The 60,948-nt window shown below is 43.1% G+C and overlaps 1 protein-coding gene across 1 annotated transcript; it reads right to left on the bottom strand.

The window, feature by feature from the left end:
• Window positions 1-2,007: 2,007 nt before the first annotated feature.
• Window positions 2,008-43,090, bottom strand: USP3 (ubiquitin specific peptidase 3). Its single transcript, XM_088520240.1, has 15 exons — window positions 42,925-43,090; window positions 28,617-28,677; window positions 26,189-26,320; window positions 20,122-20,205; window positions 18,261-18,342; window positions 15,653-15,735; window positions 14,635-14,748; window positions 13,895-14,008; window positions 9,683-9,829; window positions 8,930-9,036; window positions 8,682-8,762; window positions 7,594-7,712; window positions 7,314-7,427; window positions 7,122-7,189; window positions 2,008-2,359 (listed from the first exon to the last, which is right to left on the bottom strand). The coding sequence occupies exons 1-15, from the start codon at window positions 43,013-43,015 to the stop codon at window positions 2,194-2,196; spliced, it is 1,563 nt and encodes a 520-aa protein (XP_088376366.1). The 5' UTR covers window positions 43,016-43,090; the 3' UTR covers window positions 2,008-2,193.
• Window positions 43,091-60,948: the final 17,858 nt, after the last annotated feature.

The following is a 60,948-nucleotide window of genomic DNA, read 5'->3' as shown; positions in this document are numbered from 1 at the left end:
CTACCAAAAAACTAAACTTCTAAAGCAATCCAACTGAAGCAGCACGTGGACAGAAGGCAGAGCTGGAAATATTTAACTGCCCCAGATGTGAGCAGTAGGGCTGCCCTTCAAAGTATGAATGTGATGAACATCCCTCCCCTGTCCCACACACTAATTAAGTCCCTCAGGTACCTTTTTCTGCAGGCAGAAAAAACAGCTGATGTCCCAAGAGATCAGAGGAGCTGCCTGGCTGCAGGAAACTGGAAAACAGTAGGTGAGGACCTGTCTACAATTTAAACAATGAATAGTTCTATTAACTCAGGGGAAAAACAAAAGGAGATATCCTTCCTTCCGTGTATGTATATCTAAATAACTATACTTTTTTTTTTTTTTTTTTTTTTTTTTTTTTTTGCTAGTTCACATACACAGTTAGCAGTGCTAATAAAGGTGACCATTTTCTGCACATTTACATAAGGTCAGTCTCTCCCCAGGTTTAAGCCCCAAGGATTGCCATTTAACAACCATCCGAGGGATTCCTGTTGGCAGTTGTCACTGTCACACTGCAGGTAGCCCTGCAAGCGGGGATCAGCCTGAGCTTTGGTACAATTTTTAGGGCCGCTTTTAGTACGTATGTCCTTAGAAAGGTAATCACATTTAACTTCATTATTGTCTGCTTTCCAACAAGAACTGCTGCGGGTGTGACCATAACGGAGAGATGCTGTTTGGTTCTAACGAGTCTGAGTAAATTCTACTCTCATCCCCAAGCTTGGGGAGGGCGGGAGCACCCAGTCGCTCACTGGCTGTTGGAGGGCGCACGGAAAATGGCTCTCTTTGTCAAACTATATTTTTTGGCCTCCCAGGTTTTGCAAAATCAGTTGTCTTTTTACATACCATTGACTAAGAGGGTTTGACTTCCACTATCAAAAATATAAGCAGTATGGGTAAAATTTCGATGCAAGCTGAAGCTTTTTCCATAACACGGTTTATAGAAATCCTAACAGTCCTCCTAATTTAAGTCTGGAGACTATTCAAAACAAAAACAACGAACATAAAACAAAAACCCACACTGGGCTAGTGAGTAAATATTGCAGCTCTTTTGCTGCACCATTGAACAAGAGGCTTTGGCTACGCCTCTCCCATCAGACCTACCTGCTGTAAATCCTTACGAGTACGAAACTGAGGATCTTCCCTTTACAGTCTGCATTGCAACTGGCACAGCAGGAGCCCCACAAAGCACCCTGACGTCCGCGCGCTCTCCTGCAGTTTGAACACAGGCTGCACTTTGCTGTAGATTTAAGCAGGTTCCCCCCCACTGCACCACAAAAGAGGAGTGGGGTCCCAGTGCAGGAAGTTTGCAAGTTTTAAAATTGTGATCAAATTTCAGGCTCAAAAACTACAACAGAGGAGCCTTTGGCAAGTCAGGCTCTTTTTTGTAAAAAAAAAAAAAAAAAATATGCCAACACAATCAAGATGTTTATATTTTAAGGTAATTTTTTTTAAAAACTGAAGGGGGAGAGAAAAGCTTATGCGAGGAACACTTGAATTAATCTGCAGTACAGAACAACTGAACCAACTATTTATTTACAATGATTCCTGAAAGTCAACAGCCAGAATACATACCAATAGCAGCAATTACCTGGGCTATTTAATGATGCTGTTTTCTCATCTCTTTTGCAGACAACGAATGATTGCTCAGAGGTCACTGTTTCGTTTTGTTGCACAAGAGAAAAGGCTAGGTGCAAATAATTCTTTGATTTAAAGAGATTAAATCATATCTACATTAACAGCTGTGAGAGCAGCATGAGGTTGTATTGCTCTTCATAATCAGGAGCACATTTAATTTTGCTTGCAAATAGGACAGAAAGCTTCTCTGATGTAAATGTGCCTTTAAAAAGTGAGAACTGAAAACATTAATATAAAAAAGTCAAATAACTATTTCATTAAACTATATATATAAAAATTGAGTTATCACAACTAAAGCAGCAAATCAAAATCTGCTGAGGTTTTCTGGTATAACTAAAAAAAAAAAAAAAAAAAAGTTAGTTTGTGTCCAAGTTCAGTAAGTCAAATGCTACCATTGACACAACAAAACTAAAACCCACAAGAGGAAATTGAAAAGTGCACAATGAAATTAATAGTCTTGGATCAAGTATTTATGGAGAAATGGAAATGTTTTGTCCGGTGGACTTGATAAGTGAGAATTAGAAGGAGGTATTAAAGTTTATCTGATCCAGATTTGGCTTGCCGTTCCACGTAGAAGAGGATGTAGGCCTTGGCCTTTACCACAGTCTCCTCGTCGGTCAGAGTTACAGTACTGTCGTTGAAGTGGAACCAACGACCTTCGTGCGTTGCATAGGCGGTGTAATGTCCAGAGCCAACACTGCCAGCGAGAAGGGAAGGGAGGAAAAGATTAGTGGGGGAAAAGAAGAGATGACAGGCAGGAAGAGGTACATACAGCGCTACAGTGACTGCTGCATCAACCTACTAACAGTAACGGACTAACGGACTCCAAAAGCTGGCAACATCCTTCTCCTGAGGGGCTCAGGTGCTCCACGTTAAAGCTTCTATTCAGAGCTATCAGAGTTGCTATCTTAAGTGGCTGCCTGTATCTGTCTCGCTGTGTGTGCCTATGTCTGACTGTGTCTGCTTCTGTGTGTGTGTGTGTGCGTGCGCGGCTGTGACTGCCTCCGTGGCTGCCAGTGTACCTATGTTGTCCTGTGTGACTGTGTCTACCTGTGTGCAGCAGGGTCCAGCTGTGGGGGCTGTGTGTGGCAGTGACTGTTTGTGTGGCTGCCTGAATAGCTCTGTGTGTGTCTGCATATATCTGCCTGTGTGAGCTAGTGTCCACCTGTATGACTTGTGTGTGCCTTTGTGGCTGCTTTGGTCCCTGTGTGCCTGTACTTGCCTTGGTGTGGCTGTGTCTACCGGTGTGGCTGTGACTGTGTCTGCCTCTGTGACTCTGGCTATGTATGCCTGTGTGGCTCTGTTTTCCTGTGTGGCTGGCTATGGCTGTGTGGTTCTATGGGAGGCTGTTTGTCTGTGTGCTGCTGTCTGTATGGCTAGCTGTAGAGGTGGTCACCTGTCCATGGTGGGGGGGGTGTGGGGTGGTTGGCCATCTGGCTGGCTGTGTGCTTGCCTATCCGTGTGCCTGGCTGTGTGGTGCTGGCTGACCAGCTGTGTCAGTGGCCGTGGGGCTCTGTGGTTGGCTGTCAGCCTGTCTGTGGCAGTGGCCAGCTGTGTCACACCTGCTGCCTGACTGTGAGTCACTGGTTGGCTGTGAGGCCCTGTCTGTCTGTGTGGGTGTCTGTCTGTGTGACTGCTTGTCTGTGGAAGTGGCTGTCTGTCCAGCTGGGGGCGGAGGGGCTGTGTGCCTCTCTCTTTGTGGCTGTGCTACCATCTGTCTGGCTGTGGGCTGGCCACCTGTGTGGCCGGCTGTGAGACGCTGGCTGGACAGATGCATGGGTGGTGCCTGTCTGTAGGGGTGGCCGTTTGTCTGTCTTGGGGAGGTTTGGGGTGGGGGGGGAGGTAGCCAGCTGAGGGGTAGTCTGTGCGACTGGCTGTGAGGCACTGACTGTCTGTTCACATGGCTGGCTGCGTGTGTGTGAGAGAGACTGTCTGTGCCCACTACAGTGCGGCCGTCTGTCTATTTGTGGTACTGTGTTTCTGTGGCATCAGCTGGCGGGGGCAGCTGTGTGGGTGGCCCTGTCCATCTGTGGTGCTGTTTGGCTGTGAGGAGCTAACAGGGTGGCTGTGTAGCACTGGATGGCCAGCTTTTTTTTTGGGGGGGGGGGGGGGGGGGGGGGTCTGTCTCTGTGGCTGGCTGTGGAAGTGTCCAGCTATCTGTCTGTAGGGGTGCCATCTGTGTAGTTGTCTGTGTGTATGGGGGGGGGGGGGAGACTGTTTGTCTGTTCTGCCATCTGTCTGTCTGTGGGGTGGCCAACTGTGTGGCACTGGCTGGGTGGCTGTCCAGTTGGGGGTTGGCTAGCCATCTGCACAGCTGTCTGTCTTGACTGTGTGGCAGTAGCTCTCTGTGGCTGGTGGGCAGGGGAGCTGTCTGTGCTGGTGGATGTCTGTCTCTTTCAGGGGAGGGAGCAGCATCGCTGTCAGGCTGCGGTGGTGCCAGTCTCTGTGCCTGGCTGGCCCACTGAGGGGCACTGGGGTTTGTGTGGCTGGCTGTGTGGCTGTCTGTAGGAGTTGCTGTCCGCCTAGCTCTGGAAGGGGCTAGCTGTCCATGTGGTGTGACTGTGGGGCACTGGCTGGCCAGCTGTATGGGTGGGTGGCTGTCGGCCTGTGGCACTGCTTGTCTGTGTGACGCTATCTGTCCATGTAGCATGTCTATGGAGTGCTGGCTGCCTAGTGCTGTGTGTCTGTGTTACCATCTCTCTGTTGGGGTCAGGGAGGGGAGGGGTATCTGTGTGGCTGTCTCTGTGGCTGGCTGGGAGGCACTGGCTGGCTGTGGGGGTGGCACTGTCTGTGTTGCAGGCTGGCTGTGGGGGTGTTTGTCTGTCTTTGGCTGGCTGTGGGGATGTCTGTCTGGCTGTGGCACTGAATCTCTGTGGGGGAAGGTCACTGACTGGCTGTGGAGGCAGCCTTCTGTGTGGCTGCCTACGCAGTGCTGTCTGGCTCTGTGGATGTCCATCTGTCTGGGGCACTGTCTGTAGCAGTGCTCTGCTGTCTGAGTGTGGGGCAGCTAGCTGCATGGCACGGGCCGGCTGGTTGTGTGGGTGGCACTGTCTGTGCTGCTGGCCACCTGTGTGGCTGTGGGGTGGCCAGCTGTGAGGGCTGTCAGAGCAGGTGGGTGTCACAGGCTGACCAGCTGCATGAGTAACTGTCTGTGATGGTGGTTGTGGCACTAGGTGACTTCCCATCCATCCGTCTGTGGCACTGTCCGTCTATAATGCTGACTACCTATAGGGGTGGCCAGTTGTGTGGCACTGACTGTTCAGCTGTGTGGGTGGCACCGTCTGTGGTGCTGTCCCTGTCTGTGGGTGACTGCTCCGCTGGCTGTGTGGCACTGTCTACCTGCCTGTGGGGATGGCTGGCTGTGGGGATGGCGGTCTGTGATGCACGCTCTGTGGGGTAGCTGTCTGTGTGCCTGGTGTTGCGGCTGTGTGGTGCTTTCTGGCTGTAATGGCGGCTGTGGCATTGTCTGTGGCACAGGCCAGCTGTGAGGCACTGTCTAATCAACTGGCTGGCCAGCTCTGTAGGGAAGTGGCTGGCTGGCTCTGTGACACTGTCTGTGGCGCAGGTGGTCTGTTTGGCTGTCTGCGTGTCCATAGATCTCTGAGTCTCTCTGGCACTGTCTGGCTGTGGGGGGTGGCCAGTTGTGTGGCACCACGGGGCTGCCTGGCTGGGTGGCACTGGCCATCTGTGCGGGTGGCACTGGCCCTCTGTGGCACCAGCTGGCTGTGAGGCAGGGCTGAGGGCGCTGTCTGCCTGTGGCTGGGCTGTCAGGGTGGTGCAGGCTGTGGGGGTGTCTGCAAGGTACAGGCTTGGCCATCTGCCTGTGATGGGATGGGGGGACTGTTGGGCCGGCTGTCCGTCTGTCTGTGGCACTGCCCGGCCGTGGGGGTGGCTGTCTGAGTGCCTGTGTGGCACTTGCTGTCCGTGTGGGGCACGCTGGGACAGGGGCCATTGGGCCCAGCTATGAGGTGCTGTGTGTCTCTCTGTGGGAGCTTGGCTGTCTGCCTGTGTGTGTGTGCGTGTGTGTGTGTGTGTGTCCATGCGGCTGAACTGATGTGAGGCTGCAGCCATCTGTCAGGCCGTGGCTGTCAGTCTGTCTCTCTCTCTCTCTCCCCCTCTGTGTGTGTGTGTGTCCATGCATGTTTATGCCCACAGGTATCTATCTGTACTCACATGCCACAGTTCTGTGTTGCACAAAGCCTTCCTTGCACCCAAGCAGGGGATGCTTATATACTCATTTATATATAAAGTAAATATATAATGCTTATATATAAACATTAAACAAACCCATGAGCTGTTACTTGTGTTAGCTCTGCAAATTTTACTGTTTTATTTTTGTAAAGTCTTTCCCACTTTAGACTATAGGCATTCCTGTAGTCTTAACATAATCAAAGGCCCATTGACAAAGACCAAAAAAGCAAAAAGAAAATAAAGTTTATATTAAACAGAGAGAGGTTTTGGAGCCCTAAATCAAATTTTCATTACTATGCCACATAAGACCTGCTTTCCACTTTCTTATAGGTTGTAACATAGTGCCTGAATGCTTTCAGCCATCTAATTCCATTTCAACTATGACCAACTTTCATTTACTCTCTGCATAGTTGATTTTCTTAGGTCTTGGAGGCACCAGTACAGATGCACGACCGTGCTGCAAAGCGCTCCTTCAATCCTCAAGTCAAATAGTATGGCTTTCTTTTGGAAGTTCAGCCCATTCCTTGTAGAAAAAGCAAAAAGCATGGCTTTCTGGAAAGAACTTTTACAAATATCTTAGACTTACATCAAAGGAATGAACAATGTTTTGATTAATGACTTAGTTTCTTTAGAAAATCCTTTTCTCAGCTTCACCTTCATAAAGTGAGCTCCTAAATGGCAAGATTAGATTACATAGCTGCTCAGGAAAAAGTTATCTTGTCCCTACTCTTGCTCTTTAAGGATCAGTGCAAAGTTCAGCAACACAGGAAAAAGACCCTACTCCCAAAACCACAAACACTAGCATGCCCCAAGGTTATGCCTACTATGCTCCCGCAAGTCCCACTTCTGTAGGAAGAAGGTAAATGCAAGCTAATTGCTTTTACTGTGATCATCTTAATTTCTCTGTATTTGGTCCAAACATACTTTTCAACATAAGCATTGTGTGCCTTTTAACTGAACCAGCAGAAAAACTATTTCTGTATACTAGGAATGTCAAAGTGAAGCACTAGCTCTGTTGGTTTTAATGCAGGGATGGACAGTTTTCATCAGATGTCCCCTTTCGGTCCCAAAGACTGACTGCCGGTAGAGACTTCCTAGAATTTACTCTATCCTAAGTAATGAGCAGTTAAGCTCATTCCCATCTGAATTTAAAAATTGCTGCTTATTTCCACTAGTGAAAATACAGACAGAAAATCCAAAGTGTGTCAGCATGTACTTCAGTAGGAAGAAGGTTTCTGCGCACAAGCTGGCTCACTCCGTGTACTCACCCTGAACCATGATGCACAACCACAGCTGCAAGGTCGTACAGGCAGCTTTCTGGGCCGCTGTTTTCTGGCTACAGTTAAAAAGACAGAAAAACACTTCAGATTTGAAATGACATCTACTGTAATTTGTTAGTAAAGAAAGCCACACGCAGTGGAATATTCCTCTACAGGAGATATCAGTGAGCATCTTCATACCTCTAATAAGTAGCATTTCATGTCCAGGCCTCGTAATGGAAACTCAACATATGTATCAACCTTGTTTCTTAGATATGCTGTCCAGTGAAATCGTTTCAAGTGTAAGCATAGCACCTACAGGAGAGAGAAAAGAGAGAGGTATGTTAGAGGACTAAGTTGAACTGATTAGCAAACATCGGCAGTAGCCAATGGACCAGTTATGCACTGGTTTCTAATAACAGCTGGGCAACCATTTCTCTTGACACATTCCCGTGCTGTGACTTTTCAAGCATGTACAAACCTTTGGTAGTTTCTGAATCCAAAATTTTTTGGTGGATTTCTGCTTCTTTTTGCATTTATGGCACATATAGAGCTCTGTCTCATCAAGTTCTTCCAGGTCTGTAAAACTGCGAAGACAGTCTAAAAAACACATAAACCTAACTCAAGATGACTTCAAATGACTTCTGAAGCATGAAATGTAGCAAAATAGAGAAATGTGCTGCAGTCATTCTGGTTAACGTTACTGTATGTTTGTGCAGCAAAACAGCTCTAAATATGCAGTAAAACATTAACATGATGTAGCATGCAGAGCTCCTTGTTCCTTAAAACCCTTTAGAAGTTATGAACTTCAAGTCTACAATTGGACTCAATGATCTTGAAGGTCCTTTCCAACTATAATGGTTCTATGATATTGATTCTATGAACAGTTCAAAAGTAAAAAATCTCTTCCTTCTTCAAGCAGGATCCCATCTGATACAGAGCACAAGCATTAATTTGCAAAAGCAGCTAAATGACTTGCTAAAAAAAGACTATTCAACTATTGTTAAAGCCCCCCCCCCCCTTCTCTCTCTCTCCCTCCCTCCAGGAAACAAAGCAAAACGGGGGGGAGGGGGGGAAGAAACAGTTTTTCACTACTAAATAGTTGACAGTTTTCAGCAAGTACCTTTACAAATCTGTAGAAATTAACATCCATTAAACCAAGGTCAAAAGCTTCAGCAGCCACCTGGCCTGCACTGTATTTACACCATTTTAAAAAGCAGGCCATGCAAAAGCCTATAGGGCACGTTTTCAAAACACAGTCTGAACAATTGCAGCTACACAAAAACCCACACATAACTATTGCTTTGGAAAGACTGCAACATATCACAAATAGTCTCATCACAAGAAATCCCTGCTCCATCTTCCTCAGGATTTAGCTGACCCGGAGCCCAGAGCACCTCTCAACCCCAGTTCACTGCAGCAGTTTGTCAGTACACACTGACTGGGGAAAAAAAATCTGCACAGACAATTATCAAGAGGTCAGCTCCTAGGTTAAATCCTGGCTTTCCTGACATTAACAGCTATGTCATGTACTCCTGTTAATTATATCACTTCTCTAGTCACTCTCACCTCGTAGTGTGCACATTGGTCCATTTTCTTGATTTTTAGTACGTTTATTTCTGAACTGACTTGGAATATCTAGTGAAAGGTCTAGAAAAACAAATAAAAAGAAAAGTATTAGGGCAGAATCAAACTTCATATTTTATCATTTCAGGCTAAGACTTGGTTCAATAACGCAGCATCAAAAAATGCGTCAAGTTTCAGATTTATTTCTGCCTTAATTCACCCAATACATTTGAATACACAAAGCATCTTACCTAGGAATGGGTCAAACTTTCTAGATTCAGTCCCACATATTAAGCAGTTGACTTCGTTTTGAAGAATGCCTCCAAAAATTGCCGTGACAACAGTAGAAGCTCCATTTCTAGACAAACCACAGAGGAAAACGCAGTCAGAAGTTAATACCTAGTACATCTTTACTCCTAACAAGTCACTTCTATGTACGGACCAAACTGCTCTGCCTAGTTAACCAACACTCACTTAGGTTCAGCCCTGGGCACTTCATTTATCCCCAAACTGCACACCAGCATTTCCATATGGTACAGTATTTTAACCCAATAATGAAAGCTGTTTCTGAAAAGCAGTTTTAAATACTCTTTTTTTTCCATCTTAGGTAGGTCAAGGGTATTTTTACCAGGAATCTTCACCCTGCTTTATTGTAACTAGTCTTGACTTCTAAAATACGGGTCTGCACTTCTCCCATTAATTGCCTCCAATGACTGGACAGGTTGCACTGGGATACAGTAAGTAGTATACGCATCATCCTTGTTCTCTATGCTTTACTCTGTCCTTTAGGTGCTGTAGCAGACTATATAATGGGCTTAAAGTCCAATGGCACTGAGACGTAAAACACTGATTTAAGACCAGCTTTCTAACTTGCCGTGTTAAGGAAGCACTAAAGAAAAAAAAAAAAAACACACAAGGATGCACGTACTAAGAATTTCACATCCACACCACACAAACGCACACAGGGGCATTAGGATGTCAAGGAATTTGGAAACCTTTCTTACATGCAGCATTTGTTGCTTGCGGACAGGCCAGAGTTCTCCTGCAGGATGACTGAACGGGAAACACCGTTGAAGCCCCCCTGGAGTTCCAGGTGCAGGTGGTCCAAAAGGTAACGCATGAACTCGTGGGCATCCTGCTGCTGGTAGCCCCTGGGGAGAAGGAAACAGCAACAACAGTCACCACATGCACAGGCTGCAGCTGCGACCCGGAGCCTCCCGAACACACATGGAGGAACATTCCCATAGTAACATTGAGCCAAATTTACAGAGACAGGTTTAGTTTGTATCAAAAATATTTTCCAATTAGCCTGTCGAGACAAGCCGAGTGATCTGTCCTTTGCAGATCTACCACTATGCACTCCTCTTTTTGACCTTTTTTACTTTATTTGTTGGGTTTTTTTTAAAGTTTAAAGCAAGAGACTTTTCAGCAATCAGCAGAGGGTACTGCTCGCATCCTGTTAAATAATGTAGTTGCCTCATTATCAGCCTCAGAAAAAGCTGCCTGTGCCAGTAACATTCCAGTTCCAATACACATAAATAAATAAATGAGCCCAACGGCAGCAGTGGTCTCTCCTCACCCACACAACACACAAGCATCTATCCTAGTTCCTCTTCTTCATTGTTGGTTACTGACTGCACGTGACAGCATCCACACAGAATGACCAGTTGCGATTCCAGCTGAGAGCAACCCTGCTAGCCCAGCTGAAACCGCAACAGCCCCGCTCAACATCCTCAAGTCTCCAAGCTGGCGGTGTTCCCTGGGCTGCTAACCCCTGGCCTACCCAGGAAGGGCTTTTATCCCTGGGACTTGTGTCCTTCCAGCAGCAACAGACTCCCAACTAATTAAGAGGAAAGAGAGCTTTTTCCCCTCTTCTCAGGCGAGCTCTAGAGCCCTGCCCCGCTGCGTGACACACACCAAGTGCTGGGGCTAGGGGCCAGAGCATCCCCGCGGGGTTGGACTTGGCAGGAGGGTCCCGGGCTCAGCTGGGTCACCCTGTCCATCAGCATGGCCGTCATTATCTCGCCCCAAGAAAGCTACTGGCAGGGAAACACCAAAGCCATCAGGGTCAGAAGCTCCTTAAAATTCCTCACGCTAAAGCATGCGTCGCACTTCAGAAACAGTAAGTATTCATTTGCCATAAGAGCCACATAAAGCTCTATGAGCCAGAGTAGGAAAACATGCACAATGAAACATTAAAAGCCTCATGCAACAGTGACACGAATATTCACAGGTCTTTGCAGGCCTGGTTACAAAAATCCCCAGAAAGGAGGGAGCCACCTCTCCTTTCTGCTCGCTTACGCTGCGCTCCTTCTTGTTTGCTGATGCAAGGCACTTGCATGAAGGGCCAAGGAAACAAAATACTCCTATTCTGATTCTCCCTATGTATTTCACTACAGTGATTTAGATTTATTATAATCACCATCAAGCACATATTCCAAAAGTACAGAGTTATTGCATGACCCAGATAGTTAGCAAATGCTTTCTTAGTTGGGGACCAACTTTAGAAGACAGCTACAAAGCTGCTGCCAAGCACAGATGTTACCAGAGTCCCCCTTGCTGGACAGCCCATTGCTTCTGTGCACCATGAAAACACCTTGATATCTCTACCCTCATTTGCACCCGTGAAAAACTGATGCACAGAAAAACCAATGTGTTTCAACAGACCAGAGGCCTGCAGAGCCCAAAGCAGGACTCAGTTCTCCCCAGGCTGCAATACAATTGTACATTATCATGAAATAAAGCAGTAAAGCAGAAATCTGCTTTGAAGGCACGAGTGAGCTGTAAACACAACAAGGTTAAGTCAGAAGTCACAGAGTTCATACAGGATTTGCTTAGTTTACTTAATACTGGTTTCTTGATTTGAACATCTAGATAATCATAATGAACAGCCAAAAAAGAAATGTATGGAAAGGCTTTGTCCCGGACCCCAGAAAGGAATGCTTATTCTTTTTAACATTAGCTTCCTGAGAAAAGCTTTGAAGTAACACGGCAACAAATGTGACAATACCTCCCCCGGTGCCATGGCACACGGGTGCCTGTGTTCCTGATGCACGTGCCCGTCTGTCTGTGCATACAAATGCGATACTCATAAATGAGACTTTTTTGAATTTGTTATACAGCATAAATATAGCTGCAGATCTTAAAATAACACCATGTTACTGACCATATAACTCTTCAAAATAAGTTAAGATCAAAAGGCCCTTCAAGTAAGAAGGCCTTTCTTCAACAGGCAGCTCTTGTAATAAAAGTGATCTCCCTGTACCCGAACCAGTTCGATTCAAGCCCATTTCTGACATTCCTTCTCCTACGGGCAGCAAGGCAGAACACAAACAGGAGGAGTTACTAGGAAAACAGAGCGAACTATTCAGGCTGCAGCTCCGCGGGCGGCTGCAGAACCAGCCCAGCAGGCAGCAGAAGTCAGCAGCAGACTCAGCACCGCAGTCAAAGATCAGGACTTCCACGGCAGCATTACAGCTTACAGCCACACCAGTTCTCCAGTTGTGCTTACAATGCACAAATTAAAAGACTATAGGCTATATTCTCTACCTGCTGTATGTGTTGTAAGACAGAGGGCCAAAAAAAAAAAAAAAAAAAAAAGCATACAGAGCATTTTGCTCTCCTCGTAACAATCTACATAGGAAAACCTGTAAGAAAAACAGCACATGAACTCCTTAGGCACAGGCCTTTAATAAGCCAAATCTCTATGGGCTAGAACAATTAAATCAAGTTTCCATAAAGGTGCCCCCGTCACTGAGTCACTTCAGGCTACATAAGTCAAATCAGCTGGTTTGCTCTTCACATGCTGCTGGCTCCAACTTGGTTCCAGCCACCCGCTCCCAGCCTCACAAAGAGTGTACAAGGCAGAACTGGAACAGCAGCTTTATTAACCTTCATGGCATAGTACAGTTAAACACTCCAAGATCTGTCTCCCTAGATCGTGTAGAAATGGGAAAGCGGAGACATATTTAGCGAGCAGCTGACACTTTTCTCCATTTAATTTATTATACCACAGTTGTATCATAAAACACAGACTCATATGTCCTGGAGTGGAAAAGAGATCTCTTACCAGTGAATAACAGACATGTCTCACGTAACTGGGAACGAGTAAGTAAAAGAAACAGCATTTTTTCCTTTTAAAAGCTGCAATGGAAGCCACAGTGCTGAAAATTTGCTAGAGGAACTTCATGAACAGGTTTCTTGCTTAGACTAGGAGGAATTACAGCGAGGACTACAATGAGGACACTGGTCAAGGACATTAAAGATAATGTTCATTTGCCTATAATATTTTGACCTTTGCTTGAAACTACGGGTACTAAACTTCCTTGATTCTCATAAGCCAGGTGAGACACATTAGGCAGCGTGAAGTCTGGAATAAACAGCTTTTTGTTATCTGGGTTGTTCCTCTAGCAGATGTGTTCAAAGCATCTTTTCAGCACTGCTGGAGATGTAACAGATAACATCTTTACTACCTGAGAACATGGAGCAACTTACCTTCATCACAAAATATCCTAACAGGTTTCAATGCTCCTTTGAAAGAGGTTCGGGGACCAGGACAGGGAGACCTTGGAGAGGAACGATACTTTGATTTACTCGGGTAACCTTTTTTCCTTTTTTTTTGTTTTTTTTTGTTTGTTTGTTTTTTTAAATTGTCTCTTTTTTGGGGGGAGAGGGGGCAGGGGGTTGAGGATGGACACAAAATGCCTATTACATATAAACTTTTGCTTTACAGCCCTTGTTTCACGTCACACTGGTGATGACCACAGTATTTGGAGAGAATCAAGGAAGTTTTACCCAGGATGTTCACATTTAGGCCTGTGGTACCTGAACGTTTTTAATCCGACTACATCATTTGCTCATCGTAGCCAAGCTCTGGTTCTGCCAACACCATGTGCTCGGCACTTACCTACAAACCTCTGTCCCAATTCTTCTACCCCTCGAAGCACTGGTTCAGGCATAGGTACAACTACTACTCTTAAACTTTGAGATATTTGTTCTCTCTGACACTGCTAAATGTAGCATGTGGTAGGAGAGCAAGAAAAAAAGTGCTACTGATAAACACAAAATCTGTACAAATTACTAAGTCTATAAGTATATTTCTGGGCATATGAGAAAGTTGCAGAGAACACGTCCCTTGGATGCAGCAAGTTTTAGATTAGGACATAAGCAGTACAGGGTTAAAATCAAGGGTATTGTTCTAATTCTACAAAACTTACCTAAAATTTGGCATGATTTTCCAAACAACATAAAATAAAGACTCTGGACTAAATGCAGTTTGGCTTCCTTGCCATAAAGCACACAGCGTCTTTCTGAATTCTTCCACCAATGAACTGGAAAGAAAGTAAAAGCTGGTGATGAATATGTGTCTGTGCTATTACCTTTACGGCTTTACTAACTCAGTGGTAAAGGCATCACAGCCAACTCCTTGGTTAGAAATTGCAATGATTGGGTAAATAATTTGACCAGTATTTTGTCTATTAAGTCAAAAATCTAATCCACAAACTTGCAGAAAGATAGAATAGGAAGTTCATGCACCAGATATTGAGGACTCACCTCCCCCTTTCACCATGATACTATAAACTCTGCTAAAGTTGTCCCTTTAACATTTACTCAAACAAGTTACAGATACTGAATCATACTGTGGAATTTTCATATGTCTGTTTGCAAATACATAAGGAGTACAGGTCACTAGCACTTAACCTTATTTTAAATTCAACTATATGTCAGTGTTTTCTCATGTTCAGGACTGTTTTCCCCCACAGGAACACCAGATATCTGTGAGCACACTGGCAGCAATACAAGTTTCTTTTTTTGTATAGAAAATAATTTTTCTACTTTCCTGCTATTAATCATTTTTCCTATGATTCTGCAACACTGGTGGTGTTTAGTGGCTTTACTACTCACACATTTGCTGTTTTCCTTAACGTCCAGTGCTGACAAAGAACATGCAACTTACACATTGTTATCCCCCTGGCTCCGGGTGTGGTAAGTTCGCCTGCCCGCTGTCTTCCCATTCCGCAGCTCCACAGCAGGCAACTCTTTGAAGTAACAGCAAAACTGCTGAATGTTACTACAAAAATAGGAAAAAATTAATGCATTTTTTTTCCTCTGCAAAGGATGGAGAGCAGATTACATATTCTGGAGTCTGTTCTTTGACATGCATAACCACAACTTCATACAGTGACAAGAGCATGGCAATCACGAGTAGTTTTCAAGTATTTTCATGCAAGATGAACACTATTCCCATTCTCTAAATGAGTGAGCAATCTGTAAGACGACTCATCGCCTCAGCTACCTGAAATAACTACATTTTGGCTCTGCTTTGACTAAGAGGTACCACAACAGACTGCACTCCATCACGAACCAAACTGCAGCTGCTCAAGAGAGCAAGGTGAGCATCTACTCTGCCCCCTGTGCAGCAGCCCCTCTAATGGAGCATAACCATGTGCTTCAGCTCCTGTGATCAAATCCCAAGTGGTGGAAAACAGAGTGAAGGAGAGTGTTAGTTCCAATACAGTCTGACTCAACAGTCCCCCAGTATGAAGCAAGTAAATACAGAAACACAAAAGGACAACTACAGAGGAGTGGCGGTCTTGGCAGCAATGCATTCAGGTCTAATAACTCAGCACCTCAGAAACTCTTCCTCCACTCACTTTTATGGGACCCCATCCCTCAGAGCAGCGTTCTCTGCCTTCACAGAGCATGTAAGCATCAACACATTTCATCTTGTCAGCAGCCAGAGCAGCCTCCTCTCTGCTCAGAGGACAGGCTCCCCCCACACTGCTGGACCACGCAAAGTCCCTCGCCGTGGGAGAGCCTCACAGCACGTGCAGCACTGCCCCTTCCTGCTAACGCAGGGGCGCTGACAGCAAGTACCTGCCAAATGCTCTTGTCTAATGCTACAGCACAAAACCGCTCACAGAGAACTACAGGGAGAGCTTTAGTGGCTTCACAATATATTGCACAGCAAGTACCTGAGTGACTGAAGGATGGCGTTCATGAAACACGTATTCCCCAGGTTCCGGAGGCCTGTGGCACAAAGGGCAGTGGTGCTTCCCTGGGAATCAGGATAGTTAAGTTAAAATAGACACATTATTGCTCAACTTCCTCCCCACAGACCTGCTACCTTTGTATCGGCATAGATTTAAACAAAAAGAAACAACTGCACTGTGTGGAGTGTGCAGAAGGCAACCACATCAGCCCCCTGGCCTGCCTTGATGACTGATGCTCCACCTTGACATGAAACCTGATTCTTACTCAGTACAGTCAACAGAAAAACAGACTTACTATTTCTATACTACATCTCTTCCTGTTCAAATAAATCTAGAAAAAGACATCACAGAGTTAATCACAGACACTTAGTGCAAAGTATTTGTGTGCATGTGACATATTCGCACTCCAAAAATGTTAAATGGAAACTGGGGGATAATCTCCCTCGAGTGCCTTTGAAAGGACAATTGCTTATCCGTCTACATCATACCTAATACACATGGTGTATCTGTACTTTTTAAGTCACCAGCACTGGCCTGTTGTCTTGGTGGGGGGGAGTGTTTAAAAGAAAGTCATGAACATTCATTTGGGAAAGAAATACTCAAATTAAGACTAAACGAAGAAAAAGTGATATTTCTGGAGAGAAGTTGACATACATGCCATTTATGACCTACGAACTTGTATAGGCAACACAAAATTATACACAGATCTGTTAGCTTTTTTCCAAATGATCTGGGGGTGGGTGGATGCAGGAAGAGAGGGAAGAGAAATGTTGACAGTGCTGTATTTATCCACAACATCTGTAGGCATTTTGTTGTCTTAAAAAAAAAAAAAAAAAAAAAAAAAACACACAACTGCAAGTTCATCAAGTTTTTGGATATTCTCCATTGTTCTGGCAGAATTTAAAAGCAAAGCTATCTTATAGTAGTATTACTTCAAAATGGACATAAGACTTGACACCGCAGAGTGCACACTGTCAGTGTGGGACAAAATGTGTTTAAGTGTTCCAGTAAAGGCTTTTTCTCTCTAGCTCTATCACAAACACAGCCTACACTGCTGGTTAAGAACAAATGACATCAGGATATTTGTGATTAAGTTGTCCAAGCCCTCCACCCATTATTATTTACACAAGCAATTTAGCAATTCAGTAACTTCGGCCTAAAGAGACTTGTTTTCCAAAAAAAGCGAAAAAAGACAAAAAACAAAAAAACACACACGTAGTATGAACACCACAGTGTCCTTAGCATGTCCTCTTCTCACTGTTTCTCATGGTGAGATAGCACGGCATTAATGCAAGCAGCTGTGTTCTGTCCTTTGCAGATAATAATCTAATGCGCCAACAATAAAAAGATTATCTGTTGCCACAGACAATTTTCAAGTATTAATAAAACTACAGCATAGACTAAGAAACACAGCATTAGTTTGTGCTGTCTTCTCCTCAGTGATCTGAACGTTTCCTTTTGATTTTCAGTAGATTGAGTTCTCCAGATAATACGGGGGGGGGGGGGGGGGGGGGGGAGCCATTGTTTCTCCAGGCTACCTCAATCCTCCTGAAATTGGGGCAGTGCAAGAGACATATGCAGTGCATTCAGAAGACCCTAAGCAGACTCTAAGTAGTGCATTTTGAAAATAACTGAAATTTAGTTATTGATAAACAGAATTTAAAAACCAGCAGTTCATCATTGGCTGCTCTGAGGTCCAGGAGCACACAACCAGCCTGGGAGCTGTTGGGAATTCAGAGGTTTGCTCCCATCACCACCTTCTTACTTCCATTCATATTTCTTTCAAGGACTTTTCCCCTTCCTAGTCAGTGAAGTGCTTCACCTAACTGAAGACAGCAATTACTCCCCTTAATTCCTACCGCGCTGCTGTCCTGCAGCCCCACGGAGAAACCGTTCAGTGCTCCTATCCCTCCTTCAGGATTAGGGTAAATACGAGCAGTGACACGGAGCTGAGTCGGTGCCTCCCTAAATCCAAGGAGGATCAGCAACTCCCTCAGCCCAAGCCATGGACAGCAGAGAGACCTGGCTTGCGGCTTTCTCTGCAAGAAGCAACATAGCCCTTGGGCTATCTAGTCAGGGCTGGACCAGGCTCTCCTGGGTACCATTTTGCAGATGAAGTGAAAATAGCAGGAAGATGACAGATGAGACTGAGTATAGCTTTAATTCCACAGCTGTTTTTGAAAGTGACTCTTACTAAGCTCTTTTAAAAATGTATTCACACTTTTTTTGTCTTTTCCTAGCAATTACTTAGAGCAAACCTTCAGAACTGTAAAAGAATGACTTGTCTGCTCAGAAAACAAAAACAAAACAAAAGAAAAAACCATAACATCTAGCTCTAAGTCCATTAGCAGCTTCCTATTTCCCTGATCTCACCAAGTACAGAGCAGTTCAAAAGCTGGGGCAACACAAGTTCAAGAATATCAAGAAATCTTTCATGAGAAAGGGCTCTTTTGGGCATGTGATAAAAGACATAAGAAAGGCAGTAAATCAAAGTTGGGTAACAGATAACTCATTTTATATCTAGTCCTACTAGCCTGAACAGGTTTATCAAAATCCCCTAAACTCACTGTACTGGAGCTGTTGTACTTACATTTACTTTTAATAACTTGCTGTTCAGAGATGAATTTTCCAATAGTTTTCTTTTCCTATGTCTGTCTGATGTAAAGGCTGAACTGTTAAGAAAGTAATGGAAACATGTTACCTACTTAAAAAAAAGATGGCATGAAAAGAACAACAGATAATCATCAAAATGTCTAACACAGTAATTACATCTGCCATCAATTATTATTAAGGCAGCAAAAAGCTTCCCAATTGTATCATATGCTTTTTATAGCCTTGAAATAAACTATTACACCTCCCTTCAACTACAGATGCACATCCTATCTTCAATACTAATGTCTGAATTAACTGTAATAAGCTATGCAGGCTACGGTACTTGCCCTGAAGCCTGACCTTGCTAGTCCACTACTTCTGATCTAAATATCTTTTTCCTTAATCGAGGCGATACTTTCTTTGGAAAACTGTGCATGAAGTATCTGTCAGAAGTGTCATGTTAGATCTTTATAAAGACAACTCCAAAAGCCAGGACAAAGTTACCAAAGACCAAAAGCATCCGAGTGGTACTCTGCACCACTCGGCGGCACTCATGCAACAACTTCATACAGCAGGCTATAAAGATTTGTATGAGGCCAATTCAAAGTTACAAGAGCAGCAAGTTGTTCTCTTTCATATTGCTAGAAATTACTGACACCTCAATTCTTCCAGTTCACTACTACTTCTAATCTAGTATCAAAATGAACGCATGTTCTGGGTTCTAGCAGTTTGGTTTTTGCTTTTCTATTATTTAATAATACGCCAAACTCCAAGAATTCAAAAATGTCAATCATACACCATGGAAGTCCACAAAGTGGCATTTATCTCCGCAAGAGTTTCATCTCCTATACACTTAACATGTATTTGTTGTTATCCTTGCGCATCGTAAGCATCTCATTGTGTATTTCACAAGCCCACCAAAAAGCAAATGGGAAGTGACAAAACCACTAGTAAATTGTAGCTATGTTCAGAAAAGAAAGTCATTAAAAGAAGCCAAAAAGGCATGCATCTGGGGGTGATGCCAGGCAACAGGATTCAGAATCTCAGGGACACACTTATTCTGCAAAGAAGCAGAGACTTTGCAACATGACAGCAGTTTCTCAGCAGTAACAGTACTTGAACTCTGGGGCATTAGAGTGCATTTGGGAGCACTGTAAGCACACATACTTCTGCTTAGTAGCGTGTAACATTTCCAAGCAAAATGAAAAGATTATTCGCTCTCCAGAACTGGCCACAGCATCTGCATCACAAAGATTATAATATTTACTTTTCAGTGGCAGGGCGCCAGATAGAGCCACAGGAAAAACATGTCTTCTGTACAATTTTAAGTTCACAAGCCAAAGCATTAAGAATAATCTTTGTCTGGAAACCAAACTACATAACTAACATGAACCTCCCACCTCCATTTCAGCTTTGATTTCTCTGCTCCAGAAACCTATTCTGCTTTTGGCCAAACCACGTTGCTTTTGTGAAAACTGTGGCCCCTTTCTATGAAAACAAATTTTAAAAAAACCCCAACAACCACCACCACAGTAACTACTGGGTAAGAAGCAAGAAATTTAAGGGGCACCTGCATACATGATACAAGAATTTACTCCACTTTTACAAGATTCACCTTTAAGAAACAAAGCATATAAGGTCAGAAAAAGCCCTTAGCTTTGGGTTTCTCAGTGATGGAAAAGATATTTAAACATACATAGTATCATTCATATATAAGAACTAATACCCCCTCCAAAAAAACAACCAAACAACAACTCCCAGTATTAAAGCAGAAATACCTGAAGCAGCTTGAATAGTGCGGTGTTATAAAATTTTAATAAATCTGCCCAAAAGAGTCTGGATGCAAACAGACTACTTACTTTTCCAAGTTCTGTAGATGCTCTCTGACTTTCTGTACCAGGCCCAGCTTGGTATCATTGACGACAAAATCATCACAACGATAACTGCAGGAGAAAAAAAATATATATATACATATACATGCACACACACACACACACATATATTCATCAGAATGTGCAAAGGATTTCAGTGAAGTATCTTAAAGCCTGGTTCCTGACAGTCAAGCAATTTTATCCATAGGAAGCACTGAAGTGAGACAGCAACAAGGATGGGGAGAAGAACACCCTGTTACTGAGTCTGTTCCTCTCCGCAGGCTACCCAAGAAGCTACAGCTAATGTCTTATTGTGTGTTTTTTTACTTCCGGCTCAGTTCTCTATTATGACACTTCATTAAATTCAAGGTTATCATCTTCCCCTTTACAGGGGGGAAACAATAGGATTAAGTACCTCTCATCCCAAAGTAGAATTCCAGTTCGATAAAAACTCAAAGATACTGTGTAAGCAAAAGCAGCATTAGCAGATGGAAAGCGGGAGTATCACGAGTCATGGTGACTTGTCACAACCTCCCTCACATCCCACAGAGATGACCTAGTACTTGAGCAGCATTAATGCTCCCTGTGTGTACTGCAAAGCATCAGACTGCACCCTTAAAGTTCTGGCAAACAATAGAACTCTCCCGTGGAGGGGCTGAACCTACCCGGGACATGTTTAAATTCCAAACTTTAGCCATTCCTCTCCTCCTCCTTTCGTACAGGACTGACTCAAATGTGAAGTACCTCCTCATCAGCTCAGGTTACCCCTCTGAGCAGATCCATCCTCTGTAGGTTAATGCAAGTACCTGGGGCACAACTGGAATTTTCAGTGCTGCTGGCTGCACAAATCTGATGTGGTCCAAGACAACAATAATGCTAGCATTCGCTCAAAAAATGAATTGCAGAGATTACAGAACTGAGAAAGTAAAGGCCCTTGCCACCAAGAAGAGTCTACAAGATCAATCTGTTCAGGATTTCTGATTATTTTTGCCTCTGGGAAGAGAATCTTAATGCAGCCCCCAGTATTTCCAAACTCTGAATGCAGCAGTTACAGTTTCTAGATGACACATAGATGTCTATAAAATAGCCATTGCCTGCACAAGAATTCCATTCCCCCTTTCTTTTATTCTTTGCATAAAGATGCCACAGACACCGCCGGTTTTGGAGGGGAAGGCAGTCTGCAAACTCTAATTTCTCACCTTCATTTGAAGCAGACCTATTCCAGCCACTCACAGTGGCCTAACGAGGTACTCCTGCCTTTGCCACTCTCACAGGCCACAACAGCTCTCGAGGACGACCACAGCAGCTGGCTCTGCTCCAGGGCCAGCGCCAAGCAGAGGGGAGCAGGGGGCAGGAGGCTGCAGTGCAGTTTGACTCCTCCAGAATACCATAATGCCCACACTCCTGCAAACAGCCACACCACTGCACTGCTGCCCTAGCTGTGCAGCGAGCAAGGCTTGGATAGGGGGCAAACACAGCTTTACAGACAGGCAACAAAAGCAGATCTAAGTGCAGTGAAAGTCTCTAAGCCAACTTACTGCTGAAAGCTGGAAAAACATATCAAGGAAAGATGGCTTAATATATGTTCCCTTTCCCTAAACATAGCATTAGCCATATTTTTAGCCCCTTGTAACAGTTGCAGCTTTGCATAAAACTGCAAGTTAGCACTTTCCCCAAGATGGAATAAAACCAAATACATCATTAAAACATTCCTTCATGTCAGGGTCTTTGCAATGCTGGCAAACTGATCTTAAGATTCACTTAAAAACAAGAAAAGTCTTTGCTATTTTTCATGGCCATTTTAACAACCACATCCTTTGCAACACTGAGGATTCAGCACCATTATTTGTGCTACTTCACTGAAAAGCAGAAAATAAGAAGTACAGAAATAAATCTGCACCAAACGTTTCTAAATAAAGCCAAAACAGAGAAGGGAGTTCAGATTTTGATAGTTTAAAACTTGTTAAACAAATACATCACAAAAGTGAGCTACTGAGAGATTGCCCCCTGTATATGTAGCCAACCTTTGGAGCATATCTAACCTGTGATTATTAAGATGATCACAAATTAAGTACTATATACTTTTTGGTGTATACTAGCTCTACAATATGCTTTTAACAGCGATTGTACTGAACAAATTTTACACTACAGGCAGCGTCCCTTTATGGATTAGCACAGCTTTTCCTTCTGTATATACTTTCTATTTTTAGCACCTCTGCTAACTGCAGGCTTCTCTGGTCCCCTATACTGCTGAGATGGCTGTAAACCAGGGAGTATACGTACTGCTCTGGGGAACGGTCAGGCTGCCGCTGGCCGTTGCAGCAGACTACAGACCTGCACGGCATGCTTGGAAGTCCCAATTAAAGAAGCATAGGACAAGAATAATTAAGAAATTCTACATTTCCTTAACTAACTAAACTAAGAACTCAAGTTCATTTTCTTGATAAATCCTATTCACCTTCTTAATTTCCACTGACTGCAGAATGCCAAATCATGGTCTAAGCATTCGCATTTCTGATGCTTCCATGCTAGCACAATAAACCTGAGCTTGAAAAGAAATACACACAGGGAACAAGGAAATTATTTTTTTTAAAGTCCTTGGCACTTGGTTAACTATTCTTACATCAACCCTGAGTAAAAACATTAAGAGAAAGCTAACATAACCATGTCTGTTTAAGAGATAACAAGGGAGGCAAGAGGTCAGAAACCTGACCTACCAATTGCATCCGGGATTACATGAACATGGGAAAGATATTATGCAAACACAGGAACAGGGCAGCCTTTCTCCCTCTGCGCTAACCAGCTGCCCATGCACTAGAACCGAGAAAAGAGATTTTCAAGAATCCTCTTTCAGAAGAAAAATGTATTTCTGAAAGCAAGCTTCTTATAAATATCATTTTACTTCTTGCACAAAGGAAAGCACAGGCACAGGAAGAGAAAGTATCATTCAATACCCTGAAGGGAAACAAGACCCGTACTCCTCATGAGCCCACTGTGGTCAGCGCCCCAGAACTAACTGAAAGGCCGATTAGCTGCCAAGCAGCACGATTCAGGAATCTCCTTTCCTTGGGGTAGGGTCCCAAACATAACCCACTACAAGGATTCAGTATAGTACCTGCCAGCTCAGGTGTGACTAGAGAATCAAGAGTCCTGTTCCCGTAATAAATAAAAGATTAACATTCATTCAACTTTCCCACTGCGGAGACTGGTAAAGTGGGGAAAAAGAGAATAGGAGGTCAGAAAGACAACTGAAAACCTCTGGAAAGCAAATCCGTAATGCCCCAAAACTTAATGAACCTGCAAAAATGTATTTTTCAAAGCAATATAAAATTTGTAAGTACAATAAACATTTTCTCTCAGGTGTTAAGAAAGTAATAAAAATACCCACTGCTCTACAAGAATTGAGAGGTCCTCAAAGTTATTTTGAAAGTGCGATTAAAGAAAAAAACCCAACAACATGCCCAGCCTTCCATTGCACTGAAATGCTATTACAGGAAACTGTTTGATCTGGTTTTGTTTTACAGTAAGACAGCATGCAAACTAGAAATAAAATTCAATAAATCACAATAAACCACAGTAGTTAGAATTATGTTCGAACTAGCATTTCTTTCCCTTGGACTGACAAGAATAACTAAATCAAACTGTGCTTTCATGACTGAATGAATGTTAATATGGCACAGCTGAAGAAAAGGAAGAAAATAAATGCCTGCTGATTAGAAGAGTGCCCATACAGACCTGTTTGATGCTACTTTTATGCAGGCTTAAGAATGAGCTAGTTTGAAATCCATAGCATAAAAACAGAACAAGAGTTTTCCACTGAAATATATAGTAAACAAAATCTTGTAACTTCAAAATATTAAAGGCAACACTGCAGCAGGCTATCTCTGTTATTTTTTATAGTAGAAGCAAAATTTCATTATGTGTTAGGATATTTTGCTAACTTTCAAATTATTAAGGCTGCCCACACTGCTTGTATAAAACATTAATCTTAAATACATGTTCACTTGAAAGTAACAATGTTGCATAAATAGTAGTATTACTACACCCAGTGCCTACGAGATTTATGTCTACATTGAAATAGCTACAGAAGAAAATTTTAACATACAATCTCCACAATTCCAGCTAATTATGACTGGAATTCATCCAAGTATTTACTTCAACTGGTAAGCAAGACTTGACAGCACTCCCTTTTGTACTGACTTATATAAAGGGGCAGAAATTGCTTTTTATTTTAGTCTTATTTATGTAAGGTTACTTCCACTGAGAGACGGAGTGCAAATATCAAACACCAGCATCTTTCCCCGAGTATCAAGTGGAAAAAATGAAATATCCCAATGAAAACAAAGATAGTCTGCTTTTGAAACTTGTTCAGCTTCACGATAGCAGAGAAGGCTTGTAATTTGCTCGTGAAATATATGCACCAGGAACTCCCTAAGGCAAAGCTCTCCACAATTAGTTCCAGTTCATCCGTAAGATGACTCAACCTCTACTCCGTTTACAGCAGGAGACATCACACGCTGGACAGCTTCCCACCCATCCTACGGCAAACACGGTGTTGTGAAACACCAGCCAGCCTCCCGAGTGCTCGTCCACCTACTGCTCACAGAGACGCTCGGCTTCAGCAACAGGTCCTGCAGTCCTCAGCCTGGATATCCTCATTTTGCAACTCACCAAGCCTCAGCAAGTTCTGGTAGACTAGGCATCTCATTTGTTACAGTAAATGGCCATATAATCAAGATTTCAAATGCCCAGCTAGAATTCCTGCATATATTATTACTTTCAAAGTGACTGAGAGAGAGATCTTATCTATAAAGGAGAAAAAAAAATCTACAACAACAGAACCCAGCTGTAAACAACAGACTGGTAAACTGGAATTAGCTTCCCACAGCAGCTTCAATGCTGGCAACATTTGCATACTCCCTACTTGGGAAACTGCAGGTTTTCTAATAATGTCTTCAACTCTGAGCCAGGCAAAAAGGCTTTGGTCATTCAAATAAAGCAAACAGAAGCAAAAGCTACATACTTCACAAACTACTCAAACATCATGTTCTTCTATGCTTAACACGTGCACAGCATCCATCATTGCAGCACATACCATCTGAGTAATCTCTGAGTTAGTCCAAACAAAAATTTCTTTAGGTGAAACCACTTAACTGTGACTTCACTTTCAGAGGATAAAAACATTTGTTGAAGAACCATCCTTCTTAAAACAAGGCAGCCAAACTTCAGCTATTTCCCTTATGAACTACATTAAGATACTCAATTATCTGCCTGAAATAAAAATCCATCAGTGGAGTTGTATGTTCAGTGACACTAGAAACCCATCAGACTTTTGCTGAGAAGGGAGAGGAGGGAAGATCGTGAGTACAAAAAGCATCGCTTCCGAAGAGTTCTGGTCTTTCCTCTCTCCGAAAAATTCCAAGAATACTTGGAATCTGATTATTACCTGCGTATTTGTTAAATTTCCCTGCCTGTTTCTGACGCAAAATGAACTGCTAGCATAAACCGGCCCAAGCCATTTTCTTCCTCCTGAACATCATCTCCCTTCACGCCGCTTCCAAATAAGATCCAGTACTCTCTCCAACTCATACACATCATACAAAATCACAAATGGAAAAAAAGCCTTTATTTTCAGGGGAAAGAAAACAGAATCAGTAGTGGAAGAGAAAAAGAACAAACAGGAAAATCCACATGCATACCTCAAGATCACATCTCCTGGGCAGGAACTTGAGTATTACTTTACTTGCTGATGGTCTGATAAATGAGAAAGACTTACCAATCTGATGAAAGGAGCAAAGGGAACCAAACAGTAGCTTTGGTTCTCAACACAGTACTACTTGCATCAAAATATTTGTGCTAAGTCACTGGAAATGCAGAAGTTTAGTCTCAATAAATGCTACAATACACATCCAAAAGCAGAAGACTATTTTACAAATTGTTCTTAAACAGACAGGTCTGAAAATGAAAGAGATGAAGTCCACAAAAATGTGTGTAATACTGCTTCACAAGAGTCTAATGTTGGCAGCTTTGCCAATTACAGTATTTAAACCCTTACCAGTATGTGCTGTAACTACTGCAATCCATGCACACTGTATGCTGAACTTTCTCTTGTTTTTCTGTTTTCTTATGGTTGGTCATCGGAATCTGTGCATCTTCATAATGTTTTTTTGCATGGCCATTCACATATCTGAAATAAATGAAAACCAAAAATCTTATAGTTTTTAATTATTTAATGAACATGCAGTGGGAAGAAAAAAAAAAAAAGAGAGGAGAAAAGCCTAATATAAATTTAAAATAAAGACATTCAGGCATTAAAAAGGGCTATTTTTTCCCTGCGTGAAAATACTGGTCAGGTTTCTTAACTTTTCCCTTTAACCTCCAATGTTGCCCAAGTTGGTATCCATCACACTAACCACAAACCACCATCCTGAATCCCACTGGATCTGGGATGTCTATAGCCCCCCTTTTTTCTCCACACTGGTAATCTGTATTTAGTTTCCTCTCTTGCTCCCTCCATGTTCTTTTCCTACAGCTCTGCTTTTTTTCCATTCCAACATTCATCATTTTTGTGATTGCTTTAATAGTGTGCTGACTCCCTTTGAAAGCATATCCATTTTAAGCTCTCCTATTCCACAGGCTGATTTAGTATTAGAGCATGCTACGCTTTTATAAAGTTCAGGATTTCACAACACACTAGGGCTTAGGATCATATAACTGAACAGGAGACTAAAATCAGTACAGTGCTTCTGCCAACACAGTAAACATTTTCACACCTCAAATTTGACACATACCTTGAAATTTAAGCATCTCTAACATAAAAAAAAAAAGTGCCATTAGCAATGCAAGCCGAAACTTAGCTTAACTCATTAAGTCCTGAAGTGCATGGGCAGAGCTCATAATTGCACATTTCCTCATTTCTTGCTGGCTGAACATGGCCACGCAAATGGTTAGGAACTCAGCACGTGCCCCACGTGGAGATCTCGGGACCCTCTCTGGTTTCTCAGTGTGAACAACTCTGCCAGCATCGCTGTGCTCATCAGGAGACCGGCGTGCGGTTACCAACGCTGCTGTCCCAACTCTGCCTCTCCAGAGCTGTGCTCGCAGCAGCTGCTCTTCTGCCTAGCAGTGACAGCGGCAGCTCGCAGAGCTGTGCGCCCACTAGACACACTTTGTTGCTCTAGCACAGCCCGCAGGGCTCCAGGGGCTCTAACCCGGGGGACGTTCTGCAAATGAAGACCTGAGAGGCTCCACTTCCTCTTCCTTTGGTTTCAAACATTATCTGAGCACTGCATGCCTCGTGCTTACCTTCTAGTGGCTTCAAGATCAAAGCACTCCTATTACAAGGTGTATTACATTTTTCTCATGCAAGTAATTTCATTATTCAAGTATGGTAGCAATCTGGTAATCAGACTGCATAAATATTTGACTCTACATCTACTAACTTCATGCAAGAATGGTCTTATGGACAGAAAAAAAAAGAAAAAAAAAGAAAGAAAAGGAAAAAAATGGAACAAGCAAAATATTCCAAACTACTCATTTCACACGGTCATATAATATGCAGTAGCTCTTTCCTGAGAAGTATAAAATTGTAAAATAAATGAATAAATAGGAATAAAAATGTGGGGAGAAAAAGGGGGGAGGGTGTACTGAAAACTTTGGATGAATGACATTAAAACTGTGACACTAACTGCTGTTCAGATGAAAGAAAGGAAAAAAAAGTTTATCTAACCCACTTTAAAAGATACAGTCAAAGCTTAATTATTATTTTCCAGAATAAAAAACACATCAGACCAGATGCTACCCAACAGAGGAAATACTTTCACATCTCAGATACTGTCCAAACATAAACATTACCTAAATACTCTTTAAATATGAGCATCTCAAACATTCCCCTGGGAGAAAATTTCCAGCAGTTTTCCTCACATATTTATAATGGTTGACTGTATCATCCCTCTACAAACTCTTTTGGCCTATGTTAACTAATATGGACAAAATGTTTGCATTAGAGAGTCCTTATACATTACAATTATAGCATAGTTCTGGAGCAAAATAACGCATTGAAAATATTTTGAGTTGACACTCAAAATACTGCTATCTTCAAGGACACTTGCTATCTTCTCAAAACAAGCTAGGCCAAATTTTGATTTGTGGGTTTTGAAGAAATCTTATTTTTTTAATCTTTTCACAATATAAGTATCTCTTACAGAGTTAGCAGTTTTGCAGACACTTTCTGAGGTGACTAATCACAGCCACCACTCACATTTCTTTTGAAATGGATGCCAAGCATAATGGCACTCCTGCAAGATAGCAGTGAGGTATGTTCAGTATAAAGTGGTAAATGAAATCATGGAAAGTTAATATCAGGAAATTCCCAGGCATTAACGAAATTCTGGAGTGAGCTGCTTCAGAGTCAAGCCTCAGAAGGAAAAAAAAAAAGATAAAGGGTTTATTGAATAATTTTCACACTAACACTTTGTACTCACCTTCCACAGTGGACACTTGAACACGTCAGACAGACCCATGGACTTTTATTTGACCGGCACACTATTAAAAAAAAAAAAAAAAAAAAGTGCATTTGCTATATATTTCAGCTATATAACACGTATTGAGTGCTAGCTCTGCTCTGACTCCCACCTCAGCAGCACGGGTACATAAAATACATGAAGTAGCTCTTCATGCACAGTAACCTGTATCAGGGAGTACCAGACTATGGACTGAAGTGCTTGTGTCACTAAAGTGCATCAGCCTTCCTGTGTTTTGTGTTCTTGCCACAGGCTACAGATTGAACTGTTACTTTCCTTGAAAAACCTCCAGGTTTTGTTTTTGTAAGATGCACATGTGGTCTACTTGGTTTTGAAATACAACTGAAATATCACAAACAAAAGTTTCAAAAACAATGAGGAAGTTTAAAATCACTTCCTTTGTTTTTTAGCAAGAGAGTCCGCAGAAGGCTGAAAAAAGCCAAAGTACTTGTTGTCTGTCTCATAAAACCTGTTATACAAGATGACATTTTAAAGAAGAAACTGAGAGAAAGCCTGACAATCTGATAAGGAGTAGATAAACTATTGTGTAGCTCGCAATAATGCATACCATTTATACAACAAATATTCTTATGCTACAGTGCTGGCAAAGGTCTTATCCATAAAGATTTTCTTCTTTCAATCAAGATTGGCAATTCAAAATATCCAAAAAAACATTAAATGGAAGGAAAGTAGTGTTTAATCTAAAATTAAGCATGGATTTTGTAAGCAAAGAGTTCGGGAAAAGCCAGCAGATACTAGAAAACAAGTTCATGATGCTGCGTCAGACCAGGGTGGGGTCATTAAAAAAAAAAAAAAAATTCTAACTCCTCCCCAAACCCAGCAGCCAAGTCTCTAAAATTCAGATTAGAAACAAAACCATCAAAAAATTCAACCATATCGGCAAAATACACAAAAACGGGCACATTGACCAAAATCTACCTCAATTGAGTTCAACCAAGTTAAAATGAAAAAAAGTGCATGCATCTTTACAAGCAATAACAATATTAACAATACTGGAATTACAGCTAAATTGATTAATTTCTGGAGGAAATCCAAATTAGACCATGTCAGTGAAGAATATGATCCATAATAACGCTATGACATATAATGCTTAAGAGTTGTAAAGAAACTCAAAAACAGACTGACCAAGCTACACAGTTTGGAAACCACGGTATGTATCAGACTGCTAAAGTCAAAAGACTATCAGAGAAAATTAACAAAAATTAAGTGTTTCTTAACATGTCAACTGCTAATTAAAAAGAACAAAGAGGATCAGTCTTTAATCAGCAGAGAAGTGAGCCTGTAAGGTACTTATTTAAAATTAAAAAATGTTCTATGTTCACCAGAAAATAAAAACAAATAGTTCTGTGTAGTGTAAAATGTAATAGAAATGTTAAGTAATTATTTTAAATTACTTAGTAAAGACTCCAGAATTGCTTTCTTAAATTGATGCAGTTACAATTTTACTTTAGATAGCCATTTTCCTGTTGTGCCAACCTTCTGTTTGTCCCACAACCAGAATGGTCCTCTTGCAAAAGATGCAGGAGAGCCAGGTAGCTTTCACTTGCATTTCAATTTAGAAAAGTGCAATTTTTTTTTTTAATATTGACAGAGAAGAAAGAATAAGGAAAGATATGAAATGGATGTTATCAGTCAAATACGGACCACTAGTCTAATCTGATACAATTTTATTTCCCTGAACTACGCAAACTAAAAGGTAAAAAAGTCACTCGAAGAAAACAGAAGCCAAAACACATGTAAACACAGGCATATCTAAGAGCTGCCCACGTGCTGTGTGAACAAACAACTACCTTTATCCTACACTTCCGTTGCTAGAGACTTGAAACAGTTGCTGGCTTTAAAATTCTGGCAGAAGTCTACTGTTTCTAAATAACATTTTTGATTTCGCTACATTGTAATTTGTAGACAAAACTAACTCAGCCAGTAATTTAAAGAATTAGAATGTAATCTACTCTTCTTACCTCCCACTAAATCATTACAACCTCACATTCAGGTATTTTAAATACTGGTACTCGTTGGTTACTGCGTGCATTCAGAGTTAAACCACACTGAAGCAGGTCTCATTCTCCCAAGTTCATACCGTGTTTAGGAGTGCTGCGCAAACCCAGCAAGTAAGTCTGCACAATCATAGTTTTCCATCTTCCAGATCACAGAACAGTAAAAGATGGGTTTATTTATTTAACTTTCAGGAAAAACTTTGCTCCCATTGCATCACATCAGCATTGTATAGTTTATCTTCTCCACAAACATCTCCTCCCACAAAGGACTCAACATGTTAGCGACTCCCACTAAGATTAAATAGAGGCCAGGATTAAACGTGCGACCTGCAGCTGCTCTGTTCCAAGACACAATTCTTGCACAACCCCTTTTTTTAAAAAAGGTTGCTGAAGACCGTGTTCTGTCTTGCACTGAGGCTGGCTCAGGGGACACCTGCGTTGAAGCTCAGCTTTCGAGGTCTTCCTGCACCCAGCTCTTGAAGCAGTTTATGTCAGCTATTTACTAGTGATAATTAAACTAGATTGGGAGAGTCCAGGCATCAGGGCTATAAGGAGAAAGGCACTGTGGGACACACTGCAAAACCACAGTCACTGCCCTAAGCTAATCACAGTCTAAACTACAGATGGACAGCTTGGTTTAAGTTGTCCAGAAAGTACAGCCTACTCCTTTCAGATGCAGTACAGACATGAAGACATTAGGCTTAAGAACGGATCAGGAAGAGACACACACATCTGTGGCAAATCCCTTCTCAATTCCAAGCACGTTACAGGGCTCCAGCAACCTGCCTGCAACACAGGCTGCAGTGTTCGGGGCCTCTCGGGGCAGATAATTACACATAATCGTGAGGAAATGACCCTCAGACCTGCCTGTACAGGTACTCACATCCAAACTTCCCTCAATAATCAGTATTCCTGCCAGGATGTGGGGGGTGTTTTTGTTTTTTTTCTTTCTTTCTAGTGCTATTTAAAAAGCACTAGATGGGATGGGATTGCATTAATTCTCCCCCTTCTCAGTCTGGAAGGAAGCTATTACCAAAAAGATCTCAAAACTTCATATTATTTATTATACAAACTAAGAAATGCCAGCTGCTTTTTTCAACTTGAATTAAGTGGCTACTGCTGAAGTCATCAACTGGCCCATTTGACTGTATTTTCAGAGTTGCCTCCAGCAACTGGGCAAGGATATATAAGCATCTTTAAGGAAAAAAAAAATGAAAACAAATGTACAGAGTCACTATACTGTGTGAAACAGTGAGTCATTTGCCATTTTACATCAGTATCAGCTTGCTCCGAGGCAGAGAAACCGTATTATTTAATCATGTAACAGGAAGGGAAAGTACCTCTGCATCCTTTGCAGAACACTCTCTGTAAGCAAGATCCAAACCCATTTGTTAGGCAGCCTGTAAAGCCCTCTGTAAACGAAGCAGCGGGGGTATCAATCCATCCCCCTCGAGAGCCAAGAGTCAGACAGTGCATGTACAGACCTGCACATAAGCATGGGAGCCCCCAAAACCTCCCTCCCGAATTTCCCCTTTCTGCAACTCACCCTGAACAATCACCAAGTTATGTAAAGCCGAATGACCAAGACACGACCCGCACACCACAAGGCCCCTGCCCCAGCCTACCCTCATCATCACTCCAACAAGGGCTTCTGAATCCCACCACTTTCCCCCCTTCTGAAAACTGCCTCGCGGCACAGCCGCGGGAGGGAGGCAAAAGGCTCCTGGCAAGCGCTGCTCCCCTCACAGAACAAAGCTGCACATTTCCACAGCAGGAAAGTTACAACTATGTAAAGAATATAAACAACCCCTGAAACGAATAGTTTTGTTTAAATAGCACACTACATAATTTAGGAACTGGCAAAAGAAAAAAGCAGCAGGAAGAGGAGGAGACAAACAGGAAGCAGCTTTTGCAAGGCGGCCAAGTTGAGAAACCTGCGGGCCGGGGTGTTCGGGCCCAACTCGCATGGCTGCTGGGCCCAGGACAGGAGCGGTGGAGGCCCCAAGGCCATGGCTAGTGGAGCTGTGTCTGCACCGAAATCTTAATCCAGTCCTCTATGACATTGCTGAGGAAAAGGCCACAGAATATTGGCACAGGAAGAGCAATACTTTACTCTGCTAAAAGCATGCAGAGGAGAAAGGAGATGGGGGTCATTAAGCTGTCGCCAGCGCTCTCCACATCCTCTACAAAACAACATGGACTTTGCTCTCAAAAGCCGCTCTACCAGCACTACCATTTTACACATATAATTATACGGTTAAATTACACTAGCATAATGATCCACAGAGAAACGTCTTTGGGCTAAGTGATCTTTTTTTCAATGCCGTCTATACTGACATAACAGGTCGGCTACACTGAGGTAACTTAAATCAAAAAAGGTTGGCTATATTCCAATAAGTACCTAAAAAAGGAGTAGTATTTATATAGTTTTGGTCTTACTGATATAGTGACATTACACCAAGCAAATAGTTAAAAAAAAAAAAAAAAAAAAAAAAAAAAGCACTTGCTAACAAATACATATATGATATAAACACACATAGCCAAAGAAAATTACATGGCTAGAATATACCTGTAACCTCATAGTCCCTCACTGTTCCATTTTATTAATACTTGGTAGCAAGGCAATGTTATTCTATGTTCTGCTCCAAAAAAGAAGCTGACAAACGCAGCAAAAAGAACTAGGCTGTCTCCACTTACAGCATTTGAAGAAAAAAACATAGCAACTGCTCACATAAAATTTGAAACATGATGTTTTAGTCTACGACATGTCAGGCCTAAGAAACCAGACCAAAAGCTTTCTCCTCCAAAGATCTGAAAGCAGAGATGAGAGGAGCACATAAGCCAAAAATTCTGGAAAATGATCAGCAGCAGTGGGAATACAAAACTCTGCACAGAAGTTTAAAGGAAATTATGCAAGTCGCTCTATTACTCATACCTCAACTGCAAAGGTTTTCAGGCACAGGATTCAGAACACTCCTCAGAGAGCCCAACTCCATTTTATAGAATGGAGAATTGGGAGAAGGCAGGAAAGAACAAATAATTTGCCAAAACAATCATTTTTAAGCTTATCACCGTAGGCCAGAATTGGCTGTACTAGTGCTCGCACCTTGGGCCTCTGTGCCATGGCACTGTTGGGCAATGGCAGCACATCCCCAAAGTCAGCACTGCACAGCAAGCCGCGGCGGCCTGCGCAAACACCTCTGAACTAGCGCCTGCCGCTCCCCGTGCACTGCGCAAAAGCAGCGCCAGGCACCCAGGAGAGAGACCTCTGAAAGCCAGCGTTTTGAACAGGCACTTGCCCAAGTTTTTGGCCGCCGAGAGCCAGCACGAAAAAGAGCGTGCTGGGCTTCATCCCTCCTCTGGCCTTAAAAGCTGGTATGCAAAAATGCACTGCCCACCACTGGAATTTACATCTTTCTTTGACTTTCTTCTAGGGGGCAGACACAACGTCTTTTCAAAGGCTGAGTAGATGAGCTGAGGAGCTTTTTCTGCACAGCCCCTCCTGATGCAAGATGTGAACGCCTCAGGTTTAATTCCCTCTTTTGCCAGCAGGAATTCCACCTGCCACCCAGGGCATCTCCCCTCCAGACTACTCCCGAGAGCTGACAGAGGACTGTTCATTCTCACTGCTAAAGATGTCACTGGCATGGAATAAGCAACAATTCCTTGTTCACTGGGACAAAGCAAGAAGGAAGGCAGCTCTCCTCAAGGCTGGCACTTAGAGGTTTTAGCCCCGTTGCAGTCTCAGGCAGCAATGAGCAACCACATCTATATCTAAAAAGCAAGTAAAACGTTTGGTCAAGAGAACCAAGCCTGGAACTTGGGATTCTCCACCTACAATGAACTGTCCAACTGCCACATCACAGAGCCACGTGTCCCATTGCTCCCCGGCCACGAACCGGTTTCTAAGGCAGCACACACAGTGCAAGGGCTTCTCAGGGCAAAAACTCGGAGCACCAACCACCACAGGGCATCCATCAACACCCAGGCATTTCTGGATACACCAAGAATGGGACATTTTGCCATCACAGAAACATCTTATTAGTGGAATCTAAGACACCTACCAAAGAGTGCATGTTCCAAGGTTAGGCAGGATTTTTATAGACAGCATATACAAATCCGTAACAGGTAACATAAGCTACTTATGACCAAGGACATATTAATATGGCTTACTCCATTATGCATTTTGCGACTTGGCATGCTTTGCAAGGAACAGGCACACACCACGCACGTGCAACGAGCTTTGCCTCTCAGCCTATGCTCTGTTTACACACACAGAGAGTCAGTGATAACTGAAATAGCATCTCGGATACACGCATTGGTAAAATCATAAGGCATTAATATACACAAGTTCACTCAGTCACGCAAAAATGTTAATTATTTTTACAATCTAGGGATAGGCTCTAGAATGTAAATACTGAGCTAAATGATTAGCTTTTGGGGTAGGGAAGGATGTTAAATGGCATGCAAATCTGTTAAGAGTCTGCTTTGAATTTTAAAACTTGAAACCTAGTCAACTACAGAGGAGAAACTGTTCTGAAGAACAAGTGACTGAAAAAGGAAGAAAGTGTCACAAGAATATTTTAAGTAGGAATTCAGCTAAATCTCCATTCCAGGCATTAAGAATGCAGTGAGGAGGGAAAAAAAAAAAAAAAAAGGTTGTGAAAATGAGAAGCATGTTCCAGACTTGTTTCAGTGTTTAGGATTTAGAGAGTATTTCAATTTGTGATTAAACTTTGCAGACAGCTCTTTCTATCCCACCCTTACCCCATTACAAAATGTCATAAATGAACTCAGCTTGTTTTGATCTAGCTGATACTAGTCACTTAAAAATACGTTCTCTTTAGCAATCATTTACATAAGCTTCCTTTGTTGCCTATTTGAAGGCAGCATTCCAGTCAAAACGAAACCAGACAGAAAGGGAAATGATTTTTAATTAGACTGCTTAAAATGTTTTGTTTTTATATCAGCTAATATCCATGTACGGAAGGAAAACATAAGAAAAATATTTAAATTATCAAGGAAAAAAAAATTTACAAGGAAGCAAATTTCCTGGTTGGCATTAGTAACAGTAGAAAAACGCCAACAATTCTTTGTGCTGCGTACTCTTTTAAGAGATGCATGATGAAGAAAAGTCACACTAGTATCAAATCTTAGCCTGACTGAAATAACATCCAAATGTAAGAAAATGAGACTCCAAAGCAAAAACAAACAAAACACCAAGAAAACCCATATGCTCAACCTAAAGCCATAGGATAAACAACTAACTACTGCTTCACATCATAAATACTGATAGTCATTAGCTATCAGCCAAAACCAGAATGACTAAGTTCTCAGTGAGGAAACCAAATAGCCCAAGCAATTTTCTGACTGTCTGCAAACTTATGAAATCAACCAACATTTGTGCTCCTGCATAATGATACTTATTTGGTATTTCCTGCTCTTTGTCAGTAAACAAAGCATTGCTCAGTCTCATATAGGATCTTTCACAGATAGTTGCATTCAACCACTTCACTACAATGGAAAAACATTTAATTCAGACATACTTTTACATTCTTATTCAGGTATTGTTTAGTAAAATAGGGTAAACAATTTTCCACAGAACAAATAAGGTCACTGAGGTTTTCAAAACATATCTGACACTGACAAAAGTTCCTCAGAGAACAATGTGATCAGCTTCATCCATGTGCAATTCACCTCCCAAATTAAGCTGGACCACATTGGCTCAGTCCAGGATCTTGGTTACATTTCACAGTGAAACATTCAGAAGCTGAAAAACACAGGCCTTGTATCTGCCTATATTCTTAATCCTGTACTGGAAAATAGACAGGTAAGTGGGAAAGCTTCTTTCAATCAGTGTAAACAGAAGCATCACTTCCTGAGGAAGTGGTTAAACGAATTCAGAAGATTAAATAAATAGAGAAAGCAAACTCAGATGTAGCAGCAAGACAACACACAGCACATCAAGCCTCTTCTGTCACACTAAAAGGTCACTCAGCACTACTCATCACAGCCATTTATACCTTCTCAACAACAACAAAAGCACAAGGATAGTTCTCACTAGACAGACAAACTGGATTTTTAGGCAATTCCCTCTTTCTACATGGTAAGATACCCTGCCAAATCAAATCTGAGGTCAACAAAGGTCAGTATATTCCACATAAGGCACACACTAATTAAAAGTAATAGCGAGAAAACATGTGTTATTCACCAATACAAAATAAAACAGTATTGGGCTGGACAACATGAGCAAAATGAGATTTTAAAAAAACCTCTCCTTTACTGCTCCTTTACACTCAAAAAATAAATTTTAGCCCATCAGCTATTTTGCTAATTACTATATACATTTATATGATTTTTAACTCTTGCTTCAAAAAATAAGAAAATCATGCCAAGAAAATATACCTGCAGTTTAACATTGGCATGCAAACACCTACCTGGAAACATAATCCTAAATGATTTACATGCAACTCGTATAGAAAAGCAGTATGTGTCTCTAGTTTTGATGAGGCACCCTGCCCACCCCAAGCCTGAGAGTATTATCTTGCTTTAAAGTGAAACAAGTGTCTACTTGCAGTCGTTTAGAGGGAAAAAAAATAAACAACAAAAAGAATACGGTCCAGAAAAATCACCTTCCTTAGCTAAGCTGCCTGTGGGTAGTGTGACTAGATTCAAATGGTCAATAAAATCTGTCTAAGAAATCTCAAATTACATTTACAAGACCCCAAACTGAACAGATACTACAAAAGGAAGTAAATAAGAAAAAGACTGTTTTGACAAACCAATTAAGATTTCTGAATCTATGTGTATCCACAATGCCATCTACAGTTTAAAAAGCCTTCTCAGAACACAGGAAACAAATAAATACATAAAATTTTACCCTGCCTCAATAATATGAGCACCATAAAGCAACGAGTATTTTATCAGATATGACCATAACTCATGATAAAACTATTTCCTCCAATAATCTCACAAAAAAGGAAAATTCTAACTAGTTCCCAGATCTAATTTTTTTAGACTGCACTTTCCAACCAACTGTAATTATGTGTTGCCTCTAATACTCTTTCCCTAGATAACAAATAGGCCTCTTAAAAACAAAGCATTAGCAGCTTATCAAAGAAAAGGAGAGGCACAGACCAAACCTTAAATGGCTAGAAGCTTGCTCCATCCAAACATGGGGTCTGAAACTTTCACCCCATGAACCTCAGACACTAATTAGCTAATCTAGCTCTACTGCCATTAGTAAAGTAAAAGTAAACTAGAAAAGCGCAATAAATAAATAAATAAAGACTAAGCACAAGGCACTGAACTTCAGTTTTACCACATGTGGATATGGAAGGGCTTGGGAAAAGCAGGTGAACATTATTATCCTGATTACAGTTAAACCAGCTGTAATGAGATTTGAGCTAAATCTGTGTCAGAGTCACTGTGCTTGAATGGGTAAGTTAAGAGCCTGCCCTGCACCCCCGCATGCCTTCAGTATCTCCCTTCCACAATGCCTCTGATTGTCCCGTCTCCGGGCGCACAGGGCGTTTTCAAGAGCCATTTCAAACCACTGATGTTTTTATTAGATTATGAAAATAACTTCTAGCTTTTCATAGTTAACTTCAATCAGTCAGTAGCAAAACTTATCCTCTGTCATCTTTTGTTCTTTAAAATTGCCATGAATATTCAGATCTAGTTTCTAAGCAAAGTCCATGTATTAAATGTTTGACTACCTTCCTTTAAAGCTGCCTCTTCCTTTAGCTGAGTTTCTAGTTTAGTGATGGAGTGTGATTTTGTCGAGCAGAGAGAGAGAGAGAGAATATAAACACATTTTTCAAAAGAATACTTGCACTTTCCTCTGCCTATCACATGGGCGGAAATAACTTTTACCAACATGCTTAGTTCATATATCATAATTGATTCAAATGGCAGAGAAAAAAAAAAGAACAGTGCTAATGAAAAGAGGACTAGGTCTCAAACAAAACAAATTGAACAGGTTTTACTTAAAGACAGCTGTGGAAAGAGTTTAAGGAGATATAACAACCTGTAAAGTCTGAAAAGTTATTAACAAGCATTCCTGCACTGCAATGACCCAGAGCAACACATGAAAGACAACTCTACTTCAAGATTTAATTTATGTGACTAAAAAAAAAAAATGAAGTAACTTTTATATATTCATTTTCTCCTTTAATTTCAGAATAAACATAGTAATTACCAGGAAAACTCAATTTTCCAGATAAAGGGCAACAAACAACGTTTACCCACAGAAACCGTTGCACCCACATGCTGTCGATGAGCTCACTCTGTCTCTAGGGGTGGCGGACAGAGCTGCTCACAGCGAGCGGGTCCTGGCTTCCTCTCCTGCTTCAGCGAGGTCTCCCTCCTTCTCCTTATGGTAAGGAATGAAAGGCGAGAGGAAATGAGAACCTCTGCTAGCCCAAGAGAACAAGCAAGAGGAAGGACAAATACTCATGAAGGTGGAAAAGAGGAATGAAGAGCTGAGATGAAAAGGGAAGCTGAAAAAGCTGAAGCCTGTGTACCTGTGCAATACTGTGTATTTTGGCACTGATTGCAACAGCCCAACACTGCAGTGCCAAAGAGCACACCATGGCAGAATGCTGTTAGCTCTCTGAATGAATACAGAACAGTGCAAGGCGTTTATCTGAGGGGCGGTGAAAGCACCAAAACCAGTCTCACCCTTCAAGTGCCCCCCACTCAGCCCACAATATTTGCTCTCACATATAAATAAAACATTTGGTGACATTCTGGGCAATTCCAAACTAGCAATGCCATTTGGTAAATTACTTTAAACAGAAAAAGCTTCCTGGTGCTCTCCTTATCCTTTTTTATGGAGTCAGGGTCATTTGCAAACACCACAATGTACATTTCCGACCAACTGTGAAATCAGAGCTCTTATTCAACAGAAGTTAGAATGGAAGAAACAGATGCCAGGCAGATATATTTAGCTTTTGCAGAAAATACCACTCTGCAGCTAAAACAGTTCTACAATACCTAACAAAACAATACTATTTAAGAAATACATATATATATATATATATATATATATATATACACACATACATTGAACAGTCAATGACCTGAAACACAGAAGTTTAAAGTTTAATTTGGAAGAATGATTTCTAAAAAACAAACAAAAAAGCACCACTCCACAAGCAAAAAAGCACCACTCCCTCTCAGCAGACACAGTCCTGTCAGTACGTTTGTTTTTCTAAAAAAAAAACAATAGATTTAAATTCTACATTGAATCGAATCAATTAATTCACCTCAACCATGCAGAAAAAAAAAAGTTGGCAAGACTCCTTAGGCTTACACAGGTGTGCTCACAAGACTGCAATCCTATTTAGGTGAGGCAAGGCTCCCCATGGTTTCATGAGTCTATGAAAAACTGTTGGGAAATACCCCATCTGAGCTGTTCCAGAGCACTTCTCATAATTACGTGATTTGCACAACAGCACCCAAGGTGTGGCACATCACACAAGTTAACCGACCCAGGCTGTGACACTTTGCACTCCTGCCAACACCTCCAGCTAGTCTACTTCCAACTTCAGAAGTTACAGAAATTAAAGCACACGGAACCACTGCACTCTAGCTGGAAGTAGCAGACATCTGCATGGAGTATTTCACGTAAAAATTCCTTTTAATCAGCATTGTCAGTTCTTGTGCAATTTCTCCTTCACATACTTACCTCCTCTCAAATGCCTAATTACAACAATAACAACGTTAAAAAAAAAAAAAAAGTTGGACCCCCCACATGGGTATTTCTGTGCTCTTCTTGACAGCTTTGAAGCTCCTCAAATCAAACATGTGCAGCTTTTAGCATCACTTACTGTAGAAAGCACACTTAACAGGATTAAGTCCTCAGGGGAAAGCAAGCCACCCTCTGAAGAGAAGTGTTTCAATTCTCAGACCTCTAAAACATAAGCTAGCAACGGCAGAAGTTCTAGAAGCATCTCACCATGAACATACACTATTACTCTGTAACTTGGAGCCAAGTGTTGATATTCGAGCAGTCATTTGTCATCACTGCTTCCTCTTATTGCTTTTAAGAGTCTTCTTTCATCACACAACCCTATAAATATTCTAAGATCTTCAAGTGGAAGTTAGGCCAGATCAGCAATGTGGGCTGGGGCACAAGCTCCTCTACTCAAATCTTTCAAACTAACTTTCAAACACTAGCCTCAAATACAACACACTTCTATGACACAATGCAATGCATCTCCCAAAAATATTCCAAAGGGCCTCCGTGCTACCTTATGAAGTTGCTGCTACAATTTAGAGTATTTTGCGGGGAGAGAAGAGGAGAAAAAGCACTTAATCAATATGCATCACTCAGCACGACACTTCCAGGCCCTCAAATCACAGATACCCAAGATAGTGATAAAAATAGCCTGGCAGTTGAAGGCAGAGCTCTCGCTCAGAGGTATTCGGCAGGGTTTGGTTATCAGCGTGTGGTTATCGCTGGCAGGTCACGTGACAGCCAGGATGCTTCCTGTATCGGTGTCTTCACTTATTCTCCTTTTCTGGAAAGGTCAGCTCTAGCTCCGAGCAGGACAAACCACAAACGTGGAGTATTTTAAGACAGTACAGGAGATTATTTAGGCACTAAGTTTTTGCAGTATGCAGTTATAAGGTATCTTATGCAGTTATAAGGTATCTATAATTTTTCCTCCAACTTGGGCAACAACAACAAGAAACTAAGATCACTGCACCTTAGAAAGCAGCATCAAAAGCAACAGAAAATGCATGAAGTGTAATCAACATATGAACTTAAAATGTGATTTCCTTTAATTGCACAATACCAACTTGCAACCAAATCAAAGGACAGAAATGGTATTTCTTGTGAGTTAACAGATATCACACACTTTTTTTAAAAAAAACCTCTCTAATAAGCGCAGATGAGGAAATAAAAAACTTTTTTTTTAATAAAATCACATCATGAAGCTTACATAACAATCATGTATTAGCAGGTCTAATTGAGGAGGGAGGCGCTACATTATATTAGACTGATAGGAATGCAAAAACTCATTTGTAAAAAGTTACGAAAAATGTCGTTTGCTTTTAATTGCCAACAACCTTCCATTTGTTCTGTGGCATGCTTTAAATTCAGTGTACATACATTTACCTTAAGTAGTTAAGAATTCAGTATTTATCTATTCAAATACTTGACAGATTTCTTATCGCAATTTTATTAGAAACAATAGCAGAGGCTCCCAGACGTGGCATCGTTATTAATCTCTTCAGTTCCTCAAAGGGCCAGGCTCTTTCTCTGAGCCTCTCAACTGCAATAAATCAGCTGGACACCCAGCAACTGTCTCTCCCTGCAAGTGCTGCTGTAGAAGAAACGCCTCTGACTGACAAAGGAAAATTCATTGCAGCACCGATCTTCTTTCTCTAGAGGCCTAACAGCCCCCCCCCGTTTAAAAGGTTTTCTGCAATGTTAACAGTCTCCTACTTTCCCGTGAACCGACTTGTTTTCGAAGAGTTAATGTTAGTACTCGAGCACGTATTTTCTGTTTTGCTAATTTTATCTTCCTAAAGCTCTCGGGGGGGTGGTTCCCCGCTGCCACTCGTCTCTGCTTGACGGCTTTGCTTACCCCAGACACCCTGCAGATAACAGATGGCCCGCGGACTTGGGCTCCCGGTCAGAAGTTTTCCTCGGAAAAGGAACGCGCCAAGAAAATAAGTTTTCGCGCAGCCCCGCGCTGCAGCGCAGAGCCGAACAGGAGTCCGGCCCGGGGAAGCGGCGGCACCGCCGCACCTCGGCTCCGGGAAGCCGCCATCAGGGAACAACGGCCCCGGTGGCTGCGGCTTCCCCACAGGGAGGGCCCCACGCCGAAGACAAAGGGCAACTGCCTTAACTGCCTTCACTTTAAAAATACGCAATAAAATAAGAGCAAACAAACACAAAACAACAACAAAAGAAGAATTTTTTGAGCGCGGTGGGGTCTCCCCGGGGCGCCCGACAGCGACGTCGGCCGCCGGGGGTCAGTGCGCGCAGCCACGCGGTGCTCCGCGCGACGGCCCCGCAGCCGGGCCGGACCCGGGGCGGGGAGGAGGAGGGGGCGGCGGTGGGAGCCGTCCTGGCCGGGCCCTCCCCGGCAGGCCGGGAGCGGCGGCGCCTGGCGCTGAACAAAAGGGGCTGGGGGGGGCGCGGGGAACAAAGGAGCGGCCGGGCCGCGCCGGGAGCCGCTTTCCCCCCCGGCCCGGCCGCCCGGCGCCGCGTAGGCCGCGGCGGGCGCACTCACCGCTGCAGCACCACGAGGAGGGCGAGCCCTGCGGGAACTTGGCCGAGTCGGGGGCGATGCAGACGCTGGAGCCGAGGTGCGGACACTCCATGGCGACAGCGCCGGGCGGGCGGCTCCTCGCGGCGCTACAACAGCAGCGCCCCGCGCACAACAGCCATCTTAGGGCCACCGGCGGGATCCGCACGATCCGTGCGCCGGGCTTTGCAGGCAGCCGCCCTCCCGTCCGCGCCCACGCGGCTCCCGCTGCCCTTCCGCCCGCCCTCCTCCCGCTCGCCGGGCTTTCCGAGAAGCCGCCTTCCCGTCCGCCGATCCGCGCGCCGCGCCTTGCGGGTGGCCGCGCGCACCGTCACGCGGGGCGGGGCGGGGCGGCCCAACCGCCCGCTGCCGCGGCGCGGCGCCCCCGTCCGTGCGGATCCGCGCCGGGTTTCGCTATGCCGAGAGCTCCGGGCCGCGCCGCAGCCCGAGGGCCCGTCCCGCGCCGCGCGGGGCTCGCGCCCTCCGCCGCCTGGGCAGAAGGAACCCACCCACAAGGCGCACACATGGCGGAATAAACTTGCTTACGTACTTCTGAGCTCCCTTTCACGTTACCACTCCCCTTCGTGGGTTTTTTTTTTTTTTTTTTTTTTTTTTTTTTTGCAGTTGATATAACCCAGCTCCTCTCATAAGCAAACAAAAGCGGGGCCTGCCTGCAGAGAGCGGCACCGCAGCCCGCGTGCCAGCACCGCCGCACACGCAGCGGGGTGACGGCCTGGCCCCTTCGGAGCCAGCGCACTGACATGGGCAGGGTTGGGATTCCTCACCTTGGGGGAGCTTCTGTGGACACGGCCATGCTGGCAGAGTAGCTTCTGGCAAGGTACCGATAGAGCCTCCTTTCTGCCGCCCCTGAGAGTAAGAAAAAGGGCAAGTTTATCTCAATTTGTATTTTTAAATACCAGTTGAAAGCTCATTGTAATATTATTCTGGCTAATATAATACCTTCATCAGTTTGACTAAAGTATTTTAGACATTTTGTACAACACGTGCCAATTTGTGCCTCCATGAGACTCATTCTCAACAGGTTTTGCCCACTGGATGTCTCCCTTCTCCCAGCCACTTGCATTACACTGTCTTTGATCTTTTCCAAAGGAGGAAAGTGGCTGGTGAAAAACGACATGGAGCTGCAGCATATCCCACAGTGTCACCACATAACAAGCCCATGTTAGCACAAGGGGAGCTGGAGAGAAGATACTCCTAGTATATTTACATTTCTTCTCATAGAGGGGCACGGAAGAGCCAGTGTTTGGAAAAACTGCCCACTGCTGTTCCCAGATGTTGCCAAAAGCTGTCTGTGCAACAACTCCATTAATGGGCTGACATGGTCAACAGGACTTTGAAACAGAAAGGTTTTCCACTGGTTCCTTACTAGGCACCTAGTGCCCTATACTGTAGTATTTGGGCACTTTTAGGCAGGCCTGTGCTGAACTGGAACCATCCAAATCATGATCAGGGCAACAATGGCATTATCACAGTAAGTGACAACACAGTTGGTCCTGTTGCACAGTCTGAGTAGAAAATTGTTCCCTTCCTTTGGCTACGGAAAGGAAACAGCATTCCCAAATGACTCTTTTGTCCTGGGCCAACCCAAAATCTGAGGTAGGAATCACACAGCGGGGGCTAGGTTGTGACCTAATATTTCATCTTGTTTCCCCATGAACCAGTGGATTTAACAGAAAAATAGGATGAATAGTTGAGAGTGCTGCTATTTCTGAAAAGAAAGGTTTCAAAGATCAACAGGCATGGGGATCCATGGCAGCAAAATTGTAATGGGCATGGGCAACTGAAGAGACAGCTACAAAAAAGTTTACAGATACAAGGATTGTATTCTGCTTTCTCTGCGGTTTTCTATTCCAGAAGGCTAGGAAGTTTTGAGAGAAAAAAAAACACACATCTTTTGTTTCATTTAAGAGCCCTTTGACCATCATCTATGACCTTAATTTTAGGATGTGACTCCTCAGCTTGCAATGTGATGCACAAAGAAAAATCTCCCTTCCCCCCTGCTGCGGAGCTATGAAGATCTCCATAAGAAAAGAGCACAAGGCAGGGGGAAGTCACAGGGAGACGGTGGGGACTACAAAGCTCGGCTCAGCACAGCAGCTCTTAGCTTGAAAGACACCAGAGTCAAAACTTCTCCAGAAAGCAGTTAGTTGTGAAGAACTACTAAATAAAAAGGTGTCAGTTTACCAAAGGCAGGTTCTGCATCTTCCTCCCTGAGATTTCACATTTAAGAGCTAAAATCCATATACGCTGTGACACCTTGTTCCTATGCAAGATAATTAATGGAGCTTAACTCCTCCTTTCATATGCATCTTGACACCCATTTAGTAAAGCACTTTAAACAGTGTAACTTTGCCAAATATTTGCATGTATCTCCATTTTATCTGTGATGCCTATAGCAAAGGTCTTTTTCTTTCTTTTGCTTTAATTGCCAAGATAAATACTTAAAGCTATTTCTATCTATCAGAAAGCGATGGTGCAGAGCAGTTACTGCATTTACGAAACTGCATCAAGGACATTTCTGAAGAAGAATAAATGTATTTGTAATGCAACCTATTTGCCTAATGAAAAATAACCAATAGCCAGTTCTACAGGCATCTGGATTTCAAAAGCACTACCAGAAGGAGGGTAGTTTTATGTGACTTGACCTGGGGAATACATGCTGAATGCAAGGGAAAACTGGGGTAAAAGCTCTGGATATCCATGATGAAGAATTCAGTTTACAATTTTCCTTTTCTGTTTGCCTTCTGAGTAAGATTTCATGGGAACAAAACACTTGATTTGGAACTGGAGTCCCATTTCTTGCTCCTATCCTTCCTCAGAGCAGTCTAATTTAGTTGATAGCTAAGGTAAATCCTGCACATATGCTCATCATGAATGCAAATCATTGTATAGGAGGCTATGAATTAGCATTATAAATTACATATATCCATTTGATATTATAGCATATCATCTCTACTTAAATAAAGGTACTTCACACTATCCCCCCATGAAATGTATGTAGCCATCCATCTATGCCATAGGCTCCATCTGAGAACTTAGAATTTGGCCCTAAATTGGTACCCTGTGTGTATTCTTAGTATTTACACCAAGTTTACCCACAGGGTTCTTCAGCTCTGTTTACTTCTCAGAATAAAATCTGAGATCTTAAGTACTCAAAAGCATTAGCAGGGCAGCATTAGGTCGCCTCCCTTGCGTATGCATGGTGTGCTGTAGCCTACCGATACGAGAGCAGATTTTTCCATGTGATCTTGGCTTCCTTGAAGGCGCTAGATGAACATCACAGTGGATCAAGTGGAGCAGCCTGTGGGTGAGCATTTCCATTTGCTGTGGAAGCTGGAGAGCATGGCACGAGGAAGAGAGCATGCTGGAGGAGTAGAATGAGTGCTAACCTAAAGAACTAGAATCTAACTCGCTCTTTGCCACACAATTCCTGCAAGTCACTGGGCAAGTTATTTAAACTGAAGTTTTTACTAAGGAGATCTGTCTAGCCTCTCTCTATGGCTAGAATCTACCTTGAACTTCTGGACTAAATTAAAGATAGAAAGAATACTCTCTCCCATGTCATGCTGCTGCTTTTCTAGATGGCGAACTCAGAATATGTGGAATGAGATTGACAGGTGCACTCTCAACTGAAAAGGGTATCAGCAAGTGGCTTACTCTGAATGCATAATGCAGTGAATACTCTGGAAAACAACACATGCCTGTCCAGACCTTGCAGAAACTTGCTAGTTCGGCCTTTCCCCTCTGTGAATCAGATCCAATTAGCAAATAGTTCCCTTTTTCCCAGCAGTGTAAAAGTGAAACGTTCAGATATGATGGTGGTGGCTCAGTTATGACAGCTGTGGGGAGTATGCAGAAAACCACAGGAAAATGAATTCTTTAGTCAGCGCAGTTCAGCATGCAACTCTGAAGTAACAACTGGCATGCAAATTACCAAGAGAAACTAGCAGAATATGGGTAAGTTTAAGAGAAGGTCTTAGCTTACTGCAACCTTTTCTGGAGGCTGCCCGCATAGCTCTGCGACACACTCTGCGCACCGTGCCCAGGAGCTTAGGTGCATGCATCTGTGTATGAGAATGAAGTCCAGCACGCTGCATGCCACAAGCACGTTTCCGGCAGCATGTTGTCTCATTAACAAATCTATTTCCATTTCCTGCACATTCTCTGAAATAAAGGTCACACTCTTTCAGTTGTTTGATCAAAACACCACAGCAAGTAGCTCCCTATACATCGCTGAAGATTTTTCTCTAGAAGGCAAGATGGACTAGATGAAGGACAGAAGTTAAAATTAGGCAAATGCCTAGAACAAACATCTGTGATGATATTCAGACTGTCAGATTAAAGCAGATGAAGAGCTGGGGATGACCTGCTCGGTAGGAGCATCGTGCCCGTGGCACTTCTGCGCACGTACCTTGAGGGGGCGGTATGATACAAGCGTTGTGCGAAGGTACCAGGTAGTGCCAAAGCGGGGACCATCTCCATTGCCTCCTGCTTATGCCAGCACTGCAAGGAACTGCCTGAGCTTCTACTTCCAGGAGGTTAGTGGTTCTCTCCAACACTAAGGAAGGATCCATTATTGTAAATAAGTTGCTTCTTGTGCAGAATAACATTCACTGTAGCAGTATAATTGTATTAGGCTGTTTAAAGATTCCATTGGAGCAGAAGATTGTTTTTTCTGATGTCAAATTCAGATACATAAAGGAAATCTGCAGAACAGCTGTGTTCCCTAAATCACAGAGAAAAGGAGGAAACTGGCCAAAGCAGTTGCGTACTGTTGGATCATGTGGGCTGAATCGTGTACATCAGATTACGGGTCAGATTCCCCAGTTGGTGTAAACTGGAGTTGTTCCAGTTAACTTAAATTGTGTTCACCCAGCTGACAAGCTGTCTTCATATATTTCTTTTAAATGACATAAAAGGTTGCTTCTCTCCATGCCAATGATTCAGAGTGGGCTGAAGGCACAATTTGTTCGTGTGCAACTATCAGAAAACACATGTCCTCTCTCATGATTTATATTCGCCCGGAGAGATGGAGCATTTTCCTTGCCTGACAGCACAGTATTCCATGGTGTCTCTTGGAACAGATTTTACTATCCCATTGCTGAGCACACCGGCAAAGCTCAGTCCCTGAAAAGGCACATTTCAAAAGGCTGTTTGAGGTGACACAGCCCTCTAGAAGGGGTACTCCTCTGCAGAAACAAACAGTACCTTAGCATTAAAGAGCCCTCCAAAATAACTCTGTAGATTGCAGCAGCATGTTCAGAATGCCAGTATAAATGCAAAAAGTGAGAAATCTTTTGCAACCTGAGATGCTAGATAAAGGCACTGAAATCCTGAAGGCCTCTCTCTAGCTCTCTGTAGCTGCAGAAAAGAGAGTAGTAGAGAGAGGAAGGGAATAGGGCAACAGATAAGCAAAAAGCTGCCATCTTTTTTACTAGAATTCTTGTTTTCATGGAAAACAACAGATATTCAGATAATCTTCCAGAGCTATGGGGGATTTCTGAGAGTAAATGCTAATTTTATAGCAAACATTCCAGAGGCAACCTACTGAACAAAGGCAACATTTTCCTGTCATGCCTCTGATCCAAACCTTGCTTCCTCTGCCCTGTCACGGCTTGATCTTGCTGCATGGTATAAATAAAGGTGAATGTGACTGTTCTGTTGTGTTTTTTAACAAACCAGAAACATGTAAAAAATAAATGATGTGAATAAACTGAATTGCTTTTAAACTCTCTGCATTGTTTTCTTAAGGTATTATTTGTAAAACAAGGCATGATTTTAAATTCGTGCTTAAAAATATGCCTGAAAGTTCTCACATGTCATGCAGCTTTCAACAGCAGCTTCATGAGTTACTGCTTTGTCTTTCAGAGCCAGTGCAATAACACAGGCGCATCAGGGTGACACCAGCGGGGTGACCTGCATGTCACCGGCCTTTCGGTTCCCCAGCTTTTCCTGTAATCAGCTGTGTAATTTTCCTATGCCAATCTTTCCAGATGGAAAGACAACGGTGATATATAATCACGATCGCATGCTTGGGCTTAGCTACTTTTATGATCATGAGGCTTTATTGCATCCTAAATGGAACCAGAATACTCTATGGCCAGTGTTAACTAATTTCTCTCCATCAAAGCTGAACAAGGCCGGCACACTAATTTTAGACAAGTGACATCATCACGTGCATATTTAAAAAGGATGTAGGAGCTCAGTTTAGATGGTGTCTGGGAGGGCAGTGAAGAACTCAGGGCTCTCCAAGCAGTCTGTTACAAGAAGACCTGAGTTCCCCCTATGTGGGGAACGTGATACTTGAGATTAGCTAGTCCATTCAATCTAGGAATGGGAAACTGCCCAAATTTGAGTAATTCTATGCCTAACATTTTAGAATGTTCTGTAGGGGAAGAGCCAGGACAAACTAATAGGATTTTTCCACTTCTGACATCTGCAATTTCTGTGTAGAATACTATTCCAGTAAAAGTATTGTGTATGTCTGTGCACTGTGACTGTACACAAACTGTACCACTCTTCCCTCTACACTAAACAAGACTGTTGATAGCCAAAATACTCAACAAGCTATTTTCACTTCTTTGTTTGCTGTAAGCTACAAAAGATCCTACCTGCCTCTCTGCTGCATGCACTCGATTCTAGTTTTGCTTGAAGAATACTGCAGCCTACTATTTCTCATACTGTACTGGATGTTTCTACTATTTCTACTAATAGTGTCCAGTATTTCTACTATTTCTCATACCGTACTGGGATGCATTGGATCTTGGTCCCGTTTTACTGACCACCGTGTGCTGTAGATACTAACATAAACGTGCTGGTGTCTGAGAGCATCTTGATTCTGAAGACTTTTGACTCCAGAGCAAAGTATCACTGGGAAAAACCTGTCACTGTACACAAAGACTGTGCATATGCACAGCTGACAACCACGTTGAATGAGGTTTCTGTTAGACCACTAATGGCAGCATTTTATCTTGTCTGGAGGCCAGCTCGTTGGACCAGGGAAATACAAATTTTCTTACCATATTACTAGGAATATGTTATTTCTTATTATGTTATTCTTCAGGCGCATTTATTTATAATCTTCACTAGCAATCTGAATTATAAAAAGGAGACCATTAGTTCAGATTTCCTCACTCCTTTACCCTGACATCTAATTCAAGAACTGAATCCTCATTCAGTACTTCTGAAATTTTTCTTTTTTAGTTGAATCTTGAAACTGAGACAGTAAAGTAGAGCACGAAGGAGCTGCACAGCTTGTTCTGAAACAAGAATCCATGGAGCTCCCCGCGGAACTGTCGGAGCTTTCCAAGTGGTCCTGCTAAGCTCCGAACACTGCACTGATTTACTCACTGTAGCAAAATGTGACTGTGCCAGCAGCTGTTCAGTGCCTTGATCAAAGGGCCTCTATGGACTGCGGACACAAACAGCCCTGAATTTTGAGGAACAGAAATATAGCTAGCTTACAGAGGAGATTTGGAGTCAAATCAGCACAGACGTATTTTTTTACCATATTAGGCAGTCTTCCTTTACTGGGATTTTGGCTTGCTTCACACTAAACAAGGTCAACACCAAAATATATTTTTAGACATTTAAACACATGGAATTTTGCTGGGGGGAAGCAGAGAGGATCAGGAAATCACTGGTAAAAATGATTTTTTATAACTTATAAAAATCACATTTGAGTATTTGAAGTACTTTTATGGAATTTTACATCTGCAATAATTATTATCTCTTTCACTCAGTGTCCTGTTCAATTAGAGGCTAAGGCACCCACTTAAGAATAACTGCAGGACGACATTATTATTCCTCTACCTGCTAAACTCTGTACTTAATCAGGTTGATTTCTGTAATACCTGTACAGGTAGGAATTTACCAGGCACCATGAAAAGAGATTTACTGGCACTCCCTCGGGAAGTACTTAGTAACTCATCCATGCTCACATACTGCAAACATCCCCAATTCCCAGTGACACTGTATCTGGTTAGTATGCATTTCTGTATGTTCTGAGATCTGTGTGTCTAAAACAATCCAAGGTGACACATAACTGAAGGAAACCCTATAATTACAATGATTCCCATTTGTTAAGCGTGCTCTAGTAAGAGTGACCAGAATAGATGTTCTAGCCAGTAAATGAATAAGCTTGGTAAGACCTGCCACATTTTGTGGTCCCTCACTGCCCCGTCACTGGTCACATAAAGATAGCTAAGCAGCTCTTCTAGCTCAGCATCTTTCAACCAGAAGTTTACGAAGTACCTAAGGGCCAGAACTTTGAAGAACAAAATAGTCAAGAGAAGTTTGCTGTGGAAAGGATATTTTTCTTTTGATGGGTAAATGCAGCAGCAGTAGTAGATCAAAAGGCTGATTTAGTAGCCAGAGTACTTAAGTGCTTATAGGCCTGCCCTGTCATCATCAGTCTGGCTCCCAAATTCTGGGCTTAAGCTTTACCCCATTGCCCTCAGTATTTCTGCAAGAAGGTCAAGCTCTATGGTACTGTCTTTCCTAAGGAAATGGAGGTTAGGCAGGCTAAAGTCTCACTAAGGCTTTCCAGCAGCATAAGCACCACTGCATTTGCCATGCCTACAGTAAAAGGGGCACTCCTGCCATGAGGATAGGAAGGGAAGAAAAAAGTGGGGGACAGCAACTACAGCTGCTGTCAGCCAGGCTGACTCCAAGCTTTGCCACATCCATCGTGTCCCCTTCCTCCAGACCCACCTGGCTGCCCAGGGCTGTGGCACAGACATTTTTGCTGACAGCAGCCTACTGTCCCAAGCAGCTACTTAGCTAAGTCTAAACTCAGCTCTGAATGGTGACCACAAAAAGGGAACTGGTACTTCACCTTGAAACATGGGAGCACGTAGATATTGTTGACAGTGCTGTAAAACCATCAGCAGTGTGAAACCACCACTTACCTATGTACGATGAGGGTAAGACTCAGGGCTATCTGCAGAATTTCCTTTTTTTCCTGCAAGTCTGTGCATTGTGTACTTTCAGGATGTGTTGCTGGCATATGCTGCTTGTAATTGATGCAAGTTGTTCTTTTTGCAGAGGGGCCTATATTTCACAGTTCTAATGATTCATATTTATAGCACATTCATAATTATTTAGCTAGCTACAAGTCATCTGGAATTGTGAAAGTGCTTCACTAAGGGCTGAGGAGTGAAATTAAACACTAATCTGACTCACCATCATCTGGATAGATTTGTCCAGCTAATGTGGAAAGTATCTTCATGCATTGCCTCTCAGGAAAGCAGTTGTTTCCTCTCCCAGCAGCATCTCCGTAGGCAAATGCTCTGCAGCAGTCCATGGTTCTGTAAGCATAGAAGAGAGGTACGAATATTTACAATATGCCGTGCTAGTTTATGCTGGTTCCCTTTCATCCTATTTGCTACAATAATGTGTTTATAGCTATGTATGAAATGTCTCATTGCCGTTACAGACACAAGACTTCTGGAGTAAATACGCTGGTGGAAGAACTCAAGCAGCCACATGTGCCTGCGGCTGCTTCTAAGATCCCCTTGCGAAGAGCTTCAAACCAGCAATGGCATCACCACTGCACTGCCTTCCCCCGGGAGTAAGGGCCAGAAGATGTGGACTCTGACATTGTTGGAAGACACTTGTTTTCAAAGATTTTGGGACATATTATTAAAATATAAGCAGAGTTACCTTATCTCAAAAACACCTATTTTTCATGTCTTCATGCAAAGAACTGTCCCCCATTTCATTCTCCCTTTCTCTCCACTCCCAGCTCCCTGGCCTTTGCTGTTATTCTAACATGAACTTTTCTCATGTTGGCTTTTACAGCCAACATATGATTGGCAAAATGTTTACCAGCAAGACAAACCAAGCAAGCTTTTTATGTCCCCCAAGCTACTAAATTACTGCTTGGAGTGCAGCTTGCTTTGAGTTTCTGTACCAGCAGAGATCACTCTGCAAGTCCAACATGATGGGGTGGCTATTTTAAAAATCCTGCAGTAGCTTAAGCATAGGTTCTCCTGTTGATTTAGAACAGTCCCAACCCAGAATACTAAGCCATAAATACATCTGGAGTTGAGGCTGAAGAAGAGTTAATATTCATCTCTCCACTTATATGTTAAAATACACTTTTAGGTCTCCTGATGGGTAGCAGACACTACTGAGTCATTCCAGACAGCTCAAAGATATTTTGGAAAAAGTTGTAAAGTGAGTTTTTAAGTGTGCTTGTTTGTTGCTTTTTTTTCCTTTATTTTTCTGTCACAAGTAGACTTGGAGACTTGGCTTAGTTTGTTGGGTTTTTTGCTTTTTTTCTTTTTTTTTTTTTTTCCCTTGATTTGGTAATAGAAGGAGAACTGGAGAGTTGTGTAGAAGTTAATGAATACATAACTTCCCTAAGCCCTGCAGCCACTTTGAGAGAAATTCAAGGACTTGTGGAGTGCCTCTAGCCAGCCTGTGTTGATGACACTCAAGGAGCAGTGACAAGGTGACAAGGGGACTTTGCATTCATTGCCTGTTCAGCAGCATGCACTGCTGTGAGCCTCTGTGCCCAACTTCACCAGTGGAAGCAGGAAATAGAGCAGTGAGGACAGAGACTCCCTTCTCCTCTGCTAGCTCACTACTTAGGCAAGGCCAGAACTGAGGAACTACAGAGCTCTCCAGAGGCATTTTCATGAACATGTGAGCCTCTAAATGCTGTAGGTGGCACAGAAGATACCCAGTGTCAAAGGGTAGAATAGGGTAGAACCCTAGTAACAACCTCAGCAGCCCAAACCTCTGCAGATTCTGGGCTTAGTAAGCACTGAGGTGAAGTCTGGCCTCCACCACCCAAACCGTACCTGTCTCATAACCTTTCACAACTTACACCCACCAGGTGTCGTTAAAAGCTGTTCACTGTAAAGGCATTACAATCCATATGCTTAACAGCCATTTTTACCTTTCTTTCACAGCCCGGCTTCCTCGTCTGCACCTCAAGTATGTACCCTCGGCACGGAGCCCTCCTCGCTTTGTGCCCCTTATCTCTGCCTGTCCCTCAGCACCCTGAAACTCTAGAAAGTCCTAAGTGTGAATCAGTGTAAGTACCGAAGGTCTCTGTCTTCCCTACAGCAGGATCTTTTTCTGGCTACTCCAGTGTCTCACGTTCAACACGGAATCAACTCTTGAGCCAACACCATGTGCTGAATTTAGCAGCCGGAGCAGAGCTGCTGATGGCAATGCCAGCAACAAAATGGCCCTGTTATTCTGAGGCGTATTTATGGCAGGCCCCAGCAGGAGGGCAGAGCACAGAGCAGAATGCCGTGTTCCCTCTTCTGCAGATGCCTCCTTAGTGTACTCTGCTTCTTGTTTGTTTGACCTTTTTTTTTAACCAGACTTCTGGGCTTTCCAGTGTGTGTAGACAGGACAAATATAGTGACTCACCAGCATATACCTATTATTTAGTTGTTATATAAAGCCCACCTGAGAGTGTTATGAATTCATGTTTCAGATCTGCTGGAAGTTTCCCCTGGAAATCTGCTCTGGGCTGTTACCACCATGCAGGCATCATTTCTCAACCCCCCCTGCTCCCAAATATATTCTCAACACACATCTAAATGAGCACCGAGAAAGCCTGTTAGTCACAGCTGTGACCACAGAGAAGGTCTTGCCTTTGAGATTCTTTTATTATTTCACACAACTTTAGCAGGTAACCCTTCATAATGCAGGCTACCATTTACACTTTTCATGTGGTGGCAGAGGCCACCAACCTGGCAGGCAGCAAGGAAATTGGTCAGAGCCTATTTTTGATACCAATTATTGTTGCACATTCATTCACCACTTCTCTTCCATTTGACCATTCAGTGAAAACTTGGATCCTCAGCCCCACTCTAATGGAGGGGAAAGGTTTGAGTCCTGATAAAGTGTGATCTAGGACAGGCTGACAAATCAAGCCTGAGAGATCCTTCTCTACAGGGGAAGTGTCAATACTTAGATAAACACAACAGATGAAGAAAGTTAACACTAATTGTTCTCCTCTTCTCCTCACACCCTGTGTAGAGTGCTGTTTTCCAGACCGTATCTTCAAAACCCAGGGCCCTCACCAGGTCGCTGGTGAGGTCCAGGTTAGGAATGGGCCATGGTGAAATTTAAGCTGACTGAAGTAAGTGACCTACTTCTGTCCCCACCTTTCCCCACCTACTTGATTTAGCAAAAAGAAATTCCAACTACTGTCTGCTGAAGGTAAGACAGCAGCAATTTTTCACAAATTTAGAAGAACTTTCCACAGCTTCATTGCACAATTCTACTGTTCCAGTGAATGCAGCATCTGTGATTAATGCTAGTCGCACTCTGAATGAACTGCTAGAGTCTGCTCATAAGGTGATTCTCATGTCCTAGAAATTATACAGAAAAAGCCATGCCCCGTGTTCTCCCTTGCAGAGAACCCAGTGAGCAAGGCCAATCTTTACACCTACAGCTCATTTTAAAGCAGCACGTCTACCTCATCACTGTCCTATTACATCTAAGAAACGCAGGTGACTGATGATCTCTGTTAGTTCGTGTGAGCTGTTAGCACCATGAAGGCTAGTGTTCAGCCTGACATGTACTCAGTTTCTTACTCATGGCACATACTCCCCCATGCAAGCTGTTGCTATCTAGACACCCAGACACCATGGCCAATTTCACAGAAGCAGAATGTAATGGCTTGAAATTAACTGTCAGTATATTTGGACTTCTTACTCACATATATGCTAAAATCAGAACTATTTCTAACTACTTATAGTTACAGCCACTGTAAATATGGTATCCAGTTTGCTTTTATGGGTGCTCCTTAACCTATTCTAAGCAAAACAGTTTAGTCTACTGTTTAAACACTGTACTGTAACAGTTTGTAATCAACCCAGCAATTCAAGAACACTGAAGAGAACCCCTAAAAGTGCATTCATGAATTAAGGTATTCCAGTCAGTTATGCTGCTCTGATGTAAAATACCAGGGGAAAGTCTGGAAGCAGCAATCCTCCCCAAGACACAGCTGGCACTCCACCTCAATCCAGGAGCTTTACGGGTGAGGAACAGCAAGTCTCAGCACGCGGGTGAAGAGTCCAGCTTACAAGCAAGCTGCTTTATCTATCCAGCTGACAAAAGTCAGTAAAACCCAGCACACAGTGAAACCTCACCACGCAACTGAGCAGTTTCCTAAAGTCAGGACCCAAGGGCGGGCAGGGAAGGACTCTGCTGTGGCTCACCAGGAGGGTACGTTCCTCTGTACCAGACTGCCTTTTTGTGCCCATTAGAAGCTTTAGGGCTCCTCATCTCATTGAACCTCGAACTGTTATGAGCACAAAAGTCCTCATCTTTCTCGCTGGGAAGTTTACATTGAGCTCAACCAATTGCTGTATATCACAGAGTACATAACCACAGTGAATGGCATGGGGAGCATGCACAGTGTTGGAGTGCTGAAATTAAAGACCACTGACACGAAGGACATAGGAAAATAGGAAGCGGTGACAAGTATTGGAGCTCCCTCGACAGCTGCATCCATTTCTACTCAGTTAACCCTAACAGCTTGCCATGCAAACAGACTAGTTTCATATTGTCTAGAAATCAGGATGTATCACAGAGCTGTATTCCTATGACTTTTGATAGCTTATATAGGAAGCCTGACTGAAAGAAGAATGCAGACAAATAGTTATGCTGCATAATGCAACTGGGAAAAATAGGTTTAACAGAAAGCAAAGAATCACACATAGAGCAACACACAGTGGCCCCAAATTGCATCTGGAGCTTGCTTCTTTAAATTGCACAAACAGCAGTATGGCTTTGTATGTGCAATAAACAGCCTGTTTTTTTTTTTTTTTTTAAAAAAAAAACTCTTAAGAAATTCTTCTCTGCTATCCAGTTTTTGCTACAGTGCAAGGCAATAGTAAATAGCCTTGCTCTAAGGGCAGAGAACAGCTGATGAGCATTCAAGTCACTCCAAGAGTGACAAGTAGAGCATCTTACAGCCATTGCTAGCTGCTACCCCACATTAACATCCTCCTCTCAGCTTGCTTGGCAACTTTTCTTACACTGCAGTGATCATCCTTTGCCCAGGTCCACCAGCTCTCAGTATTGTCCTAAGAAATGTTACAGGCCGGAAGGTCATCCCAGCTCCCCATTTCTGGCCCTAAAGCAGCCGGGCATCTAGGCCATCCAGGTGCTGGGCACAGGGATGGAAAAGGGAGCCTTCTAATCCCACAGCTCATCAGCAACACATTCATTTCTCATACACTGTAAGGCAGGAATAAAACCAGAAAAATAACTGACAGTATGAATAATCTCACTGTTTGCAACATGCACTGATGCATGCAATGGTAAGAAATTATGTATGTTTTTAACAACTTGATTTTTTTATTATGCAGTGAATCCAAAGAGCAAGTGAATCTAACATTCAATACCCCCCAGCAGTTACCTGGCTGTGTCCTTTGAAATACTGAGTCATTAATCTATATTTTGTGTCATTAACGTATCTTTAGTCCTACAAAAGCTTAAGTTGTTGATATTTGCATGTCACATCAAATTCACCACTGTGTTTAGCTAACATGAGAATTAAGGGAGTGCTTAATGCCCGGGGACAGCGTGACAGCCCTGGAAACAGGGGCAATGATCTCACCAGAGCTGACTTCCAAAGCAGCTACCCCAGAGTTCCTCCTGTGCCTGACTCCTTTGTCCCTGGCTGGCTGTGTCCTCCCAACTCCAACCAGGATTCAGATCCTCAAGTGTAGAGGCACCTCGATCCAGGGTTTTGGGTTAGTCTCTCCTGAATTTAATGGATCATAAGCCTCTCTAGCTGTCCCAGATAAGCTCCTTTCCTAGTCAGAATATGGCCAGACAGACATATGGGGCATTCAAGCCTTCACACTGGGAAAGGACTGAGGGTGGACCCGGGAATTCTAAACCTGCCCATTTATGAAATGCAGTCCAGCACTTTTATTATTACATTTATGAATTCTACTCCTCTCTCTAACTTACTCATTAATCCTTAGATATTGCTTCATACATCCAAACTACATTAAAAACTATTGAATGATTCTGCATTTGCTGGTATTTTCACAAAAGAGATACCATCAGAACTTGTTTCTGCTGGTCTTTGATCAGCTGCAGCCCTGTGACTGGAGCCGAGTGGTGCAAGACAGTCCCAAGGACAAGCACATGGTTCCACTCTGCCGGCGTGCAACGCTGCGGGAGGCTGTTGCAGAGAGGCAGCACTGTGCAAGCTGCAGCTACAAGGATTAACTGCTACCAGCTTTAGCTGCTTGTCAAGCATCTAACTGAAAGCATGTGATCTTCTGTAGGGTAGATATGATATGAAAAAAAGATATTAAATAATTTCTTGCATTGCATAAGAATTCATAAACGTAGTTTTCGAGATGATGAAAGACTGAAAGACCTGAAGGAAAATCATGTCAAGGGAATAAGGAACTTCCTTGAGTTAAAAGGAAGTCCTTGCCCATAAAATCCCATAATCTGGAAAGAGCCAGTTCAACAGTGGACTGACCTTTCCAGGAAAGCCAGTGTAAAGAAGAAGGCAGCACTGAAGCTCTGAACAATCTCTTTTATCTATACGGCTAAACACTCTGAGAAGATGGGGTGCACAAGCAGTTCAAACACAGGCCTCAAAAAGTTTTTATTCTGGCAGAGTTCAAACATGAAAACAAGACTCAGGTTAAAGGTTGCTGCAACTTACCTGATACCCCCTCAAGCCCCTGAGGCAACTGGATCTCTGTGCCAATGCTGTGTCTGTGGCCTCCTCACGCAGCTTGAGGCCATTCGCTGACACACAGGCTGATGTCAATGGGGCTGCAGTGGCACCTGGTGTCCCCTGTCCTCACAGGACCCCAGTGCCAGCCATCAGCCCAGCCTTGTCGAGGGGAGACGCCACGTGGCACCGTGACCCAGGCCCCTCGGAGCGACTGCGGACCTCAAAGGAATTCCTTGGTTTGGCTCCAGCTGCCTTGCTATTTGCTCTCTGTTTACAGTAAGCACAGAACTTCATTAAGCCTCTGCAAGTATCACCATTTACCCCAATGTTTGCTACATTATTCTCTATAGCAAAGTAGCCATGAGGGCCAGCACCCTCCTTAACTTCGACACTGCTCACATCAAGGCTTTCTCTCCCATTTCATTTCAACTTCACATTTGAAACTAAATTCCCCAAGAAGAGGGAATGGTGATAGATAGCCAAACCATGGCAAACTTCGTAAGTGAAAACACCAAATGTCCTGGAAAATCACTCACATTCTGGGGAGCTGTGAACTGTCCTCTGTCTTCAGCTCAGGCTCATGCTGAGATGAAAATCAGCTGCAAAATAACATTTCATAAAGGGAGAATAAAATGACAAATCCTGTGTGCAGAATACAGGCAGGTAACTGTTTCAGGCAAAGTCTGCTTGTTTTCCTGTGCTTGCACGTTGCAGGCAAAGATCTTTCTACCCATCCAGCCTTGAAAGCACAAGTGCTGCCCAGAATTGCCCTGGGGTTGTCAAGCCAAACTGAGCAGTAACCAGGCAGGAGAGCGACTGCGTAACTTTTCAAGCACGTGGGCAGAAAAGAGGTAGGAACGAGATATGAACTGACAAAAGCTGCAGTAGCGTGTCACACAAGCTGCCACTTGGGTGAAGGCCGATGAGAAAACCACTTCCTCTACAGAAACCTACACAAGAGTGTAAGGCCAGTCAGGAGGAGTCCTACATGAAGCAGCAATTAATTCTGTGCCGATGGCCTCACCACAGCCTCAACACACTCAGCATGCCCCTCTGTACAAAGAGGGCAGACAGATGCTCTTTAGTGTCCCTCTCTTCTGGAAAATGGCATCTAAAAAGCCAACAGCCAGAGAACGGAATAAAGGTGTTAAAAGCATTTCCACAGAACTCACACTCTCTCCCTCTAGATTACATCTGGCTGAACCAAACCAAGCAGGATCAACTGTTACAATCTCTGTTGACAAAATACAGAGAAGTACGTGAGAGGAACTCTACTTGGAGACTTTCCAAAATGCCACGAGACCCCAGGGGCAGCTGCTGTGCCCTGCCTGCATGGCTAGGAAGAGCCCAACCGTGCTCTGCAGCAGGTCCCCACGGGGCTCCAGGCAGAAGCGAGACAGGCAGCAGCCCCTTTAACAGACCCTCACTGCTCACAAGCAAGAAGAAATAAAGCTGGTCATACTAAACAAACATCACTTAATAAATGGTGATGCTATAAAATAATGAAGTTTGACCAATTAAAACTAATACATGCTGCATAGCTGTTACTGAGATGTAGCAAGCAGTTAGTCACAGTTATGAACAGTGAGGCCCTGAGCTGAAACTACCACCAGCCTCTCCAATGACACCCTCTCTTCTCCAGCCCTTCACAGTACCTTTGGATTTCAGAGTTTTTTACAGGGCATCACATATATCCCTTCCCTCTCTCCATTTCATCTTTTCCCCTTTCCATACACATACTTTTCACAACATTAGCCTCTGGGGCCATTTTTTTTTCATGATTTGCCAGTTTTCCTTGCGTCATACACTCTGATTCAGGTGCTTTTGAATTAAAAAAAAAATCCCTTCCTGTCCAGCTGGGTGGATGTTTGTGGGAAGCACCCAGGGTGGCCCCCACAGCCTCCCTTGGCCCCTCTCCCTCCAGGCCCCATAGTGGTCCACTATGCTAAATCACATGGAACAACAGTGGCTCCTCTGACCAGGCTAGAAAACCACTTCTGTGGTATGGCCCAGAAGAGCATGGACACATTTTTTAAGCATTTGTGTCTCTGTTGAAGACTTTCTGAAGCGCCACATCTCAGCTCAGCAGAGCCTGCCCTGCCAGGACTCACAGAATGGGGGTAAACGCAGGCGGGGACCAGTTTGCTGAGGGTGCTCTGACCTAGGGGCAGGTCTGGTTACATCATTTGTTTTGGGTTGAGTCTGAGAAGCTTTATAAAAAGCAGGGCTAAAAAGAAGGAGAAAGAAGGGCAATAACTCATTAGCAGCTCCTCTCTGTGTCTTCTCTTTGCCAGCTATCTACA

Source organism: Tinamus guttatus, unplaced genomic scaffold, assembly GCF_059628265.1.
Source record: "Tinamus guttatus ecotype Peru unplaced genomic scaffold, ASM5962826v1 Tinamus_guttatus_pri_ptg000004l, whole genome shotgun sequence".
In the NCBI taxonomy this organism is placed as follows: domain Eukaryota; kingdom Metazoa; phylum Chordata; class Aves; order Tinamiformes; family Tinamidae; genus Tinamus; species Tinamus guttatus.
Note: the sequence above shows the minus strand (reverse complement) of the source record. Positions and strands in the feature narration are given on the sequence as shown.

Bases quoted from the DNA above. Each gene is read 5' to 3' on its own strand.
- USP3 (XM_088520240.1), bottom strand. From the start codon at position 43,015: ATGGAGTGTCCGCACCTCGGCTCCAGCGTCTGCATCGCCCCCGACTCG. The intron at 7,713-8,681 runs GTGAGAGTGACT...TGTGTTTTTTAG, and splicing joins ACCAATGTGCACACTACGAG to ACTGTCTTCGCAGTTTTACA. The intron at 7,428-7,593 runs GTTTGTACATGC...TCTCTCCTGTAG, and splicing joins GGATTCAGAAACTACCAAAG to GTGCTATGCTTACACTTGAA.